At 43.0% G+C, this 72,089-nt stretch overlaps 1 protein-coding gene across 1 annotated transcript; it reads right to left on the bottom strand.

The window, feature by feature from the left end:
• Window positions 1–13,325: 13,325 nt before the first annotated feature.
• On the bottom strand, window positions 13,326–68,269 carry ARHGAP20 (Rho GTPase activating protein 20). The gene is given in 16 exon segments (XM_085581095.1): window positions 13,326–13,435; window positions 13,438–14,436; window positions 15,994–16,105; window positions 16,558–16,747; window positions 16,994–17,103; window positions 18,097–18,258; window positions 21,239–21,417; window positions 25,615–25,797; window positions 27,667–27,733; window positions 31,184–31,261; window positions 33,948–34,032; window positions 35,009–35,050; window positions 36,866–37,015; window positions 42,070–42,240; window positions 57,983–58,068; window positions 67,987–68,269. Coding segments are annotated over 16 exon segments (2,841 nt in total). The 5' UTR covers window positions 68,170–68,269; the 3' UTR covers window positions 13,326–13,391.
• Between the last annotated feature and the right edge of the window lie 3,820 nt (window positions 68,270–72,089).

Genomic DNA, 72,089 nt, shown 5'->3' with positions numbered 1-72,089 from the left:
CAGGTTCAGCCTGAGCTGGTTGGTGCAGCACTGCAGGATTGCAGACAGATTTGTTCCTCTCTCAGACACCCCACATCTTTCTCCCAGCAGAATGCTTGGGCTTCAAAGCCCTCAAGATTTCTCAGCAAATAAAAAAAGTAGAGGGAAATCACATGGAATCAAATGGAACCTCTAATTCCATTTGAGACTTAATTTTCTGACTTCTTTTCTTGACATTTCTAAAAGTATGTCATTCATTGAAGCAAGATCTGACTTAGAATTTCATTTTGCCTTTTTAATCTAAAATCTCAGAGGAAAAATGTGGACTTTCATGGATAAAGAGAACAGGGCTTCAGCATTAAAACAGAAGAAATAATTAAAAAAAATCAATGTGTATTTATGAAATATTCCAATATAACTTAAACCCGTGTCTTCCAAGAGAAAAATATTTTGACCAAGAATCTCCACCCAGCCTTTTGTGTGATCTACAACATCACCTGCCAAGAGCACAATGTAACAGACGAAAACAAGCTCTGTAACCACCCGGCACAAGCCGCCTATCTCCCTTTTTGCTTGCAAAGAGCTGCTCTCTAGTTACTACTACAGCAGTAATAATAATTGCCAAGAATTTGCATTTCTACTTATCCTAAAGCTTGGTATTTCAAAGCAGACACTTCAGAGAACTAATTAGCACAGCGGTTCATTAAATCTAAAATAAAAAAAATGCTCTCACAAGGTAGATGGAGCATCCAGACTCTCAACCCATTTCCCGAAGGCAGCCCCGGGCCGGCGCAGCCCGGCGGCGGCGGGGTCCGCTCAGCATCCCCGGCACAGCGAGCGCCCTGCTGCGCCCCGGCACAGCGGCGGCGCTGCCAAAATGCCGTGGGCAGCAAAGCTCAGCCCGCAGCGGTGTGCGTCTGCTGAGAGGAAACCAACGGGAAACTGCAGCAGCTCTGCGCTCACATTCTCCTCTTATTCTTTCTCAGAACCCAAGGAAATGGCTGTGGCTTTGTGTGGAAGTTAATTAATGATAGTAAATAATATTCCTTTGTGCTGGGAGTGAATAGCGCCCTTTATTGGGGGCTCTCAGAGTGCCTAATGCTCTGTATTTAATGCAGCTTCCCAGCTAAAGCTAGCTGAATTATTCATTGCAAATAAATTATCTCAAGAACACAGTCCTGTTTTTCGCTGCCTGTGAGCCCAGCCCGCTTCCTCTGATGCCCTTTTCCACAGCCAGCAGTGTCCCCGCAACAATTCGGGCGGCTGGCCGGCAGTGCGGGCTCGCTGTGCGCCGCTGGCTGATTGCGGGAGAGCCGCGGGACGGGCGGCAGGATCGGGTCCTGCTCCTGCCCCGAGCCGCTAAGGGCGGGGGAGGCAATAAGCAATGCTGAGCATGTTCCTCCTCTGCACACACAGATGAATGCACGCACATGCATATGCATATGGAGCTTTTCGTATGCATTTTCTGGCGCTCACCAAGAGCCCAGACTCCAATTAAGACTAATTTCGTATGGTAAATCGGCAAATAAGAGATTCAGACTACATCCTTCTGGACTGATTTTTGGTATAATGCTCAATGTTACATACAGAACGCATCTACTCCCTGGTATTCAGGCAAATGAAAACCTCACCCCTGCACTCTCAACCAGTGAAGAGCTCTGGTAGCTCAAAGAGCGCGAGCTCCATTGCTCCAGGAAAGCACCAGGCTGTGTGTGACCTGCTTGCTTGAGGTTCTGCAAGGTCCTGCAGCAAACAGGTTCAGGCCTGTCCACTTGTGGATCCCAGGGCCTTTTGGATGCCCTAGGCCTGGGGAGGGGGCAGGTTTGAAACTTTGGTTGTGGTTTCAGCCAACCCTTCATCAACATTTTGTTGCAGGCAGCAGGTTTGGAACAAAGCCCCAGAAGATTTTTCTCATGCAGGCAGAGCTCAGCCTTGAACTCACTGCTACCAGCAAGTCCAAGATGCCAAAATCTGATGTGGACACAAAAAGCTTTTTGCAGCATTCCTCTGCATGGAAACATGCAGGCATTCACCTCTGTGAGGAGGCAGAAGCCACCACCACAGCTGGTGCTGCTCTCCCATGTCCTCACTGCCTGTCCCCAGGGAGGGAGAAGGGGGGCAGAGCCAGTGCTGGCACCAGCCCCAGTGTTGCAGGGAGGATTTTCCTGCATGGATATCCCATTGTGGAGCAGATGCACAAGGAAGCCCTGTCCTCATCTTCCCACCTCCAGAAGCAGTCGCTGCTCTGGGCAATTTTGCTAAGAGCATTCATTGGTTACTTCAGTATTTAACGTGTGCCTGTGAGTTCTTGAGCAATGAACCATCCAGATCTGGTGGCCACTGGGGAGCCTCTCCAGGAGGGGCTCCCTATTAGGAGCTGGGTGGACATGGATAGTCCCCAGTCAACAGCTGAAACCCTGGACTAAGTGTCAAAAAACCTCTAGGTTAAATATTGTGGTAAATAAATATATGACTGAAAATTATAATTTCCAAGCTTTTAACTTAAAAACATCTGCTTGCTGTTTTTTGTTGTTTTCTCTATTTCTTTTAAAAAATAAGCTCACCTTTGTATGAACTGTTTGGGTTTTTCTTTAAAAATATCATTCTATGCAAATTATTTTCCTTTGGAAATAGCTAAGCCAAAAAAAGAAAAAGAAATCATAGGTGCATGTTTTTGTCTGTTCCTTGTAATCAATAACACCACTCTAAAAAAAGCTGAAATCAGCAAGGGAACAGTCTGAATCTGTAATTGTTGGGTTGGTATTTTGTAATCACGTTTACTGAGATGAAAATAAATGAAAGTAATCTGGCCTGCTGCCTCAAACCTGATGGATTATTTTGGGGTTTTTTATCACCCAAAGGCCCTCCAAGCACCAAGCAAGGAAAGTGCTCAGACACCTGGGCTGGGCTCAGTGGGGATGTGTTGCTCAAAGGATGACAAGAGCAAGCATTCTCCATGCCAGGAATGGGCTTCCCAAATGCAGTCCATTCCTGAATTCCCTTTTCAGTTGACCCATGTAGGATGTTTTCATTTTGACTTCCAAATGTATGGAAATCCATAGTAAAATAGCTGTCCTCTTCCCTAAGGACTCACCTGCTGGAACTGAGACCTGACCTGCTGGGTCTGATACATTCCATGTTGGGGAGTTCAGTTGTTCCAGAGCCATCAAAAGGATCAAAAAGATTGGCAGAAACAAATAAGCTGTGGGCTTACAACAACAGGATCATGGTGAGTTCTTCCAGTGGAGGTGACAAGTGTGTTATTGGAGCCACTTTGTCACTAGACCTACAGGAAGCATCAGGATCTGGTGACTGCAGGTGTGATGGAGTCTCTCTTCTATGAGCTACATGATCCACATGTCAAGAGACAGGTTTTCTCTTCAAGATGGGATCTAGTCTCTCACACAAGTTGACAATTCCCAGACTCCTCCTTTCTACTATTTTTAAAGTTGGGTACAATATTTTCCTTTTTCCAGTTACCAGGATTTCATCTGACTGCTATGACTTCTTCAGTATCATGGAGAATGGCTTGGCAGCTGCATCAGCCAGTTCCCTCGGGGATGCACCTCAAAAGGTTCCACAGATTTATGTACATTCATGTTCCTCAGGTGTCATGAACCTGATCTTCTCTTACAGTGGGCATCTCTTTGCTGCCCCAGCCCCCACCTTGCAGTCCACCCATGTGAGAGGTGTGGGAAGAGATGCTGCCATTGAAGAATGAGGCAAAAAAGTTGTTGAGTACCTCAGCCTTCTCTTTGTCCATTGTTACCTGCTTACTAGCCTGGGGTAGAGTAGATAGTTCCCTCTTATGTCCTGCATGGACTGTACACCTAAAGTGCAGTCAGGAAACAGGCCTGGCCATGCAAGCTCAATACACCTTTTTTTTTTTTTTTTTTTTTTTTTGGGGGGGGGGTGGTTTCAGAAAAAAAATCAGAAAATTCAGAAGATGTTTCTGAACTGCTTCTCTTGCATACAAGCAGCAAAATGTCTCCTGGGATGCTTCAAGGACAGAGGAGCAGATGAATGTTTTTTCTGGACCTGAATCCAGAGTCCAAGTGTTCCTGGCCACCTTTGTCCCTGTCCTGCTCTGGAAGACTGTCCTTTCCCTGTCCCTCCTGAAGGTATTTCACAGCCAACTGGTGACACAGATCTGAAGAGCAGAGAGGTGTTGCACACTGCTTTTGGAAGTTTGGCAGCCAATCCCACCTTCTCCCATTCATTGCAATAAACCCAAATAAAATAAATTTGTTATTAAATTACTAGGTTTTAGGGCCTGCTTCTGCATCAGCCATATAAAAAAATCAGATTTGAGAGAACTCGTCTTTTTATGAGAAGGGAGCTAAGCATTCCTAACAGAAAGGAAAGTATGGGGGCTGTATTAAGGCCATAAATACCTTGGAGTGATGAGCCTGGACTTACAATCCATTTCACAGTGGGACCTGCTCTGCACCCACATCATGTGGGTCTCCTCACCCTGAGGCAGGGCTGAGATTTTGTTCACTGAGACCTGGTTTCAGAATTATGGCTTTTATGGCCTTTTGAATGTGAGGAAAGTGAAGAATTTTCACAGTAAAAACTCTTGGCAAAGTCCAAGCCTCCAGTTTCTGCATAATAAACCAATTACCATGTTGTTGAATTTACACACTTCAGACAGGTTGACAGTAAATTCATATCCCAAGATAAAAAAATGGAAAAAATTCAGACTTTAGCTTTGCCAAACATTTTATTGGAAAAATCCTGTTTTCATAATTTTTTTTTATTATTATATCTAGACATGATGCATAAGTATTGAATACTTTTTATTATTTCTTACACCATAAAAGAATATTTTGGAAGTCTCTATCAAATAATACATAGACCTCTGTAATATAAATTAAAATTGTAAATTGAAGCTTCATAGGAATCATTTTTTTTTCCATAAAACAGGAACATCTGGTATGGTTTCTAATTCATTCAAAAAATAGGCACAGCTCCAGCCCAGTAAGGAATTTAAGTGCATAAGCAATTTTATTGGATTTCTCTGGGACTATTTACACATAGAAGCTAAGCCCAAGCCCAGGAACTCTGCTGAAGGTGATCTTCCAGGGTCCTCATCTATCTCTGGATGAAAAGCATGACATCATTTAGATGCTGCATATTTCTGCAAGTATTTGGACATTCAGTAGAGGGATAGCAATGGCATGGAAGTATTCAGCTGAGCCTGAGCAATGAAGACCATCTTTCAGCCATCTGTAGAGACCAAGTCCTTCTTGGAAAGATGACCTTGGGCTATGAACTTCCTTGTCTGCCTGCTCACCTCAGGTTCCTCAAGTCATGGACACCTGTGGACTTGGTGTCAGATGTCCTTTTCCTGAGCAGTTGTGCCAATAAAACAAATAATCTCAGCCCTGTCTCCTTCCTGCCACCCCCACCCAGTCAGGCTCCCAGCTCTGGGAGGGAACTAAGTTCCCCAGCTGAGGGAACTTCCAGTGGTGTTTCAGGTAAAAACATTTCTTCAGGGAAAATATTTAAGTTGTAGCATTAACAGAGCTGCTGTTGCCTTCTCAAGGTCAGGCTGCACATGGGCTGCTCCCTGTAGCAAATGGCACTGACCCCTTGGTGGCTTTGACTGGATTTGGGGAGTTCATCCCTCTCCTGCACTAGGTCCTTTCAAAGCAATTTTCACTACATCTGCACAAGCTGTCCATGGAGCACTTGGCATTTTAACCCCCCCTTCTTGTTCAAAACTGTTCTCTCTGTTGTGGGGCAGCCACTTGCACACAGTGCTGGCACACACGTGAGCAGCACACGTGACAGGTACTGCTCCTTCCAGCTCATCAGGATTGACATCCACCAGGCAAATATGCACACACACATGGAACATGGGTCTCTCCAATATCTGGCATTGGCTACTCTGTGTGCCCCAGAGCTGGCCCCAATTCCCCCATTGCTGGCATTGGCACCCTCCAGTCTCTGAAGATTATGATCTCATTCCAGCTGCTGGCACTTGGCTCAGTTGCAGCTGCTCATTTGTCTGGTTTGAAGGTTGGTGCTGGTCTCTCACATGGACTCAGAGAAGAGCATGTGCTCACATAGAAAGTCAACTGAGAGAATGAAACAATAATTATTAGTAGTAACACATTATTAGTTACATCATTACAACTGAATATTTGATAAGACTAGGGCAGGCTGTGGCAATGAGGTACAGGGCTGGGTCAGAGGGTTGTGTTCTGACCAGCCAGCTGTTACCCACACCAGCCCCTTTAATCCTCTTTTCCCTCTATTTTTTTCATGCTGGTTCCTCCCCTGTCTATCTTAATCCCTCCCTGTCCTTGCTTTTGATCCTTACCCTAAACTTCCCACAATAAGCCTGGCACAGTGCTGTAGCCCACTTGGAACATCTCCTAAGAGGTTGCCCATCCAGCATCCTCAAACACTTTTCCCCCACAGCCCCCCATGAACCTCCTGTTCCTGCAGGATCCCACTAATGCCTTGGTGGGGTTCACCGAGAGCCCTGAGCAGACCACTCTCCTCTGACAGTCCACGAGAATGGGATGGGGTTCCCTTGGTGTAGGTGGAGTGACTAGGATCCTACAGCCAGCATTGCCCTTTGATTCCTGTGGGGATCCTATTCAGTCCAGGCTTCAGTCACTGGTGGGCCACTCTCCACTTTCTTTAAAGACAGGTCACTGTTTTACCAGCCCTTACTGTCAGGTCATTGTCTAAACTCTCAGCTGGGATGGTGTAGCCTCACCTGTGCATGCTGGCAGCACATTCCGGTCCCTTCTCTCCCTGCCTGGCAGACCACCCAGCCCCCCCACCTCCACCCTCCCCCTATCCCAGCCTCTGGGGCAGCTGGGAACCCTGTGGAAACTCTAAAAAGCCAAGAGGAGGAGGAGGAGGAGCAGGAGAGCCTTGCCTTCAATGGTCATATCAGAATTATTGCTGAGCCTGAGAGCAGATTGGTAGCACATTGACAGAAATAGTTTGTGACATGAGGATCAAGTGCAGAGAAATAATTCCTCTACTGGAAACACTTCTCCCATGCGGGGTCACAGAATGGCTAAATTCTGAAATATTTAACTTAATGAAACTGGCAGCAGCTACCGAGTACTTGTCCTCGAGGAACTGCTGACATTTTCAGTGAAGCCTCAATGAAACCAACAAAATAGGGCCTGGAGCAAACCTACTATCAAGGAAAAATGACAGACCGCATTGTACAAATTTATAAAACACAAATGATGCCCAAAACCTTTAGGCCTTGTGTGGCAACCATGCTTTAACAGAAATATTCAACACCTTTAACCAAAGAATCTTCCCCTTTGGACACCAGTGGGTCAATCAGTTTAGCTTGAAGTGGCCTCAATACAGAGATGTTGGTAACTGATCTTGGGAGCAAGTGAAATCATGAAAGCATGTCTGTGAAAGGGAGAGCTGGCTGCCTTCCCCTGCTGCTGATGTGAGGCTCTGCTCAGCCGGCAGACATCGTGCTCCAGTGCCTCTCACACTTGGCAGGAGCGCAGGACCCTCACCCAAATGCCAAAGATTTGGCTCGGTGCAGCCCCTTGCTCTGCCTCTTCCCACATCAGACCCTGCAGAGGGAAAAACCTCAGTGTGGCTTTTGCCTTGGCTCTCCCTCCAGATGAGAGTGCTTGAGGATGGCCACTGGAGTCCAGACTGAGGCTATGTCCTTGGGCATGTTCAGGTATTCCAAACACAGGATATGGAGAGCTGCTTAAATACTGAGGGAAAATGTATCATAGTCTCTGCTTCTAATCTATGTTTATTGGGATAGCCTGAAGATTTGGTGTAAGACTATGGCTTTTGCTGATTTCATAGACCTTTTCTGGGTTATTTATGACATCATCATTAATACTCTTGGGCACATGGCATGACTCTTGGGGATGGTGCTGTGCAGGGTTAAGCGTTGGACTCGATTCTTGTGGATCCCTTCCAATTCAGCATATTCTGTGATACTTGATTCTGTAATAATTTTTCCAAAATATTATATTTATTTAATTGTCTGAGCAGCTGCTTTTAACTAAATTTCTCAGCTGTGATGAACATTGCTGTCTGTCCTCTGGACATGAGCTACCTGTCTTTGACACAAGCCTTCAACGCTGCCACCTGAAGCATTCACCTGGAGCACACAGCCTGCTCATGGCTTGGACAGGTGAACTCTTTGCTGAGTGAAAACTCTGCTGGCTGGATGTGTGGGGCCAGAGAGTGGAAGGGAATAGAGATAAATCCAACAGATGGCTGGTCAGAGATGCTCCTCAGGAATCAGTTTTGCAGTCAGCTCTGTTTAATACCTTTATCAATGATCTAGGTGAAGGAATTGAGACCCCCTCAGTTTGCAGATGACACCAAGCTGGGTGGAAGTGTTGATCTGCTGGAGGGCAGGAAGGGCCTGAGGTGGGACCTGGACAGGCTGGATCGAAGGGCCAGGGCCAATTGCAGATGTTCAGCAAGGCCAAGTGCCAGGTCCTGCCCTGGGGTCACAACAACCCCAGGCAGAGCTGCAGGCTGGGGGCAGTGGCTGGGAAGATGCCTGGTGGAAAAGGACCTGGGGGTGCTGGACAACAGCAGCTGAACATGAGCCAGGGTGTGCCCAGGTGGCCAAGAAGGCCGATGGCATCCTGGCCTGGGTCAGCTCTGGTGTGGCCAGCAGGAGCAGGGCAGTGACCGTCCCCCTGTGCTCAGCACTGCTGAGGCCACACCTCCAACCCTGTGTTCAGTTCTGGGCCCCTCACTGCAAGAAAGACATTGAGGGGCTGGAGCGTGTCCAGAGAGGGGCAACGGAGCTGGGGAAGGGTCTGGAGCACAATTCCTGTGAGGAGCAGCTGAGGGAGCTGGGGGTTCAGCCTGGAGAAAAGGAGGCTCAGGGGAGACCTCATCACTCTCTGCAACAGCCTGAATGTGGTCCCCAAAAGCACCAGCCACCTCCCAGCCCCCCATGTCTGCTTGTGCATGGGTGAACACTTAATGTTTAAGATGGGAGGAAACACTGACCACCACTGTGACCCAGCACACCAGGATACTTTGAGAAAAGACAAGTGGTGCAAAACAGGCAGCAGAGGAGGAAAACAAATTGCCAGATTTCATAGTGTAGATCATGAACAAATCTGGAAATGAGATGTCAACTACCAGGTCCTGGCACCACATATGTGGGTGTGAAAGGGTGTGAAACAACAGCTCAACAGAAATTCAGTGATTCAGAGTTTTGGATAGAGAGACACCTTCAGCTTAAAGGTCATGCTTCATTTCTTCATCTATAATCCGTTTAGTTTGAACTCTACAAACTCGTTTATACAAGGATTGGATGGCACCTGTCTTCCTGCTTCCTGAATTGGGCTGTGAGAATGATGAAGAATGGAAGGGCCCACAAAAACAAAACAAAACAAAACAAAACAAAACAAAACAAAACAAAACAAAACAAAAAAACACCAAACAAAAAAACTCAAGAAACCTTGAAAGCAGGCTGAGAACAAATTGCTCTAAATTCACATTATAGTAATCTCTGAAATTACTTGAAAGGAATGATGGCTAGCACTTGTGAAGCAGAGGCAGGATGCTCATTAACAATGAGGACATTAACCCATGTGGGACAGAAAGTCCAAGTAGTGAGGTAATTTGTCAGTTTGCTTCATTTTCTGTCTTTGACAGCAGTAAATGAGAAGTCACAGCCACTGTTTCTTCCCTAACTCAGTCATCTTTTTATTTTATGTTTTTTTTCTGTGAGGTTTTGGTACTTCACAAAAGAAGTAAGCATTTGGGAAATATCTCACCTACCATTTGTCACAAAAGCTTGAGCAGCTCTTCCAAAGCAGCCACCCTAGTTTATGGAGACAGGCTTACATGGAGTTTATGGAGACAGGTGACCCACAGGGAGCAGGATGTGTGTGGGACACTCAGTGCAGAAGAGGAGGCTCAGTACTCAGGGCCACCTCTAGCCCACCACCTTCTCACAGAATGTATTGGATGCATATGGCAGGGTTTTGTTAGCAGGGTGCTACAGAAGAATGTGGGGGTGTGTGGATGTGGGGGTGTGTGTGTGTATGTGTGTGTGTGTGTGTGTGTGTGTGTGTGTGTGTGTGTGTGTGTGAAATGCTGTCAGAAGCTTCGCTGTATCCAACTGGGCCAATGCCAGCCAGCCCACTCCAAGATGGTCCCACTGCTGGTCATGGCCGAGCCCAGCAGCTGGGATAACAGCAGCTGGGATAACAGGGCTAAAGAAAGGTGAAAAAAATGCACAGTGGCAGCTGGAGAGAGGAGTGAGAGTATGTGAAAGGGATGGCTCTGCAGACACCCAGCTCGGTGCAGGGGAGGGCAGGAGGTGCTCCAGGTACCAGAGCTGTGATTCCCCTGCAGCCCTTGGAGCAGACTATGGTGAGGAAGCTGTGCCCCTGCAGCCCATGGAGATCCACAGGAATGCAGAGATCCACCTGGAGCCCATGGAGGAGACCCACAGCAGAGCCGGGGGATGCTTACTGCAGTGCTTAGTAGCATCTGACACTCTAAAAAGGTTCAGTATTATTAAGACCCATTTTGGGTCTCAGCAGCATTTAATTCCTTCACTGTGTGCTTGCAGCCCAGAGGTGTTGCAGTGATTTTCCCCATTAGTGCTCTTTTTTGTGATTGTCACAGAACATGCCTCGTGCAGCAGAAGGGTGTATGTCTGCATTTCAAATTGTGCTGGGTCTATATCCAGCTCGTCTACCATACATTTAAAGCTGAAATCACTCCACCATTAGCTACAGCTCAAAAGCAGACACATAACTCACTTTACATCGAAGCACACTTCGATATACTCTTTCTTCAAACAGCAGAGATAAATGACTTGCAGGAAGATACCATCTGCAGGACAGAAAATGTATGTTGCAGAGACTAGAGATTTTCTAAAGCTTTATTGTTGATGAAATGAATCAGTATTTGCTACTCAATGTAAACTTGGCATCATGGCAATACGCTTTTTACTGTTTTGAAAAGAAATGGAAATGCAGAGTAGCTGTTTTATTTCAAAATAGCATCACGTCAATCAGTCTTCTTTGTTTGTTTTGAAGTAGGTGTATATGTAGGGCTGTTAGATGCCAGGTCTCAAAATGCATACAAAAGATTTTACCTTTAGAAGGTGACTATTACAGATCAGATTCTGCATACTACTGTTTTCATTAAAATAGCTGAATATGAAAAAGAAGACTGATAATATTAAATAATAAATCTTGTTCTCATTCATTAGTTTACTCCACTCCTTTCCTTGTTCCCAATCCTAATAGGTATTATCCCATGAGATCTCTCTTCACCTCCATATTGTTGATTGAATCCCATTAGCTGAAAACATCCTCCTACCACTAGACAAAGAGAACTACTAGAATTTACAAAATTCAACAGGATGATGACATGCAGTAGGAATGATGCCACCCAAAGTGGAAGAAAAATGTTTCAGTCCTTTCTCACACAAGATTTTCAGTGGTATCATTGGGAATTCTGCTTCAGCAATAGCTTGTAGAACTGACAGGTAAAAAAAATCCACAAAATATCAACTGAATTTATGACATAACAAATAATATTTAATATATAGCATTGAATGCATACACATCAATACCAGTGCCGTAACAACAAAACGGAACTTGTAAAATTAGCAGCAGTTTTTTGCAAATACAAAAATACACATTTTTTTCAGAACATATATAATAGCAAAATTTAACAGGATATATTATACAAACTCAAAGCATTTAGATAATGCATTACTCCAATATATTATATGATGTAGGACACAGACAGTGAGACTGAGTGCACCCTCGGCAGGTTGGAAGGTAACAGGATGCTGAGAGGTGCAGCTGATACAACAGAAGGACGGCATGCCACCTGGACAAACTTGAGAAGTGGGCCCATGAGAACCTCAGGAGGTTCAAAAAGTCTAAGTGCAAGGTGCTGCACCTTGTCCTGATTAAGGACAAGCCCAGATACAGGTACAGACTGGGAGAAGAACTCACTGAGAGCAGCCCTGCAGGATTTGCAGGTGCTGGAGGATGAGAGGCTGGGCATGAGCTGTCAACGTGCTCCCACAGCCCAGGAAGATCAAATGTGTCCCGGGCTGCATCCACTGGTGGGCAGCAGGGCCAGGGAGGGGATTCTGCCCCTCTGCTCTGCTCAGACCCCACCTGCAGGGCTGCATCAGCTCTGGGGTCCCAGCACAGGAAGAGCATGGACTCGTTGGAGCAAGCACAGAGAAGGACAATAAAGAACATTAGAGAAGTGGAAAATTCTTCTGTGAGGAAATGTTGAGAGAGTTGGGATTGTTAAGCCTAGAGAAGCGGAGGCTTCAGGAAGACGTCATTTAGGCCTTCCAGTACTTTAAGGGGGCTTATAAAAAGAAGGGAGCTGACTTTTTATAAGGGCAGATAGCAGCAGGACAAAGGGCAAGGTTCTAAACTATAGGAGAGCAGGATTAGATTAGGAGGAAATTCTACTCAGAGAGTGGTGAAGCACTAGAACAGGTTGCCCCAAGAAGCTGTGGATGCCCCATCCCTGGAAGTACTCAAGGCTGTGTTGGATAGGGCTCTGAGCATCCTGGTCTAGTGGGAAGTATCCCTGTCTCTATGGCAGGAGGTTGGAACTGGATGATCTTTAAGGACCTTTCCAACCCAATCCATTCTGTGGTTTTATGTTTTAGATGTTGCATAATAAAATTACATGTGTTCTGCTTGCAATAATACATAATGCCATTTACAGCAATTTTAAGAAACTATTCACAACTTAAACATGAACAGAACAGCCAACAAAGCACAATAAATGAAACATAGAGTTGCAAGGTGTTAGTTACAAGATTCAGTGTTTCCCTTTACACATTTTTGACCTTACTTTTTTCTTTCTTTTGCAGCATGAAAGAAATAACTACACCTATTGAACATACTGTATAAACATACAGAAAACAACACACTCCTTAGAGGACAATGAAGGTCATATTTATCAGTTTCAGAACAGTAGTATAATACCACAGTTATGGAAGCTATGCTGACTTTGCACGCTACATCAAAAGCACAAAGGACTGGGACTCACATCTGCAAGGCTCAACACTCAAGTGGTCAAGGAGAGAGGCCCAGCAGGCAGCCCGCTGCCCTCGCAGGGTCAGGGAAGAGGACACTGGCCTTAGTTACCTCCTGGGTCCCTTCCAGATTTTCAGGAGATTTCTGTTTCCTTGCTTCTCAGCAATTTTTATTATTCCTGCAATGTTCCTGCAAAGCTTTATATTGGAACATTATTCAGTTTCCTAAAAAAAGAAAACCTGTGAATCCAGAGACTGCTCAATTAAATTTGAACAATCTGGATGTTAAACTTAAAATGAACACACATCAACACCAAAGGCATTTTCTTTATGGTGTTTATTTTAAGCATTAAGATTCCTCTGCAAAAAGCTTTGGTCAGTCTCTTCAAACTTTGGATTGCTGTAATGCTTTTCTAGACCTCCTCTTTGATCATGAAGTCTGTCTCTCCCAGTGACTTTCAGAGGCAATGGCTGAAGGTCAGGCTTAATGAAACAGCCATCAGCTCCATCAGTAGGTTTCAGGGGTGCTGACCTGCTGCTGGGCCCCACCAAGCACCTCTCAGCCCCAGTGTCAGTAGGTTGTGGAGATGGTGGCAGTGTGGTGGGTGGAAGAAAACAGTCATCAGCCACAGCAGCAGCAGTGTCCTCGTGTTTCTTTAGCAACTGGAAAGCGCTATCAAAAGGGGAGGAGTTTTCACTTAAGGTAAACAGAGCCTGGTCTGAAAACTGGGAGAAAGCACTGTCCAGGGAGCAAATTGACGACACAGATGGAGATGTCCCAGAAGAAGACTGGCTAAAAGAGCTAAATCCTGAGCAAATATTTAATCCCTCTGGCGTTGGAGGAAGGAGACAATGAGACAGGTCTTTCCTTTCAGTGTTTTTGTTTGTGTCGTCACTTTTACCAACGTTAATCCCTACAAGCAAGCTCTGATTGCCGAGCTTTTGCCTTTCTGCCTGCAACGACCGGCGCAGGCAGAGACACTCCTCATCTTCGTGAGACAGGACAACGTCACAGCTGGCTTTGCGCGCTGCCTTCTCGCGCCCAGCATCGGTGCGGGCGGAACCGGAGCTCTGGAGGCCAACTGCGGGCTCGGAGGAGCGCCGGTGCCTCCTCACAGTCTTGGGAGCACCCGAGGTAGCTGCTGAGGGGAAACCACTGGAGTAGGGAGACTCATTTGAGCTTTCTTGTATGGAAAACTGTGGGTGCATGTCGGCAGAAATTGCCAACTGTTTCAGTTTGGTTTGGCTTTGGATTTCGTCCACCTCCGTCTGCTCCGAATCGCCATCGCTCAGAGTGAAGACAGACTCCCTGCTTCTGTTATCCAGATCATGGGTTTTAATCCAGTCACTGGAGGAAGAGTCAGCTTCATCATTCGCCTCATTTTCCAGGCTGTCATAGGAAGAGTCATTCTGATGGAGAGAAGCAACATCTGCAAGGACAAACCAAGCGTTAACACATCAGTGACTGAACGACTCTTTTGACAAACAGCTTCTTTTTTTTTTTTTTTTCCCCTGGCAAATATCCTTTAAGGAAAATTAGGAGCATTTGCCCTGTAAAGATCCTTCAAGCAAAAGTAATAATAATTTCATAAAAAATTACTCTCTTAATTTTGAACTGAAGAAGCTGAAGTGAGTACTAAGCTACTGTACAGTCAAGAAATACATGATAATGACACAAATAAGGGTTAGGGGGTTTTTGTTGTGATTTTGCTTTGGTTTGATTCTTTTAAGTGGATAGTGGCTAATCCAGCTGTAAACAATAATTTACATACACACATACATATATGGTAATTATTTATTTTTTTATTTTCATTATTGGATATTGAAAGCAACATTTAACCTTTCTTTCCTTCTTTTAGACAAATGAAGAGAACAGAGCATTCTTCTTACCTCTACTTCTTTCAGAAAATACAATATTTTTAAGAGCAACACTGTGAAGTTTTAGGGTCAGCTTAAACAGCTACCTCATTTGCACTGCACAGTGCACACCTGGCCTCTATCCTGTACCAGCAATAACTGGAATTACATTAAATTTCTTTTGCTCTGGGTTAGGCTAAGCTGCCTTATCTCACATTTGCAGCAGACACGGTTCATGCACAGGCAGTCACCATGCCTCAGTGCCTGCCTGAAAGCTCATTCAGCTGCTGTGACCTGTCGTGGGTCTGAGCTCTCACTGCCACCACATCCTAGCACAGCAGATCTTATGTGCTTCACTCCTGGGAAGGGGGCAGGCCAAATTTCACCCAATCTCACTGAAGGCAGAGCATGAGGAGTTTGAAACAGCCACACACAGTCAGTCAGACATGCTGACACAAGTGCCATTACCATTTTCAGTACAGGCCACCTGTGACAAAATGTATTTTACAAAAATGCTGCTTTGGAAATACTTTAAGGAGAGACACAAAACTCCAGTCAAAATTAGAGGGTTGGAGAGAAAAAAAGCATTAATGATAATTTGGAAACCTCTGTCAAGTAGTCTGCCAAACACTTTCAGTCACCAGTTCCAAGGTTTTTCTGTGCTAGCAGCAAAATCTGGATGTCCCATTAAAACTCTGGAGATCTGTCTCTTTTGATAGTGAATAGACACTTTCAACCCTAATGTAATGGTGTGACAGCTGTATTATGACCATTCTTGATCACTGACCTGATATTTTGGGAAAACACAGGCTGATGCAAAAATTCTAGATTTGAGAGGTTTTTTTCTTTCTTTATTCTTTGTTTCCCCTCCCTCCGTTTTTAACCATAGTGGTTCAGAGACCGGTATAGGAGCAAGAGTCTTTGTGAAAGAATTTTATGATATGATCCAGGTCTGTGGTAAGCTGAATTTGTGACTATGACCAATTCTTTGGGGAATTGAGTGGAAAAAGAACAGAAGTATCTGGGAAAACCACATGAAGAAGGAACAGCATTCTTCCATGGAATATAGTAGTCTTTTGCCTGGCTGAGTTTATCTGTCTTAATGGGATCAAAACACCAAACTGCATTACCTGAGCTGTTCTCTCTCTTGCATGTCATCAGTATTTCTCCAAAGAGAGAGGTAATTTCATCTCCAAAAATCCTGCAGCAATTTTCAATGAGGAACTGTACCAGACTAGAAATCTGCAACAAAGCAATAGGAGAGAGAGATGTCAGATCTTCTATTACTCAACTCAGGACAAGCTCACCATACAGATGAGGAACAGGAGCAAACTGTCATCCATGAAGGCAGCCAGAAACTAATCTCTCTGTCTCCTGGGCCTGATAAACTGTCCTGGTACACATCCTTGTAAACATCTTTTCCATTCTACTCTTTCCTGCACCAAGGTCACCACAACCAGAGATCTTCTTGATGAGAGAAGCATTTTGCTGATACACTGGGCATTGCTTTATGACCTCTCTCCCCTTCTTCCAGGAAGGTTATGACAATGGATTGATGAATGTTGCTGGAGCCCTGATAAGAGGATAATTCCTGAACTGAAGAGATACTGGGTGTTCCCATGTTTGCAACCGACAGCCTGGTTGAATGGGATGAAGGGTGGTTTGGTTTGCTGCTACACTGAAGTGTTTCTTACCTTTTTAATAAATTCACTTTCTATATCAGGAGTGGAGGATACAGGAGGCCAGAGCAGGCTAGGTGCAATGCAGACAGCTAGATTAAATGCATTCATCTGGTTCTCTTCAGATCGCATTTCTATCCCATGCAGTACTCCAAAGATGTAACGTAAGAGAACAACATTAGCTCTGGGGAGGTGTTCTATTAACCTGAAAACATATAAAAACAGAATTCTTCACATTAGTGACCACTTTCCATAGATATACACAAGTCAAATAATGAAAATGCAGAAACAGGGTAACATGGTCCGCTAATTAAACCAGGGAGGGCATCAAAGAGATGTTCTTGTTCTTGTTCTTGTTAAAAAAAAATATAATTGCAAGTTAAAAATTTGTGATTCTGCACTCTGGGATATAAATTTATAAGAAAATAATGTAGAGAATATAAATAACTACCTTTGGATGCTTTTTATCTTCTCTTCATTATTTCCTTGATCCAGCACAGAGACCCACTTATCACACAGCTGGGATGATAAAATACTGCCTGGGATGTTGCGAAGAAAATCCTTATCAAGAGAAAAGAGGAACAAAACATGTGAGCAGCTGTTCTGGGGCATGTGAAGGAGTAGGAATAAGATACACAGATACAAGAGGATGTATCAATAGGACAGCACTCTCTGGCAAGTATATTGTTACACACAACCACCAAAACCAGAAGAAAATTATCTGAGATAGAGGCACTTTAGCTTATGCTGAAAGTGATTATTTTCCAGCCTTTCTCTACCCTTTCCTGCCAAAACAGAGGTATTTGAATGCTTCATCTGATATTGCTGAACTAAAAGATCTGCAGTGAGACCAGCTATTTTGATGTTACATAATGTCTGTCTTTACTTATCACTTCACTTCATCTGTAGTCTCTGTTTCTTCTCCTCAGCTGACAAGCTCAAATACCTTCAGACCATAAGTACTCCAAAGCATCACTACCTTCCTTCCCTGAATCAGTGGAGTACTTAAACTAGTCATTGATAGTCCTGCTACTTCTCTTTCCTAACATCCCAACCATGGGCATGGAAATTGTTGCAGTTTAGGAAGGTCAAATCTTAGCTTCCCAAAATAAGTATGGTAAGGGAAGCTATGATGCTTTTTTTGCACAAGGAACATTGGTTTTGACATACAAGACTATATAATGCATGGAAAAAATAATCCAGATATTTATGGCAACACTATAAACTCATTAGGATTTGCAGTGTAGGGTAGTACTGGTGTGTCAAGAGACTGGTCTGCATACATGCCTTTTAGTATTTCATATGCAGAGTAACAGGACCAGGCTGTAGCACAGACCTCAGGAAAGGTGTCAGCAAAACAAGCTGGCTACTCCTCTTCCTCATCCTAATTCAGTAGTAGCCTCCTGTGGAGATCCTCACAAGGTTCATGTGCCACTCTACTCCTGTTAATTCATTCCTCTTTGGGCCTGTCCCTGGAGAAAAGCCCTCCCTTGTTGAGCACAGGATCTGTGCTGCTCTCACTCAAGAAGAGAGATAGGAATATTCTTCACATACCTTAAACAAAGATGCTGTCACAAATATGGATTCACGGGCCAGGTCCACCTCAGTGCCTAAATCAAGCTTCTCCTTCAGCTCTTTGAACGTTTTTGCACTTCCAGAGCGTCTGAAAATACCCTTAGTGGAAGGCCCTTCTTGGTAAAGTAGGGAAAGCATGTCCTAAAAAAATTAGAAAGGCAAAGAGGATTTATCATAAATATATTTTATTGTCCAGTGCCACTAAAAAGTAGTTTTGCCATTTTTGCCACAGCTGAAAACATTTTAGTCCTAAAAAATATCAGAAATCAAACACAAGTCAAGGTTCATCTTCCAAACCATGCCAAACTGCACTGCAAAGTTGTGATTTGTAGCTCTCATTTTGGAAACCATCCCCTCAGAAATACTGTGCTGCCACTCCTTCATGAACCAGCAACAATGAAAGTTTCAGCTAAGTAATTTAATTTGGTATGGGAAAAGGAGAGTGGTTTGTCTAATTCAAAGCTTTGCATTTGACAGTGGCCTCTGCCAGACATTGCTTTGCAGAAAGATATGAGACCCTCACTGCTCATCTTTGTAGTTAATATTATCACCAACCACAGACAGAATTCTGTTTCACTGTTGTTACCTGAAAAAAAGAGAATTTTATCTAAACTAGAATGTGCTTTGTTTGTTAATATACATCTGCACTTCTACAGCAGATCAGAGTCAGGTTTTTACCCCTTTGCTGCTTGTGAGTGGTATCAGACTCTGCAAGCAGCTCAGGGCTGTCAGCAGAACCAACTCTGAGGCAAGGTGCTCCTGCTTGGGAGGTCACTCCAAAGGGGATAAAGCACAGCTTGTGGCTTCCCTGAAGCCAGTGAGGTTGCATACGATTAAACAAGTAGACAGCTTATTACAGAGAAGGGAAAACAAGCAGATTCCTGTCTAGCTTTTAAAATAACAGCAGGGACTGATTTTTTCTGTTAAATAGTAAGAGGAAAACAAGGAGAAAAGGAAAGGCAGAAACTTCTCCTGAGATAACATGTTCAGGATATTTGCCAGATGCTTAGTTCTCTGCAGTCTCCTGAGGGCCATCTCTCAGACATGCAGGTCAGACTCTTGCAGGCCTGCTCCATGCAATGTAGAATGTGTCATGTGTATGTTTTTAGAAGGGGAAACACATGCAGACAGTCTCTGGGATTATCTGTATGCACACAGTGGCCTGAGAACCAAGCTATTAAAAATGATGGCAAGAAAAGGGACATGGAGGGAGGGTCCTGGGACACTGGTCCATCATCATTAAACTGAATTAGTGAACAGTAATGGACAAGGAATGGAGTTTGGGGACTTTCCTAGTCTGGGCTGTAAGGTAGGTCTTCCTGCCATACAGCAGAGCAAATTAAGTCTAATGGAAGCTATTACTTTTGGTTTTATTATTTAATGTTTCTTTCTCACTCTTGCAGAAGTCCAAGATCAAGAATTCATGGAAGTGCAGATGCTTTGGAGGAGCACCTTCATGGCAGCAGGACTCATGCCAGCATTTTCATTCTCTTTGCAGGAACTTAGAGCTCTCCCATCAAAACAGGCTGAATCCCACAGCACAGGATGTTAACACATGAACAAACACTTTGAAAATACATTTTGAACAAAGTATTCACAAGATAAAAAGGGTAAGCCCCTATCAAACTAACCATGCCAAGATGAAATTACAAGAATGAAGCTATGGTGCAAGACAATTCACTATCTCTTTTAGCAATGACTAAAAGAGCACTTTACAAAGATCTTTTGCAATGGCTAGGAGAGCCCTTCAGCTGTGAAAGCAAGCTGGAAGCTCTGAAGCAGTTATCCAGCATGCCTGCAGCATTCATCCCAGATCTTTTCTTTCTCTTGCAGGTAAATCCCATTCAGTCCCCCAGCCTTCTATTGTCCAGAGATGCTGCATGAATTCAGAAGAAAGTTATATTTTGTGGTATAAACAAAGTGTTTAAAATTCAAAGCACAAAGTCTATCAAGTTGTGATTCTATGCTTAGTAACTTTGGGGATTTTTTTCAAATAAAAATTTACTATTATTTAAGTTTTGGATAAACTTCTGAAATGCAGCATTGGCTCATCTCTTAAACAGAGAGGAGAGATCAGGTGATCATAGCCATACGGAGTCCATCTCTGGAGAGCTTATTTAAATAACCTAAATAATGAAAATGCACACTTCTCCTTCAAAAGCAAACACTATTTAAAGACCTATTAAGACACTATTAAGGATGTTTCAAGATCCTGGTATGATTCACTATTCAGGCAGTGGTAAAGCAGCACATCAAGCACCAGCTTAGGAGACATAACATCTCTTCTTGTAATCTAGTATGAGCTCACTGACTTCAGCGGGTTTCTGGCAATTTCTCCCAGCCAGAAGTCAGGCTGTTAGGATGAAGGGCCCAATCCTGCAGGGCTCATTCCCACACTGTAAACACTTCATCTGCTGTACTGACAACAGGGCCTTATAATGACCAAAAATGCCACATACATACATGCCCCTAATTACGCCTAGGAATGGGCTCTAGGACAACCTTTCTCGTGGTTCTAAGCTGGTTTTCAGAGCACCCACAGCACCAGAGCTCCCTCAAGACAGGATGAAAAGATGCTACTGTAGCCTCCACATTCCCACCTATTTTTTGCAGTGGTGCTGTCAGACCAAAAATGAGGACTCGGGAGTGCTTGCCTGGCCTGGAATGACTTCAAGAAAGGCTCTGAAATTGCCTAATTATGGGCAGGTGGCATTTTTATGCATGCGTGGGCTGCCTATATGGGACAGTAGATGAGACATTTATGGATGTGGGGATTTTACAAAGATGTTGGGAGTGGTTTAAAAAGTATGTGTGAATGTGGCATTTATTTACACTGTGTAAGTGAGGATTAGGAAACCAGCCTTACAGCATGGGCTATAAAGGAGAAATAGCCCAGAGCAGCAGACTGATCACATGCATTTCCCAAGCTGTTATTAACTGGGGCTGACCACAGTATATGTTCAAAACCAAAGTTCTTGCAATCACAAATGAGGTTTCCCTATGGAAACCTTTCTGGTTTCTTCGCTTGAGTAATTTCAGTGTCCCATTTACAAACATTTCCTCATTTACCACACAGAGAAATTCCACCACTGTAAGACCCAACCCTGAGCCTGGGACTCACCAAGAGAGGTTTGGGCAGGTTGTCATCCTCACAGATGGCTGTTAGTAAGAGGCCAAAGAGCTTCCCAGGAGCAGCAGATGTTGAGGAGAGGGGTGCGTTGTCCAAGTGACTGCCTGGGCCACGCCAAAAAGCCCAATTTATGATAGATCTTTTCCTTTTAAATGACTTTTGGCTTAAGTCTGGGGAAAGAGAAAGGTGTTTATTATGAGAAATGCATTTCAATTCTAGTTCCAGTGTTTGAGTTTTGGTGGTTGCTATGGTTTCAAAGGAAAAAATGTCATGAACTCAACCAACTCCTTGCATCCAGCTAAGCCTAATCCACCATGTACATACCTCTGTGTGTGTGTGTGTGTGTGTGTGTTTGTGTGTGTGTGTGTGTGTGTGTAGAATGTGTTGCCTCACTCATGCCCCAAAGGAGATCACCAGGATCTGCCCTGCACTGCTGGAGCAGTGTCAGCACTCTCCACCAAATGCAGGTTGGCAAACCTCAGCCTTGCTGACTTCACACAGAGCTGCACTATGCTAAATAACTCATTTTCCACCCACAGCGGCAAATCCACTGCCCTCACCTCAGCATGCTGTCCAAGGTGATCCTAGCTCTCCTGATAATGTGGGAGACTCTCCCCACAAATACCACCAGAGTCAACTAATGGGCTGGGGCATTTTCAGGCCAAGAAAAGGCACTGTCTTTGCTCTCTTCTCCACAAGGCAAGAGCATCATCAGTGTCCTCACTCCAAGCATTTGCTGACCGTGGCCCAGGCACGGTGCCTGCCCTTTAATCAATGCCTTCCAGATGGCATTGCAGCATGCTGCCAGAACACTGATGGGTTCTGCTTGTCTCCACTGGAACAGATCTCATCCGATATTGACACAGGCGTAGTAACTGAAACACTCATTTGAAATGTGGAAAGAAGGAAATAAAAGTACTGGGACACAAAAAAGGGGTTTTTATATGGCCTTTCTCAACATCAGCCACTGTGAAGCCTTCTTAACAGCATGGGTTACTGCTATAAGGAAAAGGAGTGCAGACTGTTTATGACAGAAGTGCTAACTGGGAAAAACTTATTCTGATATATTTTTCCTTTCTGAAATGTTTTCAAAGGCAATCAGCATTGATTTAGTTGCTTGCCAACCCCATACACATTTTAATTAGCTGGTTCTCACAAACATTTTACTTTCTACTGTTTTGGAGGCCAGAAGCAAGGCTTGCAGAATTAAGGATTGTGGTACAATACGTTTTCTCTCCTATACTTTATTGGAATTTGGTTTTTCTCCAATACATTTCTCTTATATACTTTATTAGAATTTGGTTTTTAGCTCAAAGAGTGATTTTCATTATACGTCATTCCATTCCAGATCATGCTCCCTTTGGGAATGGGTGGAAGTCTTTTCATTAGATGCTTACAGAATGAAAAGTTATAGTTTAACTCAAAATGTGAACATATGAATGTGAAAGCCTGAAGAAAAATGCTTTTCATAAAAATAATGAGGATATAAATTTTAAGCAGTCTAAAGCTTCAAGAAATGTAAGTGTGGCAGTGTCTAAGGCTTGACACATCATGTTTTGGGAGACCATAACTGACCTGTAACTTTCAAAATGAAATTTTTTCCTTTAGATGAGCTGATAGTAGCACCTGAATAACGTTTGCTTTACAAATGAAGGTTTGCCAGCGTTCTAGTGACACAACAGCAAATACACATTGGTGGTTTTTTCGGTAAACCCTGTAGATCTCTGGAAGCAAAAATTAATATGCTATTTTGGAGAAAAAGGAATAGCAGAAGTGAATTTTAAAAAAGAGTCTTCAAATTAGGAACTCCTCTCAGTCTCTTATTGATGGTTCCTCCCTTAACAGCCATGTCTCAAACTGAGAATTTGAACAAGGGGTCATTGCAACAAACTGCAGCTCTCTCCTGGGACAAGAAGGAAATCTTAGCCAGTGTTCTTCAGCATACCAGGGCAGAAACTAACAACTCATGTGTGGCAATGAAATTCCCTGTCCCTCAAAAACTAACATGCACTTCAAACCAGGAAAACTCATTTTTTTTAAGGCTGTTCACAAGTCTGAAGCTGAAGAGGAGATGAGAAGGGGTGGGTGTACACTTTCTTTCCTTGAACCTGTGCAAAACTATAATACTAGAAGGCCAGACCCCTCTCAGCCCAGACATATGCCAATTATTGCTCTGCAGAAGTATTTCCACACAAAGACCTCATGGCCTTGCTTTGGTGGATTATTCTAAGCCAGAATCAGAAAAAAACTAATACCAGTTTGTTGGAAAACTTTGGTCAGAGCTCACAACAGCCACCTCTTCTGCTCATATTTTACATGAAGGGAATGTCTATTCATAGTTAGTGTCCTAGCCATGGAAATGGCATTTTGTCTCCTTGAAACCAACTGGAAACTTCTAAATAAATCTTCAGCTCTATTTAACAATGTGCTCACAGGCATAATTTAATGGCCATGTTTAATTGGTAGGTGACCATTCCTGTTACATGCTGAAAGGCTACAGCAGAGGCAACAGAAACACTCCATTTCTTCCACATAGAAAATTCTCCTGTACTCTTTTAACCATCCTGCCAGGACAGTTGATGCAATTACACCACTGCATTTGGTGTCACACAGCCACTTACTTGCCATGAGGGCCAGCTGTCAGTCATGCCTGCCTGTCAGCACCTGCACTGCTGTCTCACCGTGGTGCACACTGGTGGAGCTGGGTAGCTGCTCCTTGCTGCCTCCAGCAGGGACAGCATCTCCAGCACAGTGGTATCCCGCTGCAGGGAAGTGATGGCAGGGAGGACAGCACAGCATGTGACAGTGAAATGTGGGGTTACAGATACTGAATTTACTCTGTTTGTGGCAGTGTGCCCAGAGGGTACCCAACACAGATTTTGGCTTGCTGATTTGAAGCTCAAAAGCCAGATCATAGCCTTGGCTTACATGCAGGTAATTTCTGTCATTTCCCAAACCCAAAACAGTTAGGAAAAGCACAAAGAACAGTGCTGTATGTGAGCTAACCTGCTTTGTAAGCAGTTACACCTATACATCACTTTAAGAGGTTTTGTCTGATGAAAGAAGGAAAGCTGAATGGACTGAGAGCCTCTTTCTCCTATTTAGTGCAGTCCCTGTGCATGACCTGCAGGCTGCCCCAGGCTTCTGCTGCCCCAAGCCAGGCTCACTCCACTCCTGCAGCTTGCACAGCACTGATGATAACACATCTGCATTAGAACTCTACAGGCCTGATTTGCATTTCTATTTTCTTTTGCCAGTCAACATCAGCTGCCAAAGCCGGGCCTGTAAACCTAATTACACCCCTTTGCTAGATTGCCTCATTCTTAAAATATGCCATGAAGTAATATATGATACAAATTACTGGGAAGGGGGTGGATAAATGCATGTGGAAAGGAAATTAATTTATATAAAATATAATCAATTTCCAGAATAATTTGTAATGGACTCTGGTATAGCTTCACTGTATTTAATTTCTAAAACCATTACAAATGGATTCTATTAATATATTGTGGGAGATTTTAAGTATTGGGGAGTGCCCAAAATAACAGTGTGAATGTTATTTTTTATATTATACGGTTATTAATGGTGAAATAGGGCAGAGTTCCTAATTCAGCTGAGAACACTAGTGTTAAGAGCAACAAAAACACACCATGGGAGGTATCCTTGCCTTAAGTCTAATTTCCCAACCCTGTCACTATCTCCTTATTTGTTTTATCATGAGCAGAGAGCAGTCATTGTGTTGTTCACAACAGAGTACAAAACAGAGAGCAGGTGCTCATATTTTTATAGCATTAAAGCCAAAGGCAGAAGAAAATACTACCTTCTTTATTTTACTCAAAGAGCACTGAAATAAAGTTCCGATAGTTCACCTCATCTAGGTACCCAAGTACCTGCCTAGACTTTGCCACTTGAGAGTCCCAGTGAGGTAGGTGTGTAGTCCTAAGTACCTTATTGAGATGAAGGATGCTGCCAAATGTTGCGTGGGAATTCTGTGCCAAAGTCAAGCCTTGACTCTTGAACCGTGAAACCATCCTGCCTTGTTACAGGCCACAGCAATGGCTGCAGAGAAAAGCTCAGCCAACAGACTCACAAAAATTGCAGGGGAGAGATTCTGTCTTTCTTTTGCTGACTTTAGAACAATCACTTGACAGGCAGCTTGTCAAAATGTAACTTACAAAGATGACACACATACAACAGCACACTCAGATCAGTGAGAGCTACACTGCAAAATGCCCCGAGCAGCTGGAAGATACACCTGCACGCCCCCCTGTGCTTCCTGCTATGCCCCCAGCCTGGCACATTTGCCTTCTGCAGCAGAGCCAGGTGGCCAGGCTGTGGGGAGAGATGGGGGTGCGAGGACCACGTACCGTTCAGCTGCTGGCACACGGCCACCTGGCTGGGCTTCAGCACAAACTGGCACTGCAGCTCCTGGGGCAGCTGCTCCGTCAAGAAAGGGCCCTGAAGCTGCCTGGGGCAGGCACAGTGCTTTGATCCGTGGGGCATAGCATCACGAATGTGGCTCATTTTAATTCCAAAGGGATATTCATGTCCTGTTCAAAGAGAAATCGTAATAATCTCTGTTGGATTGACTGGAGACTTGCAAAACTCCATCTGCCCTGAAGGAAAAGCAGATTTTTGCTTGCTGGCCCGCAGCACTTTCTCAGTAATCTAAGAATTTATGCTTTTCTCCATATTTGCACTGGCATAAATCATACACTGGCAGATAGGGAGTTACCATGTTTGGTGTAGTTAAACAGATGTAAAAGTAAAATCCGATCTATTACAGCTGTATCACATAAAAGACCATCAGAAAAACATTAAAGTGACCATTTCTGAATTCAGTGTTTAGTCTTTCTACTGCTTTTATTGTGGCACTGAAAGTTTAGGTACTGCTTGCTCACATGATTCTGGAGAAAAATGAGATTTTGGGATCACTCACGTCAAATTTCTGATGAGCATGCAAAACCAAAAAATTCCAGTGTGGAAGTGATATTTCCTCCCTCAACACGTTAAGTCCAACAGCCATCAACTCAGTCAAGTGAGACACAATTATGGTTCCTATCTGAGGCTGAAACAGGAAGGAAACATTAATCACAGGGCTGATGCAAATGAGCTATGCTTGGCTTTAACCAGCATCTTTGGGGACTACACAGAGGCAATTCATTTCTGGAGGAGCTTTCACAAATGCCACCGGAAAGATGCTTTTCCGACTTGTCTAAAGACCTGGTGGATTAAATATATTAAATGTGGATGCAATGCTAAGATGTTTTAGTTAGCTTGCAGTTAGACTTGAAAACTATGAGAATAGATGTTATTTGAGATTATAGTATGAAGCTATGACACAGTCAAACCCTGCTTCTGATGTGCATCTATAATAAAATTTTGCCTTATCTAATAAACCTTTGCATAAGTATCAAGAACAGCATCACTTTCAAGTCAGATTCTTCTTTTCCAAGGATGGCAACTTGAATTTGCATTGAGAGTGAGTCAATTAGAAAGGCCTTTCCCATTTCTGAATTCTCTGGTTCTATCTGATGAAGATACACAATAATGGTCAGAAACCCAAAGTCTGGTATGTTTCAAAGGCAAAACAATTTGCACTTTCTATAAGGTACACAAGTTAGACATTTTATAAATATTAATGTTATCTGACTCCAGTGAAGCATTTGTAACTAGGACTGCTTTGAGAAGGAATGCTAAGATTTACTGGGATTAGATTTGAAGGGAAAAAAACAGAAAATCCACAAGTTTTTCTTCTCTAATCATCTGCAAACTCATACAACACAAGTAATGCTGGGTTTCTACAGGAAAATGTTCTCACTAACGGAAAGGGATTTGTTCTTAGTGACTCATGGGCCAAAATCAAATCACTCCATCCAATCACTTCTAGGATTTGTGCTGATTCCTGGTCCTGAAATGTTCTGAAAAGCATTTTAGAAAATCAATAAGGGAACTATCAGCCAGAATGAGAATTACAGGATTGGAAAAGACCCCTTGAATCAGTTAGCTTGAGTTGCGAAAGGAAAGATCACTTCTCAAAACTCTGCTGAGTTTTGCTGGGGAGGGGACAATGCTATGGAGATGTAGGAAGAAACATGGGAAAGCTGGACAACCTCCAGAAGAGGAGGTGACTAAAGAGGCCAACTCTGCACAAACACTGGGGCTCATGCAGCAAAACTGGGGCAGAAATAAATGAACTTTTTCAACCTTAGTGACACAAGCAGACAATTGCTCTTCAAAACAAAGGATGACCATTTCACTAGATTCCCAGATAGGCAAACTCACGTGATAGAGAAGTAAGAGAAAAAACAGGAAAAACAAAAGAGGAAACTGAATTTCAGTCTTCTCTCTATTTCTTGCTTTCTACAGCAGTAGTAACTGAGTGAGTCTTGAAAAACAAAGCAGTGTCAACAACTTACCAATAAGAGGGTAAGGAGCATGTTCTCTTCCTGAAATCACCCATAGCTTGTAGTCTTTTTCAGAGCCCTTTAAAACCAATATTAAGAATCAGTTTGTCAGCCATTAAGGACAGGTTCTCAAATAAAGTTTCTCACAATCAAAGGATAATCTGCACCTTGCCAGCAGGGTCAAAGGTGCAGATTTGCAGTACCCAAGTCTGCCACCAGCAAAATTCCTTCAGTGTGTCTGTCATGTGCTTTGTGGTTTATGTGACCTGGGTTTAGCCCTGAGCAGTGAGAGGTGCTGGAGCCCATCATTTCTGAAGAAAAAGGGGGAGACTTGCCTCCAATTCTGTCCCTCAGACTGGAGTGCCTCCTGGCAGCAGAGGGATGGATGCCCATTTCACTACTCTGCTCCACGCATTCCACAGATTTTCTACATCCCTAAGCAGGAGGAGCTCAGGCTGGTGAGCCAACAGCATCCTGTGACTGACAGGGCAGGAGAGCCTTCACCTGAGATCTGAGCCCACCCTAATGATGCTGAGGCAAGGATGACAGCCCCAGGCTCATGGCTCTCAGTGCTGCCCCAAAATCTTGCTGTAAGGCTGCTGTCAGCCTTTTTGTGCAGCTCTTACGTGTGGAAGGGCTTGGGACTGCTGGATGATGTTTTAAGACTACTGAGGCCTCTTTAAAATGTACAGCAGAGAGGATAAATTTACATCAAAAGAGACAATTTTCAAAAACTGGGGAATGTGATAATTTTTGGGTGGGAAAAGCTGTGAAAATCTCTGTTTTAAATCAAATCAAATTAAAGTGAATTCTAAATGTTGCCTTCAGCAGAAATGTACAGAAGAAAACGTGGATAAATACAGTTCATTAAAAGTGATCTATTTTACCTTAAATATCTTTTTGGTGACACTACTAAATCAGGCTAGTTAAAAATCTAAAAGTTTTCTGGCTATAACAAGTGTTAAATACCTCATGACAACATTTATTTAGATCCAGAGTTAATTCCTACCTCCTTTCAAACAGACTTGCCTACTATTTTGCATTTTCTGGACCTTCACCCAGTGTTCCTAAGGCTTTTGAGACTCTTCCTACTTGCTGCATGCACCTGATGTAATGCTGATACACCCAACAAAGCCTTTGCAGTTTGCTCTCTGACTGACAGAGCTTTCTGGCCCATATTAGCACTGCTGTTAAGTCAGCTAGCAGGGGGCAGAAGAAAAATAAATAGGCTTTGGAGACATCTCTGATGCCTCAGGGCAAGCAGCCAGGAGCAAATAAATACAGCTGAAGAGCACAAGAAAGGGTATTTGCTTTTCCTTTGACAGACAAATATGAAAGGGTTCATTGCTGTGAAGGGAAACAGGGAAGGGAAAGGCCAGTAAGCGTGGTTCCAGGAGGCAGACTTTTCATCTCTGACTGCAAATGCTGTCCTTTATGGCTTTATGAGGCCATTTGTCAGGGTAAATGTGACTGTCCCAGAAAAGTCAGCAAGTGTACTTACAGAGCTGGGAAACCCCAGGCCCTTCCTTCTGCCCCACTTGATAATTTGGAACAGATGATCAATGCCATTTTGCACGAGCTGTCATTTTACCAGAGAAACCACAGAAGAAAAAACCCTGACGTGTTAAACCAGAGTGAACTCAGCCAAAGTAATAGCCCTATTAATCACACAATATGTGAAATGTAGTTTTTATAACTGCCATTGAAAAGTCATGGAGCTCCTTTCAAGTGGTTCTCTGCGGACAGAAATAAAAAACCTTGATACAGCACGTAAGGCAGAGCTTCTTTACAGCCAGAACAATCCTAGCAGGGGAGTGGATGTTTGATTGATATGTAGGCTACAGCTTAATTTATTTAGCTTGTTTGATTTTATTGCTAAACTTATGATACACCTCTAATGAAAAAAAAAAAGGCTTTCTGCTATAAAGAAGCAGCAAAAAAATGTAGTATATTAGCTGGGCAAATAATTCCGCAGGCAAGATGTTACATCTTTCAGATGGCTTTCATTCTTTTTCTATTTGAAATAAAAATGTAAAGAGGAAGAAAAGGTTGATTGTGATACATACAAAAGAACACAATGCTGAAACCCAACCTACTCCTTGTCCTGCTAATCTCAAAGTATTCTCTTTAAATATTACCATTTTCCTCTTTTTTCTGTATACAAAGTGAGGAAGCACAAATGACACCCATAAAATGGGTAAAAATTAAGCACATCACAATAAATACTTGCAGTTATAATAGCACTTAGGTCTCCTGATTTTTGGTGCAAAGTGCAGGAGACAATCTGCAATTAAAATTCGAATTTTAATTCACCTTTTATCCTTTTCACCTTGCAATCCCTCTGTCGACTCCAGAGATTCCTTAATTAAATGGACTATTGGATTCTGAGCCAGGGCCCCAGCCCTGGTGTATATGAGATGTCTGAGCCATAACAAGATGGGTAGACACAAATTGCTGTGCCTGGGAAATGCCAAGCTAGCAGAATAGACTCCTGCATTAAAAGCCTGTGTAAATCAGGGATAATGGATGCTGGGGAAGGAAAATTCTTAGGTTACTCCAACTTTTGTTCTGAGTCTCCAGAAGCCCCAGGGAAGTATAACAGTGCCATTTTGCTCATCATACTTGACTCTTCACACTCAGGGGTGTGGTAAGGAAAGACTTGTCAGATTCCATGCAATGAGACCAACATATGCATCATGAGTAAAACATTTTAAAAAATCCTGTTACCCAAACAGCAAGCTCATAGACCAGTTAAAAAGCTGTCATCCAGGAGCTTCTATATGATCACTGGCACTGTTGGAGCCATGCTGTGAAACACAGTGAGAGAGCTAGAATTCTTATCCCTGGCACTGATCCTCTGCCACACCTGAGGAACTATCTAGTTTGGTTTAGGACAAAGGAAGCCAGTTGAGGCAGTACTTGATCTAGCAGGGATCACTGCATCTATCTGGTAACTCCCCTGCCTTATCATAAGTTCTGTAAAAGCTTTTTTCCAAAACAGTTTCAGGACACTGTTTAAATTGGGAGCATTCAGATTCCAGACAATCAGTTAGTTATATTTGTGTATCTCATAACTCCAAAGGTTCATGGATATTTGGAGTACCTGACTGGGACACTTGAGAGCAGTGCAGTCTGGGGATACAGCTGATCATGCATGTCTGCACATAACAGGCAGACCAGTAGGCTTCTTGTTCACACTGAAGCATGCAAAAGGAGCTCGATCAAACTTTCAATTCTTGTGTCAAGATATCTTCTCTTAGGCATCAGCAAAAGAGATTTAAAAGCAACTTGAAAAATGACTGATCTCTTACAGGGATGAGAGGCTTACTTAAAACGTTTAAGGCACTTGATAATCTCTAGAGTCTATATGTTAACAAGGCACTTCTGCTGCATTTCTACGCCTCTGAACTACTATGTTAAAGGATTTAATTAATGTTCATATCCTAAAACTTGGAAAAAGTGCAAGGGAAGATCCGATTGTTAAAAGTAATTACAAAGAAAGACTCATTAAATTGGTGCAAGGACTTACATTAATTCCCAGCTGCTGTAGGGCCATCAGAATTACATCATTTGCTGTATCAACATTGGTTACACTTAGGGTTTTTGACTGTGAACAGAAAAAAAGAGAAGGGGAAAGTCACATTAAAAGTTTGGATTTGCATAGAGTATCTGAAGTGCAGCAGCTCTGCATAATTCATTCTTAGAAAAAATGAGAATATCCTGTTAAGATTTTGCTTGACAAATAAATTATACTACATAGATAAAGGTCAAGCTGTTTGAGACCAAGGTTTGATTCCTCTGCTTTGTCACATACTTTCTGTATTTGCTTCCTGCTTCCCCAACAGCTCAATCAGAAGAGAGAGTATTACAATTACTGGGACATGACTTCCACATTAAAATATGCAAGAAGTCAGAACCACTAACTGCACTTTTAGACACTGCATAAGAGAAACATAATGGTTTGATTAATTTAAAAGCATGGAAGTTTCCTTTGAAAAATGAAACATTTCAGGGAGTTTTTTTTTCAGTGAAACATCAATTGTTAGTTTCTGTCCTTTTCAACTGAAGATCTCCATGGTAAGAAAGTATTGTACACAGGCCGTTCATCCCCATAACCTTTCCCACATTCTATATAGATTTCTCAAAGCTAGATTTGGCTTAGTACCAGAAGCACTTCCTCTTGGTAATGTTCCATCCAGTTAAAACACGACCTTTCCAGTATCCTCCAGAATCTGCTGATAGGCAGTTTGGAAAAGCATGAAGCAGCAGAGACGCCGCTTTCTAACCAGCTACAGCGACCTGCACAAAGTGCCAAGCTTTGTGCCAGCCAAAGTGCCACTTCCCACAGCTGTCTTTCCAGAGGGAGATTTCAGCACCTGCAGCCTGGCACCAGCGTGGCTCATGTCCTGCTGGGCAGTGCTCTGTACCTCAGCTCCATGGGCTGCTCCAGTGCTTGCAGCACCACACCCACGCCAGCCTCGCTTCCCAGCCAACTCCCGCTCACCAGCACAGGTCACAGAGCCCCCGTTACAGGCTGGCTTGGCTCTGCCACCAGGACTACACAGCTTGTGATTGCAGCTGGCTCATGTTCAGACTAAAGCCTTGGCAGAATCAAGGCAAGCCCACTGCAACAAACCACCCAGGCCCACCTTAAAGAACAGAAGGCAGCAGAGATGGGGGTAGATGTTTACTGCCAGTCTCAAGACAGTCTGCAATACCCTGACACCTTGTGTAGCATGTCAGTTTTATGTTGGCTATAAGACGTTCAGGTGAAACAAACCCCTGACATTTTGTATTTAAAAAAGATCTGAGCTGTACCTTTGTGTAAGACCCTGACAGTAACAAGCTGCCATGGCAATGAAAGGAAAGTAGTGAGAACACTGTGGATCTTGCTTCAGGACAGATCTGAACGCTCATACCATAAAAAATTTAACATTTGCCTGAAGCAATGACATCTGGCTCTCAGGAGTAGGTCAGCACATTTGCATAAGTTTTGCCCTTGGCTAGAATATAGTTTGTACCTTGTGTTCGGCCTTCCCTACTGTCCAAAAATGAAATAATTCTTGGGTATCTGCAGCTGCTGTAGCACAGGAGCCACAGCACCATAAGAACTATGTGCATCACAACATTTCCATCTGTTCCTCTCTGCTTTATTACTGATAATATCTCCAGTGTGTCACTCCTAGGACTGTCAGTATCAAGAGACCATATATGCACAAGAGCTAATTATAGCTAAGGAGAAAAGACACTGCCCCAACAAACCCAGGCACAAGACTGCAACACCTGAGTGCATGTATGATTTATACACTTTTACACCTGAGTAGACCTTGATCTGCAGGGCATTTGAACTGTCACAATTATTAGTATTGCTTATTAACTTTTGCCTTAGCAACCTGACAATTCTGTCATTGTTTACCTTAATAATAATTTTCTGGGAAAAAAAAAAAAAGAAAAAGGCAAACTCCTTTATGCTTACATTTATGCAAATATAAAATTCTAAGTGGAGAGTCATTATTGGACAAAGACAGTGAAATCTAACTTCTGTGAAAATATCTTATGCCCTTGCCCATAATCCTTAGGATTCTGAACTGGAAATACAGATGTCACAAGCACAGTTAGAAAGAAAAGACAAAAAGCAGAAGAAGAATGGATTGATTATCACCAAATGCTAGGGAATGCTAGGATATCCCTATGGAACTGGCTACATACAAGAATTTAGCTTAAATTGGTTAAAAATTATATAGTCAAAAAGGTACAACTCACTCTGCATGACCTTCCCTTACCATCTACTCTGTGCCTATAAATTCAACAGTATCAATTATTTGATGATTAACATGCTTAAGGCAACTTCAGGGTGTTCTTATACACTGCTTTACTGACTTAAGATTATCATAAACAATAAAACAATTGCAACTTTTCAGAATTTAATGAAGGCAGCTGTGGGGTTAGGTAAGTTTCACAAGCAAAAAGAAAAAAGGGAGCATTGACATTTCTGGAGATGCTTATGCATAAATTATACTAGAGGTGTTTCTTGGGACCTCACACTTTTTCAGTCTTTAGTTCATGTGCCAGAACCAGTATTTCTTACCAAGCACACTGCCCTTAAAACAGAATTTGTGTATTAAAGAGACAGAACAAACATTTTGGTCTATCTATGCCATGCCTTTTCTAGGGCCTGAATCCTTAAAGGAGATTGCAAACCAGAGGAAACCTCTCAATATCCAAAGGATGCAGGTGAATAGCACTCATAGGTGATGTGGATTTAGACCTCTGTTTAGCTCAAGAACACTTACGTATGCACAGGTTCCCATGTCCTTTGCAATTATCGTCAGAGGAATACTTTTAGGATTGTCTTTTTCCTTCTCTTCTCTTATTCGACTGACAAAACAAGTACAAAACAAGTACAAAACAAGTAAATTTTTAATATTGCACACATAAATAGCAAGATATAGATTTATACAGCAATCAAGCATTAAGTAACTTGGTAAGGAGATTGTTTGCAGATGTACTGCAGTAGAAAGACCTCTGAGGACAAGAAAGCATTCAGCAGTATCTGGAATGGAGGCTGACTGTGGCCTGCAGTAATGCCCTCTTGTACTGAATTTCATTGCAGAAATCAGAGTAAGCAGCAGAGAAAGAAATGGAAAAAAATCAAGCTAAAACTACACATCATTGTGATGCCTGAGTCTGCACTACAGACTCCTACTGGAATCAGTTACATCAGTACAGACTAGTTCAAAGGACTAAACAGGAGAACAGTGAACTGGAAATCATCCCAGCAAGGATGATTTAAACAACCCAGGTACCCTGAAGAATCAGGTAAAGACACAAGCCTCAACCAGAAGAACTGGGTGATCAGAAAACAGAACCACCACTAGTAGTTTTCTGTCCAAACACTCAATAAAATAAGACAGCTCTATTTATGCAAACCCTCGACCTTACCCTCCAGCACTGGGCATGTTTTTTCAGAACAAAATACAGCCAGCCTTGAGCAGCACACAGGTTAGAGCAGAGGTTTCTGAGCTGGGCTTGCTTGAATGCCATCACCATGGAAAGAGCTCCAGGCTCAACTCGAGCCATGGTGGCAGATGCTCCTGCTGCTCTGTTGGGAAGGAACAATGTGTGATAGGAATTGCTCCAGTTTTCTCCTGAGTACAGAGAAGCAATTCCTTCCTTGCACAGGGATTGTTGCATAAAGCACACAACATCTTTTGAGGGAGAAGACATGGGATTTTTTTTCCTTAATATTTGAAAGATCTTATCTATCATGATGGCATAAGCACCCACAGCTTCGGAATCACTGGTCTAGACCAGGACACTTTCCAGTGCCTTTAAAGACCATATAATAAAGTACCTTTGCAAACAAGACAGCCATGTTTCCTTTTGTTCTGCAGACCTAAAAGAATTAAAGGAAAAACAGGACAAATTAGCCATCATTCTAATACCAAAACAGTCCTTCTACAAACCACAATGGAATGGACCTTTTCTTGGTTGCAATTTCATAAATACCTACAAAAACAAAAAGGTATATCCAGATTTGAATGAAAAGTCTGCTTCCCTGCAAACTGAAAAGCCTCCCAGGGAGATCAAAAGGCCCAGTTACCATTTTTGCCACAGAAGGTAAAGCTTCACCAGTGAATTTCATAGGAAATGTGTTGAACTCTGAAAGTAATGTCCAAATAGAAGAGAAGGGCTCTTGAAAAAAAACCACTTAATTCAAAAGTTTAAAGGTATTTCCTCAGGTACATGGATTTCTTTCCACTCTAATTCTTATTTATTACTTGTTTTATCAGTACATCACGAAGTACATAAAAGCCCACTGTACTCAGTAGGGTTAAACTTTGGACATTTGGAGGCTTATCTCATTTATCTTTATCTCATGTGTATACTTGGAAGGATAAAAAGCTGTCCAGTAAAATATAGCTAATAATATGACAGTTCAAGGAATCTAACCTAATTCTGCTTCAAATTTCTTGATTTAAATCCTATCCCAGATGTAACTGCTCTTCCCGCTGCTGCTTTTGCAAATCAAGTTTTTCAAATTTACACAGCAGGCATTTAGGGAACTACAAGCCTACTCAATGATGCTGTGAGAGAAATGCACTTTATAAATGTAAAAAATATGATTCTGATTTGGTTAGTCCAGTTCTGGTGGACAGACATCTGTGCACTCATGCATGGCCCTTTAGATTTTTCTGTGTACCTCCCGACATCAAATAATTTCACTTCTGTAAAATCTCTGGCTCTTTTTGACTGAAGCTTTCCTATTCAACGACTTTCACTTATCTATAAAGGATCACATACTGTCTTAAGATCAAAGCTCCTGTTTATTGGCAAGATTTCAACTGAAAACCAACAGAAAATTTCAGCTGTCTCAGGACTATTAAGTGTAAAAAACATAAACAGCACAACCAGCTCAGGAGAGTGTAATTTGTAGACAACATTGTCCTTAGGTATGGACAATGGGACATAGAAATTAAGCCAGATACTCCAGCTTTTGCTCTGTGTTGATAAAGAAGGAAATGCAATTCCTAAGACTCAGGCAAAGCAGCTGGGATTTCAGGGGGATGGTGCCCTCCCTCATCCAGAGTGCTGAAAGAGCCCTCCCGCTGAGACTAAAATTATCCTAATCACTGAAATTACCTCTGCAGCCCTTATGTGTCTTACAGTCAATGCTGCAAAGACAGACAAATTTTTTTTTACTTGATATTAAAATTCAGAGATTCTGCTTTAAGAGGAATTTTGACATTTTCTCTGGCACAATTAAATAAAAAAGAGAAATAGGACAAAGGTCAGTATTTCAATGTAAGTTTCCTGCTACTTCCAATACATGGCCTTCTGTTTAAAATTGTCATACAAGAGTGTTTTTGATCCTTTCATTAGCTTGGCTGTTTAATATTTGTAGTTCATCTTAGTAATTAGCCAAGGTGTTTGCTGAGATATACCAAAAAAAAAGGTAATTTCCACTGAGCAAGTTTGCAGCACAGAAAGTGCTTTGTCAAATAATGTATTTTCTCAATTTTTAAAATGAGATGGAAGACGCAGTAATGGAGGGCAAGTTGCTCAGAGCAGTGGAAGGAATTGGTTTGAGAATCAGCAAGTCCTGCTCCCCACATTCACTGGTGCTGAAATAAATCTGTGATAGTCTCATGACCTGTCACCCTAGAAACATTTGCATAACTTGTTAAATAAAATATATTTCAATTCTTACCTGAAATTTGCCACACAGTTTGTGGTGGGCCAGCCCAAAACAAAGGAGCGGTCTGGGTCTGTGCTGCCCTCACACACTTCTTCTGTACAAAATGCTGTCCACATCTCACAGAGACGTGCTTGGCACTTCAGTTTGAAATGAGAGTGTGACCTGCAGGTGGGAATTCACAGGTGTGTCACACACATGAAAACACAGACAGCAGATTTAACAGCTAGAGTTTTTCTTCCTTCAGGCACATGAGAGGCTTGCATTGGAGCTGACAGAAGAAGCACTTCTGCTTCAGTTAAAGAAAATGTTTTATTGGGTTGCATATAAAAACAATTTTTCATTTAAATGGGATCAACAATCTCTTATTTGTGGAATAAAGAGATTGCTTCTGGCATCCCTGTACATCCCCCTTATCGGGGGAAAGCTGTCCATGTCTAGAGTTGCCCTCCAAATCTTGCTATGAGGAAAAGGTTGCCAGTTGTATTTGACTCTCCTTTCAGTGACTTTAATGCTTGAGGAGTTCACAATACAGTTCTATTGCTTAGTCTCAGAGTCAAAAATGATGATGAGTTTAAATAGTGACAACTAGGCCAGGGCCAATGAAGCAAACCTGAAGAAAACACAAGCAAAAAATTGCCATTTTTGTTAACTACAGCACAGGTCGCCACACAGCCTTCACAAACTTTCTACATAGTAGCTTTAAAAACACATCACTCGGAGAATGAGCCAAGACCTTCTGCATTCTAAAAATATTTACTCATCTATAAGGAAGATACATAATTTTCCAAATTCCTAAAAACTTGGTCCTTCGTATGTTTTATGCTACTAAACAACTGAGTAAAGGACAAATTTACAGAATTTCACGTTTTTAACTTCAACTCCTTTCTTCCAATAGATTTCCCTTTATAAGTATCCTTCTTTTGTAGGATTAGCAAGTGCTAGGGTATGTGAGAAACAAGTAAAAACTCCCAAAGCCAATCCAGCTCTGCAGCACTGCCAGAGCCACCCACTTCAAGCTCCGCAGAGTTACCTGAGCTGTGGTTCTCCTGGGCCAGCAGGGAAAGGCTGGAGGAAAAGATCCCCCCCTGAAACTAAGAGCACATCAGCTCATCACTGTGTTGCAAATGTGGATGGGGACAGTGCTGGGCACCATGGTGATTAGTGCTCTATAAAAAAATATGCCAGGTGAGCAGTTTCTTAGGGCTTTGGCACACAGAGACTACCTTCTCTGAGATTAGCCTTGTTTACAAGGTATTTGATTTGGGACAGACTGAACTAACACAGTCTGAAACATGAAAGCACTTGACCCTCATAGCTTTAGAGGACAGAGATGAACCTGGCTGGTCTGAGTTTTCCAGCTGACATTGTGCTAACAGGTGTGGTGGGATAGAGCAGCACATTCAGAGGAAGGTCAAGAAAGAACCATCAGTACTTATCAAACCTAAGGCTATGGTGTCTCCTGATCAGCTGAACATTTCTCTTCTCTTTATGGCATTTTCCATCCCAATTAAAGAGAAACTTAAAGTACAGGTAACATGCTTGTTACCAAATCAGTTTATGATGCAACAAGTAAGGTGTGTCAAGAATACAAAAGTAACTGAATTCTGACTGACCATGGAATGAATTGTGAAAATGTAGATTTACAAAAAAATACAGCTGTGAATTCTAATGTAGATGTTAATAAATGGATGCCTGGTCTGACTCTGCCAAATCAATCTGTTGACCCTCCCTTTCTCCTCAACTTCTTTTTGCCATTGCCCGGTACACATTGAACACTCTATGTGCTGTTTCATTTTTTTAAATATTTACAGTCCATAAAGCCACATCCCTACAGTGCTAGTAGCAGGTGTCAGCAGGGTGTTGGCAGAAACACAAGGATGCTCTCCAGTTATGCTTGATGTATATTCTTCCCTTTTTGCCATGCCTAGTCACAGCTTTCAGCTATTATCAGCATTCAAGGGGCCTGGTTTCCAGAGATGCTGAAACAGTAGCCTCCATTAACATCTAAAGAGCCCAAAGTATAATTTTATCCCCATCTGCCATGTTATTTATGCAATCCATGGATTCTTAGCATTTGTGAAACATGGGTCTTCTGTTTAAATGCCAAAGCATTACCTTTAGAAATTAATATATTGCTGACTAAGGAAGCAGCATGACAGAACATCTAAAAAATGGGTAGAATAACAATATAATGAGTATTGTATATTTCTAGCAAACATTACTGTGAATACCAGGCAGATTCCAAATCAACTGAAATCAACAGGAAAATCATGAAGATCAATGCTGTGGATACTGGCACACCCCAAATTATGCCACCTCTACAAAGTACACACAGTTCCTTTTGCTTACAATTGGATACCTTGCAGCCAATAACAGATGGAAGATTAATTTCTCTCCAGATTTGTTAATCTCCTTAACTGAATTATCTGACAAAAGCCTTTATGGACCTACTGTGAGACTGCTGCCATAATTCCATGTATGAACTCAGACATTGATTTCTATGTCCAACCACTTCAGGAAAATACCCTTAAAAGGCACGTATATGTACACAGGTGCACATCACAAAGGAGAAAAAGGAAACCATTTTTCTGTGTCTCCTACACAAAAATGTACCTTCATCACAAAACTAACAGGTCATTGAAATATTTACTTTGCCAAATAAAAACATACACTCTCTGTAAGAAATCTAATCAATATATAAAAAAGAGAACAACATTTTACATACTTGATTTTGGCTTAGTTAGAAAAACTCTTTCAATAAATTCATAATCCTCACATGAAGGTAGTGAAGGCACCAGAGGAGCACAGCATGTGAGTACCATTCTTTTTTTTTATAAACTAGTATAATGCATCATAGGAAAATGAGTTTGTATTTCAGATATTATTAGCAAAATAATAGCAAAAAAATGAACCCAGAGGCCCCTTGTCCAAAGTCATACATGGACCTGTTATGGAGAGGACTGACTTACCCTTCACAAATTCCAATGGGAGCAATGCCAGTTTGTTTCCTTTAAGTAGGAGCTCAGCCCTGTACAAGCAGTTTACTCAGCAAGCTCAGAGGACACAAGATACTTGTTCTCTTTAGCAAAAACCTGTACCCATTTGCTGGTCATACAAAGCCTGATTGTACATGAGCTCCATTTGTACAGTGACTGGTCACCTGCAGCTGAGCTCCCACCCACAAGAGGCCCAGCTGGACTGAAGATACCGTAGGGGCTCATATGCCCCAAGCTGAAAAACTGCTTAAGACAGAATTATTCACAAGGAATAATTCTGAGGTTAATTCAGATTCAAAGGTATCGCTAATTCTGTCCTAGTCTTACTGCTTTGGCTCTGCACCAGCGATTAAAAAGCCAATAGCAATCAACAGTCACGGCCACATAGCAATGCACACACTTGGGTTTTCCTTCTAGGAATCAGCATTGGCATTTTAGTGTGAGACAGTTTTAAAAATGCTGATTTTTAAGTAGTATTCATTAGTGACAGCTCTGATGCTTTAATTGCTGACAGGGCAGCTGTAGAGAGAACATCACAAATAGTTCTTCAAAATACATGAAGTAAAATCACTCAAAATACTATTTTTGCCATTTCAGAAAAAACTTGCTCCCCCCTCCCTTTTTCACATGCAAAAGCACAAATTGTTCTCTTCCACCTTTTTTGAACATTGTTTCTCTTCACCACATTAAATCACATGCTGTAGGAGCTGTTATTACTCCCTGGGGACCAGATTTTTGTGCAGTTACACCAACTAGTGCTTTCCTATGCAAATAGTCCCACTGGGACCCAGCCAAACCTGCAGTAATGTGCAGCTCAGGGCTGTAACACAGCTTGTGCTCACCAGGCTGACCAGGGAGGGGGGGCTTTATCTCTCCTGACTGTACTCTTCTACACTTAGGGAGCTAAGCTAGTGCAGCATGCCCACTGAATAGCCAGTGGACAGAGAGAGAGACTCGTCAGAGCATGACTCCCCTCACCCACCATCAATGCTCTTTCAGCACAGGTGAGTTCGCCACAGTAAGGAGCTGGTTTTGCCTCAGTGACTGTAAAAGGAACCCAGAAACCTATGTTAAGCTGCAAGTATTTAACTTTACAGCTGAAATTAGGTGAGGTGAATTCCACCTTAAACCAGCAATAAGCAAAAATCAGTTCAGTAACAATGTGGTTACTGCTAGTGCTAGTAGAACACGATTTCCCCTAAACATCCTAACGTTCTCTACCCACCCATAGCGGAACATGTTTTGTGTAAAATGTCCTCTGTGTTGTCACACCACATCAAGTGAGGGAGTTCAGCTGGGGGGGGTTATGTTTATTATGTGTGATTCAAACAGATACAGCTCGGATTTCTACAGAAAACACAAATTTCTTCTGGATTTTCCCAGAAGCCCCTGAAACAATTGCTTAAGCAAAAGGACACATTGCAAAAGCCCAGGATTCACATTGAGACTGCCCACCCTGTGAAACCACAACACAGTGCCTAACAGAGAGTGAAGCTACATCAGGAATTTTTATTATTATTTCTCCATAACCCATAACAACAAGTGAAAGCATCCTCTAAAACCGCCTTAAACCACAAATGCCACATGAAGCTGGCATGCTCGACAGCTTGTAAATGTGATTTAATTGTGAATGGTAGAGTGAATAATCAGAGTTCAACAGCAAGCCTGATTACACATGAACACTACCCAGACTGCTCAGCATGGCTTCCCCTTCCCCATGCTCCTTCTGGCACAGGACAACCTACAGAGACAGACACCACAGTGCTGCCTGCAATCTCTATTTTTATATAGCTGCTCATCCCCGATGTGTATCAAAGAGACTTCCAGGTAAAGGTTAAAGCCTCTAATCCCTCTACAACACAACCACTGGTGTTATCCAAACCCCACAGGACTGAAGATGACCTGTCTAAAACAAGAAGTTGAACATTGGACATAGCTGAGCGCCAATGAGTCTTTTGTGACCCTGCACTCCCAAAGTGGAGAAGACAACAGAAAACAAGAAATACATCAAAGAATATCTAATACTTCCATAAAATGTTGCATCGTGAAATTCCTTTATGGCTATAAAGCTTTCAAAGTACCCTGGAGAGGTCAAAATAAAATGTTTCCTTATGATTTAGGGAAGATTAGCTACTATAAAAGCATTATGGAAATCCATGCCATGTTCCACTGAAGAAAAGGTCTGCTCTGCAGGAGCAGTGCCTGAGGGGCCTTACTCACTTGGACTTGGCAACAACCAGAAGGTCTGTGAAGAGGAAAAGGTGTCTCTCCTGGGTTTGCAGACTCGTCTTCAGCTGCACGTGGCCGTCCAGGATGAACATTCGGTTGTGGCATATGAAAGACTGCACAAGGGGCCATGACTCTGGGCTGATGGGAGACAAGCAGCCTTCCCTGCAAAAGGACATAAAAGAAACGGAATCAAGGAAAGCAAATCAGCTACTTGGCTGAGAGTGAGAACCAAGCAGTGACTTCCCATATCTACTGCCATAAAGTAATTTATTTGACCACATTTTAGTGAAAGGTGAGAGGCACTTACAGGATAATTCAGCAATCAGATTCTGACACAAAATCTTTTAGGGACTGTCCTCACTGAACTTTTACAGCCCAAGCTGTAAAAGCTGTAGCATTTAGCATGAGTAGTACTTAGCAAAGGACAATAATATAGACACAGCCCTCCCCATTTTTTGCCATTCGTATTTGTTTCCCTTTGTATTGAAGTCTTAGAGAAAATATTTCATCTCCAAGGCTCTCCAAATAGAGAGAGGACACATAACGCGTAATGAACAGAGAACTGCACACCCGCCTTGATCAGAATAGGACTCATACTCAGGGTTAAAAGCCATTTATAGAAATGATTGAGAAACAATGACAAATATAAGGTGTTACTGAACCTTGGTAGAGACACACCACATACTAGATGCAACATGAGAAGGCTGCTCAGCCTTTCTCTGTCCCAGGACACAACCCACAAGCACTGAAAAAGCTCCTGCTGCAGGGTTTGGTTGTGTGGCTGGAACACAGTTATGCTCATCTGAGGCTGCTGGGTGATCCAAATCCAAGCCTGTGGGGGCTCTCTCCTAGAAGACACTGATCTTTTCTAAGGAGGTATTGAATAAGTTGCAGCACAGGGTGGAGACATGATTCTCTCAAACTCTCCTGATCTAACTGTTCTACATAAAGCACATGAATAGTTAGTGAAGCAGAAATAGATTTTCTCTAGCATGATGGTCAGCTTACTCACCCAGACAGGATATTGCCGTGTCCCTGCCCCAGGTTATCCCTACATTTTGAGCCTTGCTGTAACAAATTACCATTTATATGGAGCCAAACCAAATGAATATGAGGGTCTGAGAGGAGGACACTCCTTCTCTAGGGTTCCCTAGAAGCTTGTAGCAGGTCAGGCTCTCCCTTGGAAAGCCAGAGGCATGGCCTCAAGTTCTCACACTAAGCTGAGAGAACTGAACATGGGTCTCCTGTACCCTGGTGTACCTTAAATAATGAATTTCTGGATTAAATCCAGATACCATCAGTATCTTTACTCATGATTTTAAAATCCAAATTTGCAATTATTTGCTTCCCTAAGCGATGCCTCCAAATGAACCACTCCCCTCTGGCAAAACAAATCAGGTCAATTTTTATTCAAATATATTTACTTATTTTTTTCTTGTTAAAAAATTAAGCTAACACTTGTCAGGATCAGCTTGGCAAGAGCAGGCTGAAGTGAACAACTTTTCAATTCCAGTTTATTCCTCACTGGAATGGATGAAAAACACCTAATGACTTTTCTGGGAGAAGAAATGGAGCTTATATGGTGAGAGTCACAAAACAAACTGGGGGGGGGGGGGGTGGGGTGGGGTGGGGGGTGCGAATGAAAGAAAACAACAGCAAGCACAGGAAACCTTCAGAGAAGGTCATAAACCTTGTATCTCTCTTAGAGCCTGGATGACTCATGACCCTCCTCTCCTTGATACTTGTGGCTGGATTATACAGAAAGTTATTTAGGAAATCCTGACAGCTGGGAGAGAAAGGATAAACTCTAAGATTGGCCTACATTTGCAGGACACACTTTCACTGATGTATAAGGAGCTGGCAAGGATCCCTACCTGCTGGGAAGGGCCTTGGAGTCCCCTTTGAGACTCAGCTGAGAATCTTCAGTTTTTAAAAGAATTCCTCAACTTGTTTTGTCTTAAACTGTGTCTTAATCTTGTCTTTCATTACCTACTCCTTCAGGTAAGAGAGAAAGAAGATGAATGACTTACAGAATGAATAATGCAAACCTAAGTTATTTGGTCATTCCTATGCAGAAGGGGTGTCCAGGAGTGTGGAGGTTAAAGCAGAGGGAGGAATTTTGGTCCAGCGTAACAGGGATACACACTGTGTGGCTAGCAACAGGAGCCAGGGGAACAACAAGCACCTCTCCTACCCTGCCACTCCCATGGGACTACAAATTGCCACCTCACCAGTTCATCAATGAGTGTTAGATAACTGGGACTCCAATTCATTAACTCCCTAGCAGCACTTGGCACAGAAACTCAAGCTGAATTCAGAATGCTGATGAGTCCACCTGCATGAAGGCCATGCATGGCTTTTACTTCAAAGATTAAATCAGGAATACACTCACCCAGTAACAACCAATGTGAGGAAAACCCTTTTCATGTTACACTGCTGTAAGCATTCTTGCTATCATAAGGTCTGGTTTTTATGTCTCCATATAGATAATTCTGTTTGATAATTCCCATCTGTATGTTTTCTACATCATTATTCATAAACCCAGGAGCCTCTCAAATTAAACCAAGGAAATCTTTGCCATGTTGGTACACAAATGAAGGTGTAGTAGGTTTAGTAATGCCAGAAGGGTCAAGCAAATTGAAGTGTCTTTTGAGCCAGTGCCTTTTAAGCACATCTGTCAGCTGAACTCTAATAAGCAGTCTAACATACACTAATATTAGACCTTACCTGATAAGCCTTATAAAAAAAAAAGTGCCAATATTCTCTTCAAAGTGGAAAAAAAAAAATCAAAGCTATTACTTTAGCCAGAATATTCTAGCACCCCAGGAACAAGGAGCATGGAGGAAATTCATGTCAGCAGTGACAAAAATGTCTTTTGGAAAGAAGGCTTTTGATCCTCTCAATTAATGTTCCTTTGTTACAAGACATGAATGAAACCCAAGTGTTGTTACATTGAAAATGCAGATCAGCAATATCCTCAGGCATAGGGATTTATATGAGAGAGGTATTTTTGCAGTTCAGTTTTTAATGGCTCAATGATTTTTCTGGCCATTAGATGGGTCTAATTCTGAAAGGGTGCTAAGTACATAAATACTGATTTTTTGAAAATTAATTTCAATAAAATTAGACCAAAGTCAGATCAACATGATTTCTGATATAAATAAAAAATGATAATCAGTGATGTAGGTCTCTCTCTGCCTTTCCTGTATGTTCCTAAAAATCACTTTATGATTAGCAAATGTAAAAACCCACACAGTAACATCTTTCCATTTTGGCAGAAAAAAAAGCTGTTATCCAGGTTTGTTAAGAAGGAACTGTGAACTGATTCCTGAAAGATACGGTTAGATGGGGATCCTGTAGAGCCAGAAATCAGTCATGTTCTATTTTGTGAGGAAGCAAGGCTGACACTGATGTTTCAACAGCATTGCCATTATAAAACTCTAGTTTTAAGTGGACATTTTGCTCTAAGAGTACTATTTTGGAGGGTCTGAAATTTCCATGTGGGATTTTAACTAGGAAGAAAATTTTGTAATTGGAGGATATCTACAGAGATATTCTTGAGCTCTTCAGGAAAATACTAAAATCACTGCGCTGGATGAAATTAGACGAAAGATAATTGAAGACTTCTCTCTGGATGTTTCCAGAACATAAATTTTTATACCTCTTGTTTTTCAAATTAATCAAAATAGTAGTTTTGTGCCTATTCAAAAGGCACTATTACTTAAAAGACCAATTTTGTAGGTGAAACATATGAGGGTGAAATCTACAGTAGTCAGCCACATACTGAAAAACACATCCTGGTTGCATTCGGTGTGAAAGCAAACATCAGAGCTCACTTCATTGATCCAGTATTTACCAGAAACCACAGAAACACAAAAAATACTTCTTCCCCCTGAAGAGCTTCCTTGGGGTTTTCAATAAAGCTGAATATCATTACCCAGAAAATGTTTATTCTTGGTGTTAATGGAGATGTCAGCTTTATTCTCTGTTTATACTGAAAACAATGAAAGAAAATATGTTTTGAAGGAGAGCTGAACGTCTATGCTAAGTGCTTACTAAATCCATGATCCAAATGTTATTTATTCCAATAGGAAGCTTTCCCCTGATTTCAGCTGATCATTACTTCAGCCTATCATTGGTTTAGATTAAGCTCTAAGATGCCTCAAGGGAACAACCTGTTCCAAGGTAGCTAAGCTGGAATGAACTGCTGCAGACTGCTCATGCTCCTCCCTAAACCTCACTCCATTGTTTTGGTTATTGTTCTCTGCCAGAACTTTCTCCACTGATGATCTCTCTGCAGCCACGGAAGTCGATTTCCTCTTACGATGCAGCACCAGCGCTCTCTGCACAACTGATACCTATTGAAAAAAAATGCCATTTCTCTTTTTATCCTCTGAAGTCCTTCTCAAGATCTAGGTGAGAAATTTACCTTTTCATCAGCAGACCAGTCCAAAAGGCTGAAACCTGAACCAGCCCAGTCATGTGTGAAGTTGCATTTGGTGTGTCTAACACATACAAAATACCTTTCCAAATTCCTCTTACAGTGAACAACTTGGCCTACACTCATTTCACAAATATGTCCTGTAGGTATAAACACGAGTTTAATAGAGGGCTTCTATGTTTTCTAGCTAATGATGCAGGACCTGCTAACCTGAGCATGGAAGCCAAGATGGTTTACTGCTGGAGAGCAGTTAACACTCAGACATGTTACCTATCCTGTGGCTAGAGGGTGTTTTGCATTCAAGATAATTAACCTACTCAGGTAGTGAGAACAATTCTTTAAGTAACCAAAAGCAAATAGTTCCAATTCAGTGTGCAAGAGCTCACCAAATAAGGTGAGATAAGGTGGAACAAAAAACCCAACCAAATCTTTAACTCAGTAGTGAATACTGACTCACCTTGCAGCACTCCTTATAGTGCACCAAAGGCCAATGTTGCAACAAAGGGCAATGTTAAGGTTTCAGGACTTCAACACACATTGAATTTCATCATAAATGGTAACCTGGATGTGACTTGAACTGTATTACAGCCAACTTGACAAAATTATCTCAGACTTTGCCAAAATAATCACACAAAACATATAATTCTGTTCTGTATGCTAAGGAGAAGAGTGAAAAACTGAATGAAAGAAGAGTTTTCTTGTACACTGAAAACAACTGCTTATGCTTGGGCCTGAGCATAGGACAATGGAGATAGTCCTGTTCACGCTCCTGATTAATTTAGTTTCTATTATGCTGGCAGCTTATTAAAACATATGGCTTGAAGAATCACTCCTCAGGCTAGAACAGCTATGAAGAGAAAGGAGGCTACAACTGCACTACACCTATTTGCAGACCTACCTCCTGCTGTCAGCAAGGGGATTTGCAAAACAGTAGAGGAACAAGCAAAGCCCTGTGTAAGTTCTTGATCATTCCCTCAAATGTTCTTGATCACTGAGCTGAAAGTTCTTGATCAAGTTCTTGATAATTCCCAGCTGTAGATGGAAAAGGGAAGAAACAGGGAGATACAACACGGTATTCTGCAATAATGCTATCTATCTGGAGATATCCTTGTGACAGTTCTGGCTTGGCACAAACTATCTATAGATGGAGAAAGGAGCTGAAAACAGGGATGTCAACAGCCATGCCCATTTCCCATTACTTGCTCAGTCTAGCCTGCTCCATATCCACTGCCTGTTCAGCACAAAGCCCTCCTGGCCTCAGGGACGAGCATTCACAGCTCCCATTGCCACAACGAGGTAACACAGACAAGGCTCACCCACACGGAGCAATCTGCAGCTCAGAGCCCTACTTAGACAGGCAGATATATATAGCTATAGATATATATAGAGATAGAGATATAAAATCCTCTACATTTTTAAAGGTGCTAACTGCTCCTTTCTGTCACTGCCTCCAAACCACAACCAGTGCCCTCGGTGAGTCGCCCATGTGCTCAGACCTGCCCACTTCAAATCTTCATGATCCTGAATATGCACTTCATCTACATTTGTATGGCACTTCATTGTAATAAATAATAATCAGTCTTGGAGGGCGAAAGCCCAAAAAATATGAGCTTGGAGGGTAGGAGTGTTTTCCAGGAAGGTGGTAGGTAAGATGTGGGCCAGCACAAAGCTAGTAGGCAGTTGTAAACTTACACGGACTATTTATAGAAGGGACTTTAATAAACAAGCATGAAACTCTCTTAATCACATGGGCTGCCAACCCATTTCTGAAAACCTGCTGTCAATTGATCCCTGCTATGCCAAGGGAGCTTCATTCTGAGGATGCTGGGCATGTTTGCATGCTGTTATCTTTGGTAAAACTTATGCAGTTAAAGCAGCACTTTGTGAAGACAGTGCAGCATTCCAGAAATAGCAAGTCTATTTTCTGCAGCACTCCTTTAAAGTCCCCTAGGCCATCACCGTTGCGGGTACACAGCTTTTGTACCATCAAACAAGTGAGATCTGCTTGGTTTTTCAAAGAGCATTTGTTGCTAAGATTCACAATGCCTGCCTGATTCTACTTTACAAGTGCTCTTTATTGGTTGCAACTTCTTTATTACAAGTAATGTATTTGAAGAAAGTAATGTATTTGAACAATATGGGGCAGTCACCTCACACCTGAATTTTCCTTTATGGGCGGTGCCTCTGGATCTCATAGGGAGTCCTCTGACCTGGAGCACGTAACTGACCTGGCAGCCTCAGTTCACAGCTTCCAGCACAGGGCTGTCCTCATTCTACACAGGCAAGCAGCTGGACCTCAGAATATTATACCCAAGATCAAGCAGTGAGTCCCAGCAGTGGCAAAGACTTCCCATCAAAATGTGCTGTAACCCACTCTCCTGCACTGTCAGGGCAAGCACGAGCATGGACAATGGAAGGAAGATATATATTAATTGAGACTGGGAGCGAGCTTTACTCAGATAAATAGGCAAATTTACATTTCAGAGCAGAAATTAAGGTTAAAACTTATATTTATGAAATTGGATATCAGTCCTCTGCTTGTAAAACTGAGTGTGCACATTTTAATGCAATATATATTGAGAAAAATATTCCAACTTAAATTATAACAGGATTCTAAAAATTGTCTTGTATCATCTCTGCATAATGTCAAAACCTTATGAAACAATAAAAATTACTATAGAGAATAAGGTGGTTTGCACTAAATGTTTCAGGTGCTGAGGCACATAAACTACTTTTCTGCAGTCTGGCAGTAAAATATCACATAGCTGTAGGGTAAAATGCATCATTAAAACAAAATCCTCACACTTTTCAGGATGGAAGCTTGGCAGCTTAACTGTAAACAAAGCTGCACTTAAGTAATTTTTACATAGCCAAAAGGACACTATTCTCTGCAGAGCAAGCATGCTAGTAGTGTGGAGGCTGGAGACAGGAAACACTTGTGGTTTGGTTTGCTTCCAAAGCTTTTTTGTTTTATTTTAATAAACAGCTGCAAGGTGTTTACTCTGAAAATTTAACACAAGGGCAAAATTTTCTATTGGTATAAATTAGCACCATATGTTTTGGTCGTATTTTACCTATTTCCACCAGAAAACAATTTAGGGCAAGTGATGTAAATCCTACTGAAAATCTCTTGCAGTGTGGGTGTTCTCCAGTCAGTCAACAAGTTCAAGGGGTTTTGGTCTATGGCCCCGTAAGCAAAAGAGAAATTTGGGAGAGGACACATTCACATGCAGAAGTCAATAAGAGCTTTTTGGCCTTTGGAAGAATCAATCTTCTGTTCTGCACTGGAGTTCCCACTCAATTTTACTGATCAACATAGCAGCACCACCTTGAGTTACTTTCTCTTTGCAGTAGCACCAGGGAAATGACATTACAGGCAGTGTCTGCCCAGAGATTTACTGTTCAAATCAAGAAAAAAAAAAAAAAAAAAAAAAAAAAAAAAAGCCACCAAAAAAAGTGACCTTTGGAAGAAAAGTGATAATAAAGAAAAAAAAAATAGTAGGATGAACTGAGGGGAAATAAAAGGCCAAAACCTCATACTCCAGCTCTACAGTTCTGCACCATGGATGTCTGGGGTTTTGGGCTACCTTTGCTACTACTAAACAAGCTTCTTCCTACCTGTTCTGAGAAGGCATACAAAGGAGCACTCTGGGATCTCAGTCCCACTAGAAGACCCAATATTATTTTAGTTGGTTGAAGAGATACAGTTTTTGTCCTACCTTAACTTTTTTGAGAAGCAGTAATTGCAATTAGGAGAATTAATCCCACTTAACCATAACTGGAACATTTAAAAGCCCGACTCAATTCCATTGACTTTGTCTTACCTCATAGATGAAACTGAACTTTTATTCAAAACATGTTTTCATATATCTTCTTGTAAAGTGTATTACAAGAGCTCAGCACAGGTCATGTAACAGCCAGGAATTCTGAGTTACAAAAAATAGCTAGGACATTCTGCAGATCTCTACACAAACAGGTAATTTAAAGCTGATGTGCACATGAGGTATCAAGATCGGTGTGGACACCTTTAGAAATCCCTTCTGGACCATCATGATGGCTATCAGTGAGCCTACGTGTTTCTGCTGACCCTAACATCCCCAGCTCTGTGTCACACAGGCTGCAGATTGGTAAGAGTAAGGCACTTGTGTGACCATGTCCTTTCAACAAGGAAATGGCATTTTCTAGCTGACTGCCTGGGTTTACTGCCTGTCAGTCACCTCACTCAATCACTGCATAATACCAGAGGGGCTGCTCATGGTCTCTCAGAGTTTCACTGCCCAACAGCCCTTCCCCTCTAGGCTCTGATTTTCCCATTATTGAAGAAGTAATTCAGATAGGTAGGTTTAGAATAGATTTTAGGAAGAATTCTATACTGTGATTGTGCACTGGCACAGATTGACCAGGGAAGTTGCAGATACCCCATCCCTGGCAGAGTTCAAGGCCAGGTTGGATGGGGCCCTGAGCAACCTGCTCTAGTGGAAGGTGTCCCTGTCCACGGCAGGGAGCTTAGCAGATAATCTTCAAGGTCTCTTCCAACACAAGCCATCCCATGAGTCTACAAACTGTGGGACACAGTGGGGTGAGCTCCACAAAGCCTCACCACACACATGAAGAGAGGATCTGCTCAGCCCCTGCATTGGCTGCAGTTTGTAAGAACCACTTATCTGAGACAGATGACCAATATGGGTGTCAACATGGAACACAGGACTGTCACTTCATCCGTCCAGTTGTAACAGGAACAAATCTGGCTTTGCTTTGCCTCCAGGGCTTTGAATTATATTTTGATACTTGTACTACAGCACAGGAATTATCCTATTACAGTGAAGAGGTTATTTAATATGCCTGCTTCTGACAGCTATGGCAAGTGTAGTGACCCAGATTCCTTATGAACATGCATGGAGCCACACACACCTGTTGGCTCTCCCATAACTCACTGCCCACCTATTTATTCAACAAGTTTTTCACAGAGCTACTCAGGCAGATTAGTCAGAGGTTCCTACTCCACTAGTGATCTGAGCTGGGGGAAAAAAGCTGTTAGAGGATTGCCCACATCTCTGTGCCTTTTGATGATAATTACCTGTTCAGTGTTGCCAACAGTTATGCTGTACTGGGATGTGCAAAAGCAAAAATCCAGGTGTTTGGTAAGCTGTCTGGTCAGCAGGACAATGTCTAAACAACAGAGGCACTTGAGAGGTCAGGAAGCCTCTGAGATGCTGTCTTTCTGTCATGGATTTAGAGTGTTCCCCCTGAGGCTTATTATCCTTTATTTGATCTAGCCCCCAGTACTCAAACACTAAAGAGTGGGCACAGAAGATACCTAAATACAGACTGTTATTCCCACAATGTGATTAATACCCCTCACCAGCAGCTTTGTGCACCACGAGGACGCAGCTGGACCAGGGGAAGCAATGCCATGGAGAGACCAATGGGTATTAAACGCTGGTCCCTGTCTGAGGGGGGAGCACCAGAGGCTGCACATCAGCCTGCACGTCATTAGAGCCTTTCTGCTTGTTTACACAAGATAAATGATCACAAACCAGACTAAGCAAGTTGGTCTGTGATTTCCTCAGGTATGCTGTTGCCCAAACTGCTTGGCCAGGTTGTCACTTGGCAGAGATTTTATTGTCTAAAATCAGTGATACACAATGGCTGGACAACAGCTGCATTCTGCCAGACCTCAAGGCCTAATCCAAAAAGTACTTTAAATGGGCTGCAGCCAAAAGCACATGTGGACACTGAGACATCTGGACAAGCAGAGCCCTGCACTCATTCTGACGAGCACTGCCCCTCTTTGTCTTCACACTGCCATAACTCTCTCCAAAAGGGAATTGGCTTAAGGTGCTGGTGTTAAACTTTAGTCGTTTATTGTAAAATTAATCCCTTGTTTAAACTCCAATCCCTCCAAAATCCTGCTTCCAAGCCTTCCTTCTTCTTAGCTCTCGTCCTTTCCTTTTAATAAAAAAGCAGTATATCTCTGAAAGCTGCAGCTCATTTCGGTCTCCAGATGTACAAACATCACTAAAAGCCAGTTTGTAGGTCGTAAATTAAGAACTGAGGGGTTTTATCAAAAACAAACATATGCACACATACACTCACACAAAACAAAACAGAAAAAACACAACAGGGGCAGGATTGCCAGTCTCTGAGTTAAAAGGCCATCTGAGGCCTCAGAAAGTTCACCGTGTTAACAGCTAATAAAGTTTTATCCTCAGCTATTATTATGTAAAAGTAACTTTTGTGTTCAAACACATGGTTTAAGGAAGCAATACTCCACTGTTATAATTAGCTTTAATCAAGCATGAATTAGATATACTAGAAACGGACAACTTGTAGAATATCATCACAAGTTGTTTTAATTATACTTCCATTAAAAAGGAAGAGAATTAAATACAAAATAGCAATTTGTTAAAAATTACTATTTTTCTACAAATTCATATATGTTTACCTTACACAGGGAAATATGACATATTGAGGGGAGAAATCCAGGACAGTTCTCATACAGAGATTTCTGCCTGTTCTGATCAAGCACAAAGTGTTAAAACATCAAAACTTTTCACGAAATAAAAAATCTCAGAAAAAAAATCCTGATTTCGAGGCTGAATGAAATCTAAGAATTAAATCCAGAAGCAAAGGCACCTTCATTTGCCTTGCTGACTGAGTCTCTAGGAAGAGGATTTTCCCTCCTGTTTGATGACTAGCTGGAGCAGCTGGGATCGTACCTGTCCACGCCAACTCCCGCTCTGCCTCTGAGCCCAGCTCTCCCCGCTGGCGGCGTGCAGCTGCTCCAGAGGCAAGCTCCCACTGACCAATGTGGAAGGCACACCAGGGAGCTGGCAGGCACACAGGGCACGGCCTTTGCCCCTCTTGGCCCTGCAGACCCCCTGGCGAGGCACTGCCTGCCCCAGCTGCCCAGGGCCGCCCCTCAGCCGGTCCCCGCAGTGGCACCATGGCCGGCCGGGCCGTGGCGGCCCTGGCCCAGGGTGCCGCTCCTCCGCCTGGCACGGGCAGCCGCTGCCAGGGAGGTGCCGTCCACAGCTCCAGCAAACGCTGCCATGGTGCCTGGGGGCTGTGCAAGAGCAACACCCACCTCCGCATGGGCAGACATGTGAGCGGGCAGGAGAGCTTCTGCATCAGGGCCTCATCCTGCGCCGGCGGCAGAAACGGCCATGGCGTGTGGCCCGGGCCCGTGCTCCCTCCCCACTGCCTCACCAGCCACACAGAGATGGATTACACTGCAAGGCTAAATTATTCACCAGCATGGAAATGACTGAAGAACCAGCAAAATCATCGCAGCTGAAATATCTATAGAACAAGCTGGTTACGTGCAATGAACTTTCATCCCCTTTGTCCCTGCCATCAGTTTTGCCTGAAACACCAACAACTCACCTTCCCTGTGAAAAAAGACAGTTAAGGCCTTCTGGCAATTTACATTTATTAAAAGTCTCTATTTTTGTCTTCTTCTAGTCCCATAGCTTGGATCATCCACATTTCTTCCGACTAAAACCCTGGAAACACAATGTCCAAGACTCTGGGAACACTCTGTATTTGACTCGTGCCAAGTGGAATGTATTACTAGATTACACATATGATCTTCGTTATCTGGGATATTTAGCCTCTGGCACGGGACCCCTAGAAGATGACATGCCAGAATCACTGTGCACTGGAAGAAGGAAGAACAGCCTCTCTGTGAATGGCATAACATTATTTCTATGCAAACAAGGGGAGGAAACACCTCGGAAACTTGTTGAATCTTCAGTTTTTACCTTCCACTTCTCCAACCGTAAAAGCCACATAACAAAATTGAGTAGAGGTAACATTTTAGGAACTTCCTTTTCAGGTTCTTTAGGGATTTAGTCATAAAACTTTCTAAAAAATATCCTTTGGGATTTTTTTTTAAACAGCCTATGTTCCAGCTTACACCAAAATAATATCATAAACACTCTTCCTACTGTAAAAAAGATTTGTTACATTTTCAACACCTTTAATGTGTAGAGACACAGATTTATAAATAGTCTTCCAGACTCAGAAATTATGAAATTATATTACTTGGTTTCAGCATGTAAAATTATCACTTTCAAAGGTATGTAGAGGTGTGCAATAGAAAAGGGGAAGCTGCTGGCAGCTGCAGCACAGAGTTTGGCTGTCCCTGTGAAATATTAGAAATGCAAGCAGAAGACCACCAATGTGAAGGAAAAACTTGTGTTTTGTCACAAAATTGATTTGAGAGACAGCAGAACAAAAGCTGAAAATTTTACTTGAAACAAGTCTTTATTATTCTGTATCAATTATTTGGGATGACAATACCCCATGCTTTATATCCAGGCCTCAGATATTTCTGTTTCAAGCATGTAATTTGTATTGCACTGAACTGTATCATTAAGTTGTGCAAGTTTCACTGAAAGACACCAAGAAAAAGTAAGACAAAGATTACAACTGTGGAACAAATCCATGGACAAATATAACTAACCCAAATCCTTTGCTGATTTCCTACACATTAATGGAGTTAACAATCAAATTTATTTTTTCTGCACCTGAATATGAGCCAAGAAAAATACCAAAAGCTTACTTTTTCAATGTATTTCTACAATAACCTTGCTCAAAGTGCTTTTGAAGAGTACATCTGATGATGTGAAGAGTCTTTCCATGGCTATTCATCACAATTTTGTGATGAAAAAGAACCTGTACAGGGAAAAAAGGAAGAGAAAAAAGAACAATGTGGCAATGGTGGTCTGCATATCTTCATCTCTTGGATGTAAGGGCCCAAATTCCACTATAATATTTGTACTATTTACTATGTTTCTCTTCTGCTGGCATGTACAAGTCAAATGAGGCATGGATTACAGCAAGCTTTCCCTTCTGTGCACTACCATGCCACACAGCCATCCCAGAATTCAACAGGCTAAATATCACATGACTCCTTCTATAGGATTGACAAGGCAGGGAAAATTTGTAATGAAAACTGAATGTTCATTAAACCCAATGATACAGATGAAGAAAAAGATGACAAGATTTTAAGCACACAAGACTTTCAGACTTGCTTCTCTTTCAGGACAATGTCACAAACAAGCACTGGTTTTTCCAGATAGATCATCTTGTCTTGTTCACATCCATGTGTCATCAGAGCTATAACACTACCATCAAAACCCTTAGTCCTCTGAATGCTAAATAGCCATCTCCAGATGTCACAATGGTTTCTTTGAATAAATAGCATTAATAAACTTTAAAATGCCCCAGAGTAAGTCTGTCCAAAGTGCCACTACATTTTATGAAAGTGCTCTGTGTATAAACCAGGGACACCTGACATATAAAGTGGTATAAAAATACAAACTGACTAGGCTTCTAAGTATTTCCTGCCCTTTTAAACTTTGCACTTGTTCATTAATTTCAACAAATATTGAGGTGAGCCAGCTGCTGAGGTGAGAGTATTCCAATAAATCCCTCACAGATGTTTGTTAACTTCAGATAGGAGCTTTATTATCTACAAATCATTAATCAACCATTAACAAGTAAGTGTTATGGAGTTGCAGTATTAAGGTTCACGGCCAGAGAAGAATGATAGATTTTGCAGACTGGCTGTGTCTATAAGAACTAAGAGCAGAGACAGGTCTGAGGTAAAACATTTGGAGGAGATTAGAAAATATGAGAAGTCATTTTGTTGCTGTTCAGCTCTCCTTCAGAGAAAGCACTTCACCAGTGTTAAGCATTTACACAGCAAACCAAGTGGAAAGATCAAACTTATCCATCAGTTTGGTGATGAAGAGGAATGTGCTTTGCACAGCCAAACAAGGAAGTCAGGCACAGGTGAGAATTGCTGCTCCTGTGAACAATAATAAACACCATCCAAAGTGTCACACTCTAAACTGAAAGACTCTGAAGCTACAAAATTGCCAGCTCTGACTTCAGAGTCCTCAGGCTTCACCCAATACCGCTCATAAAGGCCACAGACTTCAGGTGAAAACAGAAAGCAGCTAAATTGTTGCATGCCACAGGCAGAGGACAGACATGACTGAGGCCGCATCCATCAGTTGTTGTGTAGGATAGGCATTGCTTACTGCAGAACAAGGAAATGCATTCCCCTCTTATGTCCCTCCACCACACAGTTTCTGCAACTTGTCTTACGAAAGAATCCTTCACACACTATATTTGAAAATAATTCTGATCTGGGCTACACAAGCAAGACACTTAAGAAAGCATAAAATTCTTAGGTGAAAATGTAGTGTGTATTACGCTCGGTGTCTCTCCAACTATTTCTGATTTCTGATACTCATGGAGCAGGCAATAAAAAGCATTTAAATTTTTTAAAAAATAAATTTAAAAAGCAGAATTGAAGAAAAATATTGTCTGAATACCAGCAAGCAAATGAAATTTGACTTTCCTGGTTTGCAACTCTGATTTTTTCACAGAATACTTTCACAGGTTTCTGAAATACTGTGGGAATCTGCAGGATGTTAAACCAGGTATTAATTAGATCAAAGACAAAAAACTTTCCAAAGCTCACGTACTGATTACTTAATGCACCACAGAGTAGGAAAAAATATTCCTTACCAAGCCATACTTTTATTTCCCTCAATAACATTTCTTCATAAAGAGCAATACACAGCTGGAAGCATTAACAGCCGACCAGATGGCTCACTTCTCGATAAACACGTTTTGTAAGTTTAAAGTCTAATGAACTGTAGTGCAGGGAGAAAAAAGTTATGTATGCAGAGTGGTTCAAATGGCAGGTCAGGGCTGGGGCTGGACAGGGAACAAGCTCCACAGAAACTTCCATTTCTATGGCAGCTTTACATTGGAGGAGGGAGAGAGGGAGTGAGAGAGGGAGGGAAGGGGGATAGCCAGTTCTGAAAGAAGACAAGGTCAAAAAAGGCTGAATGCTTAACACCCACAAATTCAGCCCCACAAGTGCTAATACTGGACAGGGGAAGGCTGTAATCCCTAGATCCTGGTCCACAGCATTATCCTGAATCAGCAGGCACTTCCAGTGCCCTGGACAGCCTGTGCCATGCAGCAGGCAATGACAGAAGAAACTTAGCTCAAATTAAATTGTGCAATTCTACAGTGAACAATCCTGAGTTATGCCCAACACTGTGGCAGTGTCCAAGGCAGCACGCATTCATCACCTTCTGCCCATGCCATCTCCACAGGAGGCAATCACAGCCAGTCACAAGCTGTTCACAGCTGAGCAGCCCAAATGTCGCATGTCCAGTTACAAATTGCAGAGCAGCCCTGCCCACCCAGCCAGGTAAACAGTTCAGTGTGGCAGCCCTGGGGAAAGGCCCTCTAGGAGACCACCAGGTGCCTGGGCTGGTTTTGTCACATCTTTCAGCAGCCTATATAGCTGTGCAGCTACCGAGGAGCCTGAATTATGTCCAACAACCTGGTGTGGACAATAATTCAAAAACATTTCAAGTTTTGGGCTGAGAAACTGCAAAACAGTACAGCCAGCAAAAGTCACTGACTCACCTTGAGGCCGATCTAGATCTGCTGAGTGCTTTGACAAAGATCAAAGATGGTGCAGACTGGCGTCTTTGGGCCAAACTCTTCATCTTCTGATTGGAAAAAGAAAGAAAATTAAATCACAGGTGAGATTCAGAACAGTAACTGCACACATACAGACTGGGCACAGCCAGACTCCAATTACAGGCCATGGGAAAAAGGCTAAGTTATTGCCCTCAGCAACCCTGGAGGGGGAAAAAAATCACAGGGAAATTCCCCCTGGAGGGGGAAAATATGGTAAGAAAAGCAGTAGCATTACCAGAAAGCCAGTGAAAAGAAAAGCTGAAAATTAATGTCCATACACAGATACTTGAGGTACCCTGCACACATGAAATAAACACCTAGAGCTGGTCCTCACCCACTTTATTGTCCTGTAGTAATTTATTGTACTTTAAATTTATCAGATATCCAGGTGGTAGTTTAAATTTCAAATGCTTCATACATTTCTGTGTCACACCTGTCATCTACTATAAATTAAAGTTTGGATTCTACCCGCCTGACCTTATGCATTATATTAAGCTACCCTTTTTTAACAAATCTTTAGAGATGAGAGCAGTTTCCTATCCTGCTACTCAATGTGGACCATATCTTGCCCCTCAGTAGTCAACAATGACATTTTTTTTCATTGCTGATTATGTATGAGAAAAATAAAACAGAGAGAGGGAAGACAGCTGTTAGCACAGAACTAGGAAGAGAATGAGAAAAAGGAGACCCTCAAAGACAGAGAACACTACAGGGAAAATAAAAAAAGAAAGCACAAGGAAGAGATGAAAATGTCAGTAGCTAACAAGAGATCATGGATTTCCAGTCAGTGAAGTTGAATGCTACAATAAAAATACTGAGCAAATAAATACTACTGTTTTCCCCAGAGGTAGAAATTTTCAAAAGCACCCACAGGAGACAAAAACACACATTTTGCTGAATGCAAATGCATTTACCACAATGCATTCAGTCTCCCTCCTGCAGCCAGCAGGACTGAGTAGTCCTGGCCATAACCCTGGAGGGCTGTCTTGAACCGGTTGTGCAGCCTGCTGCCAAGGTGCATGACCTCTCCTCTCACTGACCCTCCACCAGAAGGGTGACTGTTATCTTATTTATCTCAAATATTTTTCAGAATAAACTGGTGAACAAAAGAACCAGGGTCAAACTCCTCCTGAGACCCTGACCGGAGAATATCCAATGATGCAATGGTACCTTACAGCGCCCTGGCCATCACTGAGAGCCCACAAACAGGTGAACCTCTGACAGTCATGAAATCCCTATTCTCAGCTAATCACAAAGCATGACTCTCTTCCCTCATACCAAAAATAACCACTGACTACCAGGACAAATATGTCAGGACAGTCAGAACAACTGATTCTTCTGCCAATGTATGTGCTGGATGTGGCACACATTCTGTTTGGGCAGGTGCACAGTGTGCTCCCCTCGGAGAAACTGAACTCTACATATTTTACTTGCTTGTGACAAGTGCATTTATTTTACTCACTGCAGTCCATCTGTTATTGTGTCTTTTTTTCATCCTCTTTATTGACATAGAGCATGCTTGTTTGTTTTGTCACTCAGTTACAGCTATTGTGCAGCAATTGTTATAAAATCAATTGTGTAATTTCAATTCGCCTTTAAAAATTATCTCCTCCTCCCTATTTTATCAAAAAATAACCCTCTCAAGACTGATAAATTAAATCTGGGAACATTTAGCTGTCTCCAATTGGACTATAACTGAACAATAAAAGATTACTAATAAAAGAGATGCCCATTTTTAATAGGTATTTTTAAAATTATTAAATAAGGTAAATTGTTCTAGTGAACAATATCTGTTTGTCTTACTGCTCGCAAATCTGAAAAGCTATTAGAGTTTTTAGAAGTAGCATACCTTTAAATACAAAGACAAAAAATAATCTGTGTAACAATGCAGTGTAACATACTACAGAAGACCAGCCACATATGTCACACAACAGGCAGATTTCAGGAGTTTATATAAAGCATCAATTCCTAGTGGGAAATTTACTGCAATTTACACATTACTGGGCAGGTAGCTTTTGGGGGTAAAAACTGGAGCATCTCAGCTCCTGCAAATGCAGTGGAAGTTTGGTTACATTTTCAAAGAGATCTTCAGGTCTGAAAAGAAAGCCGCTAGGGAAAAAAAAATCTGCAGTATTTGAAAATCTATGGCAATTACAGATTTTTTTTTTTCATGCTTGGATTAGCAGTGCTGAATAACACCTGTGCCAGCAAGATTCTAGTCTTGACTCAAATGTCTGAAGACCAAAATAAAGTCTAGACTACAACGAGTTTAGCAAGAGCTGAAATAGCTGGCAGAGATAATCCCAGTCAGAGGGGATCCCAGCAGGTCTGTGACCCAGCCCCTCTGAACATGCTGACAGCAAGACCCATTCAAGCAGGCCACTCTGGGCCACCTCCAGTGCAGGTATGTGTTACCTCCAAGGATGAGATTCCACAGCCTCTCTGGGCAAACTCTTAGCACAGCTACTAAGCAGACTTTAACAGAAAAAATGTAGCCCCAAAACATAAAAAGATCACAGATGAGAAAAGGAAAATTTTCACAGCACTCAAGTGAGTCAGGTCAGCTGTATGCAAATAAACACATTACACAGAGACATTGATTACAGGCAGAAAGGGGTGTTTTATTTTTATTTTTCTATGTACAGAATTTGGGAAGAGAAAATAAGTGACCATCATGACAACTTGACTTGATTAACTTTGAGAAGGTAGAGGATAAATTCACTTTTCATTGAGTTGGATCTAGTTGCTTGCTATCCTCATTTTTATTGCTTTTATTATGTGCAAGGATGGCAATGTGGAGAAGAGGAGATATATCCTGAACAGCTGTTGTGAGAGCAGATGTTTGGGAGGAAAAGGAGATGCACTGACCAATTATCTAAGCATGGGACGCAGAGAAGCATTTCTCAACATGTGTCCCACATCATTACCTTCCATTTTTTCATGTAAATATTAGAAAGGTCAACACAGACAGAAATTCTCATACTTGCTGGCTGACTCACACGCATGTGAAATGTATCATAAAATCAGTATTTATAATGAATGTTTACAGTGTTCCAGATGCAAAGATGATAATCTTGTATCAGTCAGGACAAACTAGAACTATTTCTGTCTTCCTCACATCCAAAAGCTTGAGTTGGTGCCCCTTCCCCACCGATTCAGGTTCAACTTCATACTTTCTGCATTTCTGGTTGTGGTTGTCTTGACTTTTTAACAGAAACAAAAAGGTTTTGCATTTTCAGTTGTTGGACTGGTGGTAGTATTTGGCCAGTTTCTTACCTGGTATAAAAAAGTCATAGTCCTGTAGACTGGAAAAGAACAAATTTACACCAGATATCAATCAGACCTACAATCTGACACACTGTTTTGTAAACTGTGATGGTAGGTGGTTTATGAGCAGACCAGCCCACCATGCTGAGGACAGAAAGGTTGCAAAACATCACTGAAAATATGCTGTATCTCCTTAGGAACCAGAATCCCTATGGATTACAGTAAAACTTGCACAAGTATCTCCCAAGTCATCAGCTGGAGGAAAAATCTATTCCTGGATGACAGCATTCAACTAATTTTGCCTCGCAGTTGAGGTGGATGATGGTACTATATGAAATGTATATAAATTAATATATTGCCAAGTCACAATATTGATTTCCACTGTGGAAAAGGTAACATGTGGTAAAATCAAAAAAACCTGGAAGTAAAGTATATAGCTTTACTATATCATGCTTCTAAAGAGAATGGCAGAGTGTGAATTAAATAAAAAATGTATGAAAAAAAATGAACGGTACTTACAATTTATTTTGTGATGACAAGTAACTTAAGTAATACATATAGAGCGTTTGTAATATTTTCAAGTGTCTTGAGAAGTTAAAATCTATGCACTAAGTGGATACCCTGCTGCAGCTACTGGTCAGAGCAGGCAGGCTAAGATAGGGACTGTGTGCAGTGATTCCCTGGGAGCACACTGCCCACATTGCCAGGTTGTGCTACCTGAGCCATGCCATGGTGAGACACATGCAGGAAGATTCCTCTCCCCAGCCTCTGACTCACACACCTGAGCTGTCTGCCCTGTTCTCCTTTTATAGCTGACAGAGAGAAAAGGACAATTTAGGGCATGGCTCATCTTGTCTGAATAAGTTTTTCTCCACTGACTGTAAAAGAAAAGTAAGGTGGCCAAAAAAATTAATCATCATCAATCCTCTCCTTGCTATTTGAGCAAAAGACAGAGAACAGAAAAATGTATATGCTCAGCAACACAGGGAAAACTGTCTTCTTGCAGTGGTTTGAACTTAGGATGAGAAAATGTTACCTGATGTCTGTTTAAGAACAGACACACAAAACAGTTGAAAAATTTACTTAGTTCCTGAGTGACAGGTAAACACAGCAGAAATGCCTCCTCAGCAATGTGCAGATAACCTTGTTAAAGCCTCCCCAGACACTGAAGGATTTCAGGCTCCTGATTTACAGGTTCACTCCAGAAATGGGTCAAGGCTGGGACATCTGCCTGGGTCATTTAACTGGATGACAGGGACAACCCTCAGATGTGCCAATGCCTCCAGCTGAGGATTGCTTTCAAGTGGCTAAGCTCTCCCTTTCACTGCTTTATTTTTCTAATGAAAGGAAGTCTGATTTTAACAAATCCTACTCTCTAAACGTATTTAAGTTAATAACAGCGAGGGATTTCACCCATGCAAACTCTGCTCTTGTTGTCTGAGCAACAAAACATATATGTGGCACACACTCCTGGTTTAGCTAGATATGAACCAAAGCACAGACAACAAATCCTTACCAGAAACTATGAGGCAAAGTTCAGCTAAATGCCTGAAAAATCAGAAAAATCACAACAACCCTCAGCATATAGCAGTCAATTTTGCAGGACAACTGGGCATCGCTCTTGCCCCTGTATGACTGGCCACTTATGAGAGGTAATAGATTATATTTTCCTACATATTATAATGCAGTATTTGTTAGACTTACAGACTAGAGTTGTCAAAAAGTACCAAAAATAACAAGAATTCTTATACTTTGTTAAAGCAAGAAATGGACCTATGCTGACCCATAGCATTCTTGAGCCCTCATAAACAGGGTGAGAAGATGACTGCATTTGAACTGCTGGCTCAAGCAGCAGAGACGTAGATCCCACAGAGAGACCATTTACCATAAAGGCAGAGCAGGTGACAAAACTATGTGCTTTTGTTTATGCTGGCAGAATACTTTTACTTACAAGGACCTTCTTAGATAGAAAGCCATTTTTGGATGGAAAATTGCAGAGAAAACAATTGCAGGGGCACAAGAGAAAAGAGCTATCAATACAGTGGAACCAAAAGCACATCATCATGGAACAAACAGCTGCTGCTAGAGAGCACAACAAAGACTGAAGGCTATCTCAGAGCAGAAAGAAAAATGGATAAAAGAAGCTAAGAGCAAAACATGTTTCACCATACCTCCCAAAAGATACAAATGTTTGGAAGCACTGCTAAGGATGTCTTCAAAAGATTCCACTCATCTACATCACAAGATGAAGATGTGAAAGATTAGTAAATGCATCCTAGAGAAGGAGAACATTGAGTATGCTGCTTGTGGGTCCTACAGTGAGTCAGGGCACTGCTCAGACCAGTGACTCAGTTTGTGGTGGTCTTGTTGAAGCCCAAAGTTTCCTTTCGAGCTTGCCACAAAGCATGAAGGTTAACACATGGATAAAATTCTGCCCCAGTTTCTGTACATGCAGACTTTCTCAGGAGCACTTTACAGATGACAGAGAGAGGAGATTCCCCCCATTCCATATGCATACTTCAAGCAACATTAAGTAAAGAGGCAATAATTTATTATTTGTGGTTCTTGAGTATTACATCCCACATGACCTATCGTGCCCCTCTCTTTCCTACTGCAACCAGGAGGTGCAGACAGAATTCCCAGGAACAGGAGACTCAAGAACTAGACACATTGTTTTCTGCATAATTTTCAGTTTCTCTCATGGACAGAGAAATGAAGAATTGCTAACACTAGTTTGGAATTAAATCAGCACCAGGAGGCACACAACACAGGAAGCTACCACAAGCCAGCAAGCCCACCAAGGTGATTTTAACCTAATGACCCACTTTGCAAGTGTTTTCATTAAAGTAGGGGCTTTTTCAGTCCTCATCAGAGACAAAATGGCTACAGGATATGTCTGCAGGATGATAGGAATTGTTCTTCACTCCACTAAATAGTGCGAGAAGTGCTCCTATGTGCCCAAAATTTCCAGCACTACCAGGTGTGATTCTAGAACCAACCCACCAGATCCTCAGCCAGGACCATAGTAAACAGGACAGTCTTGCTGGAAGAAGAAATCTCTGCTTAAGAAGATTTATCTTAAAAAAACATACATATATTGGCATGAGATCCAGGTATCATAAAATATAATGGTAAATTCATACTTGATTCACCTTTTCAGAGTAAAACAAGGGATGAAGATTATGCATGATTACTCTTCCAATGCCATTAATTTGCTTGAATTTATCCATTTAATACACTGTTGAGGAACACTATAACTCCCTTTTCCCTGCCAGTAAACTGTTGCTGCACTTGTGATCAGAATCACAAAGAAACACATATTTACAGTGACAGAATTGCCAGATTTCAAGTCTCAAACCATAAATGCTACTTTGATTAGTATTCAAAATAGTTACATTTTTGCACACTTTGTAGGTGTAAATATTAAAAACTGCTGAGCCTCCAAAACATTTTAAGCAGTTACTTGAAATCTTCAAGGAGGCAGCAAAAATCCTAGGACTGACTCCTTATGCTACCAGGTATTGTTTTGCATAAAATCTTCAGGGTTGGTTGGAATCTAGCCCCTCTGAGAAGAGAGAAGTGACACATCAGGAACTTATAAATATGGTTAAATGACCCAGCTGCTACTGCTGACACAGTTACATTGGCATAAAAGACATCTCTGCTGCATAGTTTATTTTGACAAATTTGTAGAAATTAGCTCTATCAGTAGAATCACTTTTACTCATGCTACTGCAATCTACTTCAGAGTTGCATCAATTTACTGGTATTGGTTTCTAAGCTAAACAGTCAATACAAAACTTCTCTGTAGGTCAATCACACATAGTAACTCCAGTAAGTCCAGTAAAGGAGGGAAACTAGCCCAGAATTTTCCAAAAGCAGGAACTAAAACACTGCACTTCAATGTCACCTTTTAGCAGAGCATTGTAAGCACTTAACAGAGAGAACCTCCCACAGACTGTGAGGCAGGTTAGCAGCGCAAATTATTTTGCATGCCAAGAATAGGCACAGAAATGTTTCCAGGATATTAGTTTAAATGGTCACATAAAATACATTAAAAAATCCCTAGACATTTTCTGTCCCTATTCTGGTTCTGTGGTGTGATCAAACACATGATCCTTCAGCTTTGTTTTGACAGCCAAGAGGAAGATGAAGTAGGAGTTCAGAAAACCATAGAACAATGCAGCAAATCTCAGCTAATTTGGGAAAACATAGTCATGATAATGAAAAGGGAGAAAGGTCCACTGGTCGCCTAGCATCACATATTTAGGGGTAACTTTTGGCAGAAAGCAAAACAGTTAATGTTAAATACATATTTGCAACGAAATTATTTAACTTGACATGCTGTGTCACCAGTATCAAAACTGATTTCTTGCCAACACATTCTTCCATTTCACTGTATGCAACCAATACAAACAAGGTAAGCTCCCTGTTACCAAAACCAACTTTCTGTATTGTGTAAAAATGATGCTTTGGCACTGAGTGGAAGACAACACAGAAGTATATAGAGGTATATAGAGTCCAAAGGACACAAACTGTAAAAGAAATATTTCAACTGTCACTGAGATCCAGCTTCAGGCAGAATTTGGAATACTCCTTTCCTGGACATGGATAAAAGTAGGAATCTTCTTCCCCAGAGAGACAAAAAGAGGTGACATGCTAGCAGTCTCAAGGAAGCACCACAACTGTGGACAAGCAGCTGAGTCGCTGGCTGGATGTTGGTGGCTGCCTGTGTTGGCTGTGCATGGTGTACAAAGCTGCCATATGCTGCAGGGCCCAGCCAAGGTCTCAAGCTGCTTCTCCACAGGAGGATCTCCATCTGTACCCCCACTGCATGTGCCTCCACGCTGAGGAATTCCAAAAGGGCTGCCAAGATCCGTAAAAAGTAATATCCCTGCTCTCTTGTCAGTGTTGGCAAAAACAAGGTCTGCATTCCTTTAACTGTGGGCTCTTTGGAGCAAGAATAGGAAACACAAGTGCTACCATTAATATTTGTCCTTAGAATGCTGAATAATGAAGTGGAACTTGCACAATAAAAATGTTCATCTTCGCAGTACTTGAACATAACTTCTCATTTCAGGCGGGTGCCTAACATCAGTGCTCTGCCAGGTTGGAAGGTACATGGTATTCTGTCTTCAGTAAAAATGAAATAAATGTTTGATAAAAATCAAAGCTGCACATGTAGCCAACTCAAATTAGATCACAGCACTTGGAAAGGGTGAGTATCTATTCCATCATTTTGCCCAGCTGGGCAGCAGAAGGTACTCCATCACCTTGTGTAGGTGTATCACATGCCCAGTTCAGAAACCAATCAGGTATTAACTGCAGCAAAGTGTAGTAGAAATCTTGGTGAAACTCTCTCCAGGCAACCATTCCACCACTGACAGTAGCTGCCATTAGAAGAGGTCCCCAGGGCTGCAGTCAGGCTGGAGCACTATGTGGCTTGATGAGACACAGCACACATGGACACAACACATGGAAACACACAGCATCACCTCCCAGTCCAAAGAGACACATCAGCACTCCTGTGCCACGGCCAGCAAAATCCCAGAGACTGCTTAGCCACAGGATTGGACACAAGCTCAGACTTTACTACCATCCTAAATTGTCACCAGGTGGACAGATTTACTAAGGGACACTGAAACCTGGCCAGTCATTCTAATCCTGCCAGCCTATTTGGCAGCCGTCTGAAGTGCACCTCTAAAGACAAGGCAGTGAATAGATTCAAATGTTATTGTGAAGCAAAATCTGCAAGGCAGCAAGGTACCAGCTCTACTTTGGATATAAAAACACTTCAGCACTTGCTAAACCCGAGAGAAAAGAAGAATTCCTGTTTTATACAGCAGGAAGGATCTGGTTATCACAGCTCGCTTTAAGTAAAAGGCAGAAACAAGTGCTTGGCTGTATGCAGAAGAAAGCATTTTGCACTTCATTGTGTCAGATGCTGAAAAGCAATTTGAGACATCAGATTTTACAACCAGTTTTGAAGATGGGATGAGGTTCTTCTGCTATCAATTGTACACACTTTCACAAGGTGCTTCTTCAGGGAGCTTCTTATATTTCTCTTGCACAAAGCACGTGCGAGAGCAGCCAACAAACACCCTCATCTCTACCGAGCCCTTCCCTCGCTCTCTCCAGGCACACATGTAGCAGATCCCTCTTCGGTCCCCTGGATAACCGCTCTGTAAACCTTTCCCCAGCTCCCTCTGATACCCACCGAGCAAAACCTCTAGAAATCCATACAGCAGAACGCCCTTTAGGTTTCCCCACGAAATGCATGTAGCAAACCCCCTTGTCGATCCAGCACATCCATGCAGCAGCACCCTCCGCACCAGATCACCGGGAAATCCATGCAGCAAAGCTGTGTGTCTGCACCGAACAGCACCCAGCAAACCCTTCCCGAGCTGTGCTCCGTACCTACCCCGGACATCCAGGCAGCAGCCTCCCTGCGCTCCCGGGACATGCGTGCAGCCACCCCCTGAGGGCCCCGGGTTACCCACCCGCCAGAAGCCCCTCGGCCACACCGGGCACCGCCGCACTCCCAGCTCCCCGGGGAGCCCGTGCACGAGCCCTTCCCGCCGACAGCCCCGGCTCCGCCGGCGGCTCCCCCGACCCCGGTTCCGACGCCGGCGTACAGGACCCAGGGAGATGGCGCGGCGGAGCGGTGGGGCCGCGCTGACCTGCGGTGCCCGCCGCGGGAAGCTCCGGGACACGGACAAGGATCGGGGGGCGCTTTCCCGTGTGGTCTCCGGGGGCGGCCTCACCTTCTTGCTGTCGGCGGCGGCGAAGCCCCTGCTCTCGCCGCTCACCGAGGACGAGCGGCCCGGGCCGAGGTGCTCCTGTTGCGGGGACATCACGTCCATACAGCCCCGCACCGCCGCGCTCCCGCCGGGGGGACAGCCGCGCCGCCGCCCGCACCATGGACAGGGCGCGCCGCGCCGCGCCACGCCCCCCGCGCGCGGGACACGCCCCGCGGGACCCGCCCTCGGAGGCCACGCCCCCTCCGCCGCTCCGGGCCCGCGCCCTGCGGGGGTTCCCGCTGCGGGAGGGCGGCGGCGCGCATGCGCGGCCTCCGCGGGGCGCGGCGGGGGGGACGGCGGTGGGCGGCAGTGCGCGCGCTCCGGTCCCGCGCGTGTGCGCGCGGCGGGGTCGGGGGCCGCGGGTGCCGGGTGCTGCGGGGCAGAGCTGCGGGGCAGGGCTGCGGGTGCCGGGTGCTGCGGGGCAGGGCTGCGGGTGCCGGGTGCTGCGGGGCAGAGCTGCGGGTGCCGGGTGCTGCGGGGCAGAGCTGCGGGGCAGGGCTGCGGGTGCCGGGTGCTGCGGGGCAGGGCTGCGGGTGCCGGGTGCTGCGGGGCAGGGCTGCGGGGCAGAGCTGCCGGGAGGCAGGGCTGTGGGGCAGGGCTGCGGGTGCCGGGTGCTGTGGGGCAGGGCTGCGGGGCAGGGCTGCCGGGAGGCAGGGCGCTGGGTGCGTGCCGCTGGGCCCCAGAAGTGCCGCGGGCGCTGTGGTGGCTGCTGCGGGCTCGGAGCACCGGGAGCTGCTGGGGGGTCCCGGCAGCGGGGCGGGCGCTGTGCCGTGCCAGAACCGTGGTCCCCCGTATGTCCCTGCAGCAGCCGGGGCAGCGCCGCGCAGGTTTCTCCCCAGAGCCCTCCCGCCGGAGGGTGCCCGTCTGAGGAGCAGGCGGTGAGGTGGGTGCAGGTGTGGGCGTCCTGGTGCAGAGGACAAGGGAGCAGGGTACCACAGTCTCCCAGTGCGCTGGGGGAGGCCAAGGGGGTGCCGTCGTGCTCCAGAAAGCCATGAGCAATAAGGAGGAGGAGCCACTAGTTCCACTAATGGATGGTGCTGGCTCAAGAACAAATGGTTGTAAGTAGGCTATAAATAAATCTCAGCTGGAGAAGGGAAGAAAGCGTACTGATCGTAATGATCCTAAGAGGAGGAGGTTCTGGAGGATCCCTTCCAGCCAGGAGCAGAAGGTGTAGTGCTCCAAATGGTGTTGGCTTGATTCAGCTGTCATATTGGTACATTACTGTGTGCCTTCATTAAACGTGGTGTCTTCAACAGTGAGCGGCTACTCCTGATCGCCCAGGAGGTTCTTTCTAACCCTTCCTACGTGTTGTGAGGGACATTTTTATCTCCAGCCTTTCTAGCTGTTACAGATTGTACATGCATTTTCTCGCACGTTAATCACAAAAGAAAAAGAAAGGCCCTACCATCTCATGTAGAGCTTTTTGAAACTACCATTTGTCTTCTGCAAGAAGAGTTTTTGCATCCTTGTGGTGAATTGGATTGGGAAGAGATTCAGCTTTAACAAGATTACTTTACATCTGGATAACCCAGGCTGGTTCTCCTGGAGACACATATGGATGTGCTGTTTCTGCAGCTTGGTGGTGGTGGCTCTGGCCATATGTGACTAAAATAGTAAATGATTAATTTGGTTCCATGTTATGTAGCTATCTTGGATGCATTATTTAGGCTCAGCATGTCCATGTAATACTACTTCAGTGATCTCTTTGTTGAGATTGATGTGGGCATCTGACCTCTCCTTGTACCTTCATTTTCGCAAGTTGGTGGAATCATGTAAGTAAGGAAAGATGAAATATTTAAGTCTGGAATGCAGTATGAGTTCTGCCTCCTCAGAAGCACTGGGGTTTTGTGGATCTGACCTGACTTTTACTCCTTACTGTATGACTGATTAATAAAAAGAAAATCATAGATACCTATTGCCACCTGGAAATAGCTCTTGGATGACACTGTGTCTGATTTCAGAAAGTCCAGCAGGCTGCCCCTGATACCTTTGGGAAAGCAGTGGATGAGTAGGGCAGAGGTTTGTATGCAGTGTGTGCTAATGTGTCGGGAGTTGCACCATTTCCTCTTCGTTGTATGTGTAAGGTTTTTCAGCTGAAGTGTAGAAACCTTGAAATGATGCATTCTTGGTATCTGTACTAATTTACAGACAGATGGCCATTCATCACTGAGGCAAAGTAGTATATAAAAAAGTCTTCTGAATTTTTAAAGCATGAGTCTCTGAAAACTGTGATGTCAGCTAATTTCTGCACCTCTGGGCCTTGGCGCAGGCCAGCATCAGGCCAGCTGTGAGCACCCATCCCCACACAGTGCAGACCTTGTTCTTGTGCTCCCACAGCTTCTGCCCTTCTGCTCCCATCCTTTTGGTCATGTCCCTGTTTCTCCTCCTTCGTCCTCTTCCACCCTGGCAGTCCTGCAAGGGGTTGGCATCAAGAGGGTCACAAGCAGGGTCATAGGCTTCCCCTGGCACAGCACCCAGCTCTATAACATGGGGACAAGCACCCAACCCAGAAGGATACCATCCCCAGGCAGGTCTAGTTTCTGTGGGAGGGCTAAGAAAAGATTTATCAGAGTAGAAAGGAAACAGTACAAAATGCCTATTCAAAGCACAGAATATATTTAGCAATTTGGCAACCTCCTTTCCAAAAACATTTGCAAGTGATATTCTCAGTGACATTTTGGAAACAGGGCTTTACATATCTGTTTATTTGAAAAGGAAACGTTGCATAAGCTTTCCGAAATGCTTGCACGTGCATAGAGGTGTTCTTTTATCTACTACCATGAGCGCATTTCCTATGCTCTTCATTGAATATTGACTCTTTCACCTACTCACAGAGGCAAATAGATCAAAATCTTGCTGTTTTAGGACCAAGATGGAGAAGCTTTCTTCTCTTCGAAGTACAAATATGTTTACATATGCAAACATACAGCCAACATGTTAGCTTCAGTTCTTCTCTGGAGCCATTTGTTAGCTTCAGTTCTCTGGAGCCAATGTTTCCGTACCTTTCCTTAACCTTCTCTGCCAGAAGAGTGGACAGATAGTTTAGTGCAGGAGGTGTAAACTGGCAGGAGTGACTGGGAGGGAGCAGGGTTTTACAAGCCTCCCTTCCCCTTGCTGGAGCAGAAATGACCAGGAGGAAGCATGCAGTGTACAGGAGCAATCTCCAGGCAGCCTGGGGCACCTTGCCTGATGTGACATGAGCAGCAAGTGGGTCTCATGCCTTATTGTGATTAATCTCAAAGGGTAAAAATAAATGAACCCGCTAAGAACTGTCAAAAATGGGAAACAGGAAAAACAGCGTTTCCCAAAAGATTGTTCAGAGTTTAACCAACAGTTTCTTTCTGGTAGATCAGGGCTTTGTTGATTTTCATTTGGATTTTGAGAGAACTTTGAAAACTGGGGGCGTGATCAAGGCTGGGGACAAGATGCAATTGCAGCCTGTGCAGAATTCCCAGAACTGCCTCAGCCTGATGGTTGACCTGCCTCTCTGCAGAGTCTCCCAGTGGGAAAATCACCATCTCTCCCTCAGTGTTTGTCCAAGGATGAAAAAAATCCCACATGGGCTGGTGTGAGGCCAGGCATGAGGACAGGGCCATTCCTGCCTAAGCCACCCCACAGTACAAAGCAGGCACACTGTGACATTGCCCAGGCTGTGAGGCACCTACTGGGTGCTGTTTCTCATGCTGTGAGGGTTTTAACATCAGCCTGGGTATTTCTGGCCTGTGTTGGTCGGAACAATGAAAAGACAAGGTGTATAATTGCACCAAATCATCCTTAAACTGCATCATTATCACCACCAGCTAAAATCTTGCTTGAGCCCTACCCCCCTCAAAGAAGACATAGAAGGCTCAGAAAATAATATGCATGTTCATAAAAAGATTTTCCTTCTGTTGCCTTGACCACGGGGTGCTGAGAAGAAAAATACCAGAGAGACACGGAGAATTGGGACAGAGAAATATATGGGTGTTGTAGGAATATCATGT

The sequence above is a fragment of the Lonchura striata genome, chromosome 1 (assembly GCF_050655825.1).
Source record: "Lonchura striata isolate lonStrDom1 chromosome 1, ASM5065582v1, whole genome shotgun sequence".
NCBI lineage: Eukaryota > Metazoa > Chordata > Aves > Passeriformes > Estrildidae > Lonchura > Lonchura striata.
This window is presented reverse-complemented; position numbering and strand designations above follow the sequence as displayed.